The 72089-nt window shown below is 31.3% G+C and overlaps 5 protein-coding genes and 1 pseudogene across 7 annotated transcripts; 4 read left to right on the plus strand and 2 right to left on the minus strand.

The window, feature by feature from the left end:
- Positions 1-6164: 6164 nt before the first annotated feature.
- On the minus strand, positions 6165-10674 carry LOC140954609 (uncharacterized). The gene is made up of 3 exons (XM_073404808.1): positions 8934-10674; positions 6807-8234; positions 6165-6433 (listed from the first exon to the last, which is right to left on the minus strand). Exons 1-3 carry the CDS (start codon positions 10672-10674, stop codon positions 6165-6167), a joined length of 3438 nt encoding a protein of 1145 aa, XP_073260909.1.
- A 2790-nt stretch (positions 10675-13464) lies between these two features.
- On the plus strand, positions 13465-13782 carry LOC118050957 (uncharacterized; annotated as a pseudogene).
- Positions 13783-14225: 443 nt separating this feature from the next.
- On the minus strand, positions 14226-15000 carry LOC118050989 (tubulin beta-3 chain). The gene is made up of 2 exons (XM_035061485.1): positions 14607-15000; positions 14226-14494 (listed from the first exon to the last, which is right to left on the minus strand). The coding sequence occupies exons 1-2, from the start codon at positions 14998-15000 to the stop codon at positions 14226-14228; spliced, it is 663 nt and encodes a 220-aa protein (XP_034917376.1).
- Positions 15001-22427: 7427 nt separating this feature from the next.
- LOC118051013 (phosphoethanolamine N-methyltransferase 2) lies at positions 22428-37597 on the plus strand. Of its 3 annotated transcripts, none has more exons than XM_035061516.1 (12): positions 22428-22555; positions 33730-33845; positions 34266-34403; positions 34506-34643; positions 34954-35097; positions 35445-35555; positions 35642-35783; positions 36132-36412; positions 36777-36938; positions 37026-37079; positions 37174-37248; positions 37339-37597. In XM_035061516.1, the coding sequence occupies exons 1-12, from the start codon at positions 22495-22497 to the stop codon at positions 37435-37437; spliced, it is 1521 nt and encodes a 506-aa protein (XP_034917407.1). In that variant the 5' UTR covers positions 22428-22494; the 3' UTR covers positions 37438-37597. The 3 variants fall into 3 exon arrangements, with proteins under 3 accessions (XP_034917407.1, XP_034917406.1, XP_034917408.1); XM_035061515.2 differs by lacking the exon at positions 22428-22555 and adding an exon at positions 31348-31485; XM_035061517.2 differs by lacking the exon at positions 22428-22555 and adding an exon at positions 33259-33541.
- LOC118051014 (phosphoethanolamine N-methyltransferase 1) lies at positions 23383-26114 on the plus strand. Its single transcript, XM_035061518.2, has 6 exons — positions 23383-23940; positions 24278-24415; positions 24549-24686; positions 24998-25141; positions 25489-25599; positions 25686-26114. Exons 1-6 carry the CDS (start codon positions 23608-23610, stop codon positions 25848-25850), a joined length of 1029 nt encoding a protein of 342 aa, XP_034917409.2. The 5' UTR covers positions 23383-23607; the 3' UTR covers positions 25851-26114.
- Positions 37598-55814: 18217 nt separating the features above from the next.
- LOC118050958 (WUSCHEL-related homeobox 1) lies at positions 55815-59460 on the plus strand. The gene is made up of 4 exons (XM_035061448.2): positions 55815-56692; positions 56818-57141; positions 57376-57452; positions 58191-59460. Exons 1-4 carry the CDS (start codon positions 56503-56505, stop codon positions 58722-58724), a joined length of 1125 nt encoding a protein of 374 aa, XP_034917339.1. The 5' UTR covers positions 55815-56502; the 3' UTR covers positions 58725-59460.
- Positions 59461-72089: the final 12629 nt, after the last annotated feature.

Raw genomic sequence — 72089 nt, forward strand, 5'->3', positions numbered from 1 at the left:
TTCAGTTATATACTCCTTATATCTTTATGTTATCACACTTTCCTTGGGCTTTTGAAGTGCATCTCTTGAGCATTTGAGATACATTTCTATGTAGGTATTCTTTTCGGGGCTTCGATGTTTGATGAATATTGGTATTTTTTAGAAAAACTGGTGGAATTTCCCCCCTTGAAATAATTTACAGAGAAGAGAATAGATGGTTTAGACTTTTTTTTAATTCAATTGGAAAATTATACTACCGAATACAAAAGTTTATTAGTTGTTAAATAAAATATAATGAAAATATTATAAATATTTCAAACTATTTTGTAGGCTTTTTAAAAAAAATAGATATCAGTGTCAATTGTGATATTGTAAAGTGTTATATAATTTATAAACTATAAGATATAAACTATAATATCTAAAAATAAAATAAAGGTAAAATGAAAATGAAAATGATTTTTTTCGAAATTAAAACCAATGAGGCAAAATAGCCACATGTAATTTTATACATTAGAAAGTATTTTAAAAGAGTTTCCATCTCTTCTTGGTATTTTTTTATTAAATAATAAAAAGTAGCAGTACATATATTATAATAATAACAATAATTTTCTACTGTTCAAGATAGTAGAAATTTCTCATATCCAACAAATACTAATCTCTTGAAACATTTATTAATTCACTAATATATGTAAAATTCAAATCATTCATTTATAGTAAAAATATATATAGATAAAAGATTGTATTATAAAATAAAATCTTTTTAGTGGTTAAAGTATAAAAATCAATTAATTTCACCTATATATGATAGCTTGTGAGACTTTGTTTGTTGCATGGTAGGAATTTCTAAGTAGAAAAATACTGTTGAAAGATTAAATAAAAAACCAAAAATATCAAAGCCCAAGACTCAAGATGAATGCTCAAACCCTAAACCATCACAAAAACCTAGCACAAATTCAAAGGTCAAAGGCGTAATTTAACCAAATCCAAAATACTTAAAAGGACCCTAGAAAGAGTTACAACATGTTTATCTTTTGTGTTTAAAAAATATTGTTGTAAAAATTGAAATTTTCTTTTAATTTAAATTTTAAAAAATCAATCATTTTAGATTGTTTTAATGTGTTGATACAAAAAATAACACTTTACAAAACAACAAGGCTTTTAATATACAAATCACTGTTTATTTTTGTAAAGTATAAACCCTAATTTTTGCACAATGATGACTTCGCGTGGGTGTGAGTTAGCTTCCTTTTTTTTAATTGTTTCTTGTGAAGTTGTTTGGAGAAAGCATGGCCAGCAATATAGGATTTGATGATTTTTTTATTAATGTGGATGTTCGGGCCAACTTACGTGTACCTCGACTAATTCCATGAGTCTTGAAGTTAACGACCTGTAAGCTTCAAGTGGCCTTGAGGTTTGTGAGATTCGAACTAGTGATCTTCAGGAAGCAAATCTAGAACTTGACCAGTTAAGCTATACACCTAATTGATGATTTTATCATTACTGGAAATGGAAGAGAAATCGTAAAAGGTTGTCATTCCACGGTCTAAAACTCAAAGCCTAGTGATTCTTACAAGGAGCCAAAGGAAAAACAACATCCTTTTCTAAGAAAATCTCTAATATCCTTGCCTTCTATACAATATACATAATTATTTGAAATTATGATAATTATTTCTAAGATTAAATCAAATCATATCTATGTTGCTGTTTTTAGCATTATTTGTAATATGGTTTTCACGCAATCTCAAAACATTTTATTGTCATTTTTAGGAAGATGATGGAATACATCAACAAAAACTAATATACCTTGGAAAAATATTCTTTATGCATATTCATAAGCTTTGTTCACCATAGCAGTGTAATGGTGGATTTGTCATTTCCACATAAAAACTTTCAACCAGCTATTAGAGGTATAATGATCATTACACGAGGCCCATTTAGTTATTATCAGATTATTCAAGTGTAAGTTGATTTTTTTTTTTTTCATTTTAGAAGCAGAGTGAAAGGACTAAAATACTCTTGAATGCAAAAATTCTAAATATGAATTCCAAGGACACTTTCATCTTTTCATTTAGGTTATTTTGTAGTAATTAGATTGGGAAGGGGTAATTCAATCTTTGAATAAATATAAAACATATTAAAAAAAAATAGTTGACATGTGCAGTGCAACATAAACAAGCAGGAGGCACCCATGTCTTTTGAGAGGTGCATGCAACTCCTCCTAGTAGCAAAAAATCAGCTATCATCGTGTCATTGAAAAAACAATGTTGCCCTCTTCCTTTTAGGCTAGCATGTGGTGGGGTTGGGTTGTTAAAGAAATGTCCATGAACGTTTTCTCTTACTTGTACTTTGTCTCTCTCCTTGCCTTGAAAGTGCGCCCAAGAAAAATTCCATAATTATCCTTTAATTTATGAAAATATTAACTAAGGTTCTTATTTTTTTATAATTAGTTTTTTTTTCTTGGTTCTTTGTAAAAATTTTAATTGTTTTTAACTACATCATTCGATCTCAATTTGTGATATATTATTTAGTCTAATTTAGTCTCTCTTTTTTTCATTTTGCTAAATTGATTGTTCTTTTTAATTTCACCGTTTAATCAAGAATTTGTTTTTATTTTTTATTTTTATTTTATATTCATTCTTTTAATTTTTTTTAGTTATATTGTTTAATTAATTTTTTATTTTCAAATTTATCCTTTAATCAAAAATAAATTTATTTTATATTTTTGTATTTTGATCTTCATTCTTTTAAGTGTGATTTTTTTTATCCTTTTATATAATTGATATATTTTTTTTCAAATTAATCCTTCAATATTTAATTAATTGGGAATTGAGTTTTATGGTTTTTCCAGATAGGGTGCATTCAGTCTAATACCTTGAGTCATGGTTTGAAAAGTTTACATGAGTTGATATCGTTTTTTTTTTTTTACTTATTTTTTTTAGTTTTGTGATTTTTTATGTTTTTTTTTTCTATCATGTTATCTCAATATCATGACTTAGGTTGCTAGTTAACTTAGGTTAACTCGTCTCTTAGTCCTCGAGTTATAGGTTTTTTATACTAACTTGGATTTACTTGAGCTAGTTTTTTTTATATTTTTTAACCTAATTTTATCCTTTTGTATTTAATGGAATGAGAATCAAACTATATCATTTGTTTCCTTTTACAAAAATATATTTTCTTTCATGTTGTTGTTATCTCTTTTTTTTTTTAATTTGATTTATTTATTGTTAGTACTTGTTTTTTTACTATCCGATTAAAAGAAAACCAATTTATTTAATTTAAATGAATAAAAAACTCGAATGGTAAACATAACGTTGGTCCACTGCTATTCGTAGCTAAAACTAAAATATGATGCCACTATTGATGCTAGAGATGGCAATTTGGACTCTCAACAACAGGCCGAATGCAATTATGACCAGTAACGGGCCAAACACCCCCTACCTCTGCAACTACAGCCACCAATTCCATCTCAACTCATCATTGCTAATGCCCATTGCCATGATAACAAGAAGAAAATAATAATCAAGTAACTACCAAGTTCTAGCAAAAGGATAGACCATCGCGTTTTCTTAAATTTTAAAAAATGTTTTTTTTATTTAAAATAATTTTTTTTTATTTTAATATATTTCTAAATAAAAAACACTTTAAACTATCATTATTATTACAATTATAAATATAATCATAAAATTAAAATAAAAAACTGTAAAATCTTGTGGGATCAAATTTTACTTGTGATACCAATAACAAATTGTTTTTTTGTCAATAATTTAATAACATTTATTTTCAATAATTTTATAATAATTTTCAAAAGAAAATCAAGGAAAGCACTCCTTTTTTTTATATCTCGGAGACAGTAATATTTTTTTAAAAAAGAAGAGGAACACTTAAAAATGAAATGATTGTTTTTATATTTAAAAGTATTTTAAAAAAATTATATTTTTTATTTTAAATTAATTTTTTATATGTTTAACTTAATTTAATGTATTAATATAAAAAATAATTTATTAAAAATAAAAAAATATTATTTCTAATTAAAAAAAAAACATTCCTTTCACCAAACAATTTAATTGGAATGGTGGAGACATCTCATAACGAATCCAGATTTTAAATGATGTGGGGGCATAATGACACGTGTTGAATTTCAAGAGGAGCAGTGCTCTAGATCATCACGAGTTCCAAAACAGAAGTAAAGTAAATATAGACAGCCTCGTTCGATAGCAATTTTTTCTTCGAAATGTGTCGGTAGATTAGCCACTAACAATATTGTTGTCTGAGAGAGGTGCTCAGATTTCTCTTGCATCAATTTATATACATTTTTTGGGCGCCAAAGCTAGAATATTATATGACTTCAATCAGAAAACAACTAACTCTCAAGGGATCAAAATGGAAAATAGCTGAACTTTAGAAAGATAAATTACATAGAAAACAAATGAAAAAATATTAGACCATGAAATTGTAAGCAATTGAGCTTAAAAATTAAAAAAATAAGTAAGATGAAGTGAATGTGATAAATCCAAGTTAAACTCTAAAAATCTTAATTACCTATAATTTATTAAATTCTTGATCTAAATTATATTGAGAAACTCAATATGTGATAAATTAAATGTTGGGAGATGAAATTTATTAATTTAATTTAATTTAAAAATAAAATTTCTTTTAAAAAACTATATTTAACAAAGAAACACCGGTTTGATTACTATATAAAAAATTCACCAGCTTAGTATAAAAACTATAATTTTTGTTTTTTATATAAATTTCACTAAAATGTCCGCCCTTATTTGTTTTTATGTTTTAAAAGCGTTTTTAAAAAAATTTAAATATTTTTTTATTTGTTTCAAATTAATATTTGTTTGATGTTTTTAAATCATTTTGATATGCTAATGTTAAAAAATAATTTTAAAAAATTAAAAAATTATTATTTAAAATATTTTTAAATAAAAAATACTTTGCTATTTTTCAAGACTCAATTGCTAATAGTATATATTGCTCATAACGTGTCTTTCGGGTGCTAATTATTGTCATTTTTTTTTTTTTTTGAAGCCATCCATCCTTCTCCTGATGAGAAGAGCAAATGCAGATTCGTAGAAAATGAATCCTTTTAACTGTGCAGGTGCATGAAAGATTTAAAAGTTACCACAATACTCTTTCATCAGTGGGCTATTTTCTCTCTATTGGCAGTAAATCTCTAGATGTCAAAAAGCTTGGGCAGCCCTTTCAAGATCCACGGCACTTACAAGAGAGAATACCTTGTCCAGGATAAAGATGCTGCATGCCTGCTCGACTTGCTAGTGAGTAATTATGGAAGGAGTAATTTATGAGACACAAGTTTACAACATCATCAAGTGTAAAAGCTAACGTTACAAAAGATGTTTTAAAGTTCATCAAGCTGACAATCCTTCTATTTTATTAGCATGTTTAGCGTCCCCCGCCGCCGCCGCCTGAACCGCTTCTTTTGTAATAATGTCTAAGCTGATATATATTTTATTAGCAAGCTTATAATCCTTCCATTTTACCTTCAATAGAGAGCTCACAGTTAGCATATATATATATATATATATATATATATATATATATATATATATATATTCTTGCAGCAAGTATGTAGGAAGCCAAACATAGGAAAGTTACTTGAATTATTGCTCTCTTTCCTGGATTGTTGGACAGTATTTTATGACATGCTGTATAAAATCAAGTAGAAGGCAGCAAAATGCCTCCAGAATTTTGTGGATCTCGCTTTTCATCCGACACCGAGGATAACAGATGTACAATTTTTATCAGGCAACTGTAAGTTCATATAAAAGCGAACATATGTTATGAGCTTAAGGAAATTTATGTTGATCATTTCAACTTGTCAGTGATGTCCTTCCCAGATCTGACAACAACTGGAGAGGTTGAGAGACTACCCTGTGTGATAAATTTGTAATAGCAGAATGTATCTTTTGCTTGTAGAAGCAGAGAAAGAAGAAAGGAATAGGATTTCCTATGAGAGAAAAGAAAAGGAAGGAAGACACGTTTAGAAAGTCTGCAATCAAAATGCAGTAATACTTCTTTGTATATTCTACTTTCTTTACAGTGGATATCAATACATATATATATATACAATTTCTAACTAACGTCTGTTAATAAACGGTTAACTAATTGTAACAGAATATAACTAACTATATTATATCCATAATATTACAATGTGTTTATGATATCATGGCTAGTCTTCGTGAGTCTTCTGGTGTAGGAGAGTCGGCTGCAGGGGTGGCTTGTTTTGCAAGTATTGAAGAATTGTTTGCAGTTTTAGCTTCTGTGGGAGCATATGCTATGTTCCAATATCCCCCCGCAAGATAAGAATGGATATTTATCATTCCCATCTTGTCAAGTAAAGGATTAAGCATATGAGAACCAAGTGGTTTAGTGAGGGCATCAGCTAATTGAAACTTGGAAGGAATGTGAATGATGGTAAGGAGTCCTGCTTGCAATTTTTCACGAACAAGATGACAGTCAATTTGGATATGTTTGGTGCGTTCATGATGAACAGGGTTGTAAGCTATTTCGGAGGCTGGTTTGCTGTCAGTGTAGAGTAAGGCAGGTTGAGAGTGAGGGATGTGGAAATCAGCCAGTAAATAAGAAAGTCATTGTAGTTCACATGAAGTCGTTGCCAATGCCCGATATTCTGCTTCTGTAGAGGACCTACTTACAGTAGGTTGTTTCTTTGATTTCCAGGAGATTAAGGAATCTCCAAGGAAAATTAGATAGCCAGTAACACTTCGACGAGTGTCAATGCAACCTCCCCAATCACTGTCAGAATAAATGAAGGGGAGAAGCAGCTTTGAGTAGTAAACCTTTTCCTGGTGTGGCTTTAAGATACCGAAGGACTCTCTCTGCTGCTTGCATATGGAGGGTGTGAGGATTTGACATGAATTGGCTAAGGGTTTGGATGGCATAGGATAAGTCGGGTCTTGTGAGTGTAAGGTAGAGAAGCCTACCAATAAGTCTATGATAAGATGCAGGATTAGGCAAGGGAGGGCTAGTATCATGTGTGCTGAGTTTGAGTGTGGATTCCATTGGAAAAGTGACAGGTTTAGCACCAGAAAAACCACTGTCCATGAGGATGTCCAAGGCATATTTTCTTTGGCAAAGAACAATGCCTTTGGTAGATCGAGCTACCTCAATGCCGAGAAAGTATTTGAGGTGTCCCAAATCTTTGATGGGGAAAATTCTGAGAAGATAGTTTTTGACTATAGTCAGTGCTGTAAGATCATTTGATGCGATGAGAACATCATCAACATAGATTAAAATGGCAATGAGGGTGGTTTTAGATTGCTTGATGAAGAGGCTGGAATCTGATTTGGCTTGTAGAAAACCAAAGTGAAGAAGAGATGCAGAGAGTTTGGAAAACCATTGTCTTGAAGCCTGTTTAAGGCCATAGATACTCTTTTTGAGTTTGCATACTCGAGGGTCATTGTGATTGGAGTAGCCAGGTGGTAATTGCATATATACTTTTTCATGTAAGTCCCTATGTAGGAAGGCATTGTCTACATCAAGTTGATGTAAAAACCAATTGTTGGCTACAACAATGGTGAGAAGAACACGTACTGTTGTGATTTTTGCAACAGGAGAGAAAGTGTCAAAAAAATCAATTCCCTCTTGTTGTGTGTATCCTTTTGCTACCAATCGTGCTTTATATCTCTCAACCTGTCCATCAGCCTGAAATTTAACTTTGTAGACCCATTTACATCCAATGACAGTTTTATTAGGGGGCAGAATGACTAAGTCCCAAGTTTGGTTTTTCTCAAGGGCTGTGATTTCTTTGGTCATAGCATGCTGCCAATGAGGGATAGAGCTAGCTTGTTTGTAAGTTTTCGGTTCATAAATAGATGAAATAGAAGAAGTGAAAGCACAGTGGGGTAAAGATAATTGGGATGTAGATAAGTAAGGAAAGATAGAGTAGGGCTTACCAGGCAGGAAGCAAGGGGAAGAGTCTGGTGTTGCTGAAGCAATCTGAGCCATATGTCCACAATAATACTGTGTTAAGTAAGTAGGTGGATGTTTAGTTCTTTCAGATTTTCTAAGTTGAGTAAGAGGAGGAGGCAGGGTAGAAATGTGAGGAACAGAAGGTTGGATAGGAAGTGTTGCAGGAACAACAGAATCATGTAGAGTTGTGTTTGATGGGCGACAAGGAAAAGGGTCAAAGTGTTGAGGATAGTCAGGGAATACAAGAGGTGTATGAACCTTATTTGGAATAGATGGAAAGTTGGATTCATGAAAAACTACATTGCGAGAGACAAAAGTTTTGCAAGTGTTTAAGTCAAGAACTTTGTATCCTTTAATGTGTGGAGGGTATCCAAGAAAAATACATTTCGTGGCTCTTGGATGAAATTTACCTCTATTATGAGTGATTGTGCTAGCAAAACATAAACAACCGAAAACTTTTAAGTAATTGTAATGTGGGGGTTTTTGATAAAGAATATGGTAAGGTGTCTGATTTTGGAGAAAGAAGGAGGGGGTACGATTAATGAGGTGTGTGGCTGTTAATATGCAATCTGTCCAATAAGATAAAGGTAGTTGGATTTGAAACAGAAGAGATCGAGCTACATTGAGCAGGTGTTGATGTTTTCTTTCAACCCTTCCATTTTGTTCAGGTGTTTCAACACATGTTTGTTGATGTATGATGCCATGTGTTTGGTAGAAGATAGGCATATTAAATTCTTGGCCATTGTCGGATCTGAGAGTTTCAATATTTATGTTAAATTGAGTATGAACATATGCTAGAAAATTGCTGAGAAGATGTCTTGTTTCAGATTTGGATTTCATTAAGAATAACCAAGTAAATCTATTGTAATCATCTACAATAGTAAGAAAAAATTAATAACCAGAATAAGAGGTGACAGAGAAGGGTCCCCAAATGTCAATATGAACTAATTGAAAGGTTTTTGTAGATTGATGAACAGATAAAGAAAAAGGCAAACATTTTTGTTTAGCTAAGGGGCAAATATCACAAAAACTATTGTTGCTGATCGTGACTGAAGGATCAGTTTTGTTCAAAAGGGCGATTTTGGAGGGAGGTATGTGGCCTAAACGTAAATGCCAGATATTTGTGGCAACAACACAGGATTTGATGTTTGTTATAGGAGGTGATTTTGTAGCATTTTGAGCAGGAGGTTTATGAAGTTTGTATAGACTAGATTCAGCTTCAGCAAGACCAATCATCTTCCATTTGCTTAGGTCCTGTAGAATACATTTGGTGTGAAGAAAAAATAAACCAACAGTGTTAGCAGCAGTTAATCTAGAAACAGAAATAAGATTGATATTAAAGGCTGGAACATAAAGTGCATTGTATAAAATGATGTCAGGGGAAAATCTAACTGTTCCAGTGAAGAGAATTGGTACATGTTGACCATTAGGCAGATGAACGTTATTCTGAGTTTTAGGGAGAATGATGGATTCAAAAAGAAGAGGACTACAGATAATGTGATCTGTGGCTCCAGTATCAAGAATCCAAGAAAAACTGTTATGAGGTGAAGATGTTGTATGACATGAAAAAGATATACCTGATGTAGATACTTCTGTAGCAGTGTTATTTAGCTTTGAGCTGGAAATGCTATTTGCTAGAGTGAGTAGATTTTGCATCTGTTCTTGAGAGAAAACAATGTTAGGGGTATCAAGATGTGGTTGCAAGGCAGTAGTATGATGTGCAGTAGGTAATCGTTGAAAGTTCTTGCTGGTATGTGGCATGGTAGCCAATCTTTTTCCTCTTGGTCCCTTCCACCCAAGAGGGTATCCAATAAGTTGGAAACATTTATCAACAGTATGTCCAGGATATCCACAGTGGGTGCAGGTTGCCTCAGTTTTACCTTTGTGTTTAGCAAATCGTGTAGTATAGTTTGAACCTGATTTGGAATTTTGATTACGGTAGTGTTCAGCAATCATTGCTTGGCAATCAATTGGAATGCCTGCTGCATTTGTTAGGGATCTCTGACTCTCTTCTTGAAGAAGCAGGGAGAAGACTCTGCCCATAGATGGCAAAGGAGTTTGCAGCAATAGTTGGCTTTTAACTGATGAGTAAGAATCATGAAGGCCAACCAGAAATTTCATGACAAAGTCGGATTGTTGTCGATCAGTTAGATGTTTAAAAATATTGCATGAGCAGGAATCAAGATGTCCACATTTGCAGCTTGGGAATGGGCGATAACTGCTATATTCATCCCATAGTGCCTTGAATTCACTAAAATATTCAGTGATAGATTTTGAGTTCTGTGAAATAGAACTCAAAGATTTTTCTAAACTAAAAACCCTTGGTCCATCACTTCTAAGATATCTAGTTCGTATTTCTTCCCAGATATCAAAAGCTGTTGCGAAGTAAAGAAGGCTGCTGCGAATTTCTTTGGAAATTGAATTCATCAGCCATGATAGGACCAAATTGTTTGATCTCAGCCAAGCCATACGAAGTGATTGATTGGTTGTATTTAGTTGAACTAAAGATCCATCAATGAAGGCAATCTTGTTTTTCACTGTTAAGGCAATTGTCATGGATTTGCTCCATGCAATATAATTTTCGCCAGTGAAGATTTCTGAAACCAGAAGAGCGCCAGGATTATCAGAAGGATGGAGGTAGTAGCAGCTGGAAGAATCATCAGAAAGATTTAGAGTAGTGATATTGGATGAATCTTTATGTGCTGTAGAAGCACTTTCTTCAAAATGATCAGACATTTTGAAAAAGAATCAAGAAGTTGATGACAGAAAAGATATCCAACTACAAAGATCGTGAATCTTTAAAAATTAAAGAAGAGTATATGTTTTCAGAGTTTTAGAATATAACAGAGATATTATAAAATCTTGATTTCTTCTATCGCTCTGATACCATGATAAATTTGTAATAGCAAAATGTATCTTTTGCTTGTAGAAGCAGAGAAAGAAGAAAGGAATAGGATTTCCTATGAGAGAAAAAAAAAAAAAAAGAAGGAAGACACGTTTAGAAAGTCTCCAATCAAAATGCAGTAATACTTCTTTGTATATTCTACTTTCTTTACAGTGGATATCAATACATATATATATACAATTTCTAACTAACGTCTGTTAATAAACGGTTAACTAATTGTAACAGAATATAACTAACTATATTATATCCATAATATTACAATGTGTTTATGATATCATGGCTAGTCTTCGTGAGTCTTCTGGTGTAGGAGAGTCGGCTGCAGGGGTGGCTTGTTCTGCAAGTATTGAAGAATTGTTTGCAGTTTTAGCTTCTATGGGAGCATGTGCTATGTTCCAATACTGTGGTTCTTGCTTGTCCAAAAGCAGAACACCTTTCTGTTCTTTCTCTTCGATCTTCAAAGATTTATAGGGAGTTGATGTGATGTTTCCGAAAAATAAATAGAAAAAAGGCAACAATGCGTTGGAGGATTAAAATAGATATAAATGAATAAGTATTATGGTTGTTGAATAAAGCTTGATAAGTAAAAAATAGAATAATAAAAAAAGAAAATCTGATTTAAGAAAGAGAGATTTGGCAGGAGAGAAGAAAGTGTTGTAAATAATGAAAATTATTTCAAAATTATTTATTTTATATTAAAATAATATAATTTATTTTTATCTTATATTGAAAAAATAAAATTTTTATTTAATGTTTATATAGTGAATTTTTATATATAATAATAACTAACAAATAAAAAATAATGAGTTCGCACGCATAAGGTTAAGCCAAGTAAGAGGAAAACCTTTTATTGTCTTCGTTCACAAAGTAATGCTATATTTTCTAAAAAAAAAAAAATTCATAATAATTTGCTTTTGGTCTTCATATTAAAATTATAATTTTTTTAAACACTTGGAATTAATTTTGTAATAGATATAAAATCCTAATAAAATTGTTATTTTCAATTTTTTTAATAACTATATATTTTTTTTAATTTTCTAATAATTTTTTATTTATTTATTTTAACTATTATAACAACTTTTTAATTCTAAACTGATACACAATCCGAACTGTATCACTGCATCACGGATCTGAACATCTTCTCTTGCGCGGAATACAGGCGGCAAAAATGGGACGACCATTTATTCAACTGCTTTAACAACTGAGATATTACTTGCTGAAATGTGAATCCAACCATGATTTTAGGGATTGCTTCAACCTTGGATCCAGCCAAGCTAGTGGTTGTCCTCCTTGTTGGTGTGGAAGAGGAACAAGCCATGGCAGAAATTAACTACACTTAATTTAGTACGTAGTTAGAATTGCTCTATGTTGCTTGTTGTTTAATGGTAGATTCAGCAGTTGAAGTATGGTTAGAAAGAGAGGGAAAAGGAGGCATTTTTAGTTGAAATTTTGGGACCATGGAAAATGAAGTAGAAATGGACAATGTTGGGTGTGTGGGGTTTGGGCTACCATGTCCGAGCCCATACATCTTGGTAGAAGTTGTTTTTTAATCTTTTGAACTCATTAAAATGAAAGAATTTGAAAGAAAAAAAGAAGAAGCTGAGTTGTACTTGGGTGTGCGTGTATTTCAGACATGCAATTGGATCCCGAATCCTAGCAACATAGGCTGCTGCAAATCTACTGCTGCTCTCAACTTGGGCAGGATATGAGGCTAGTTGATTGATAAAAGCAAACGAAGGTATTTTGCAATATAAATGCTTAAATTGAAGAATGTAGGCTACTCATCACCTAGTTCTACATTTTTTTTCGTCAAACTAAAAGGCCAAAAACAACCTGCTACAAGAGGTTTTATGTCTAGTTCTCTTGAAGCAGGTTACTAGAGTGGCTTAAGCAGAGCAGCACTACTGCAATACCATTGCTCTTATTAAGAGAGTCATTCTTAGGGAATGCATGCAAATCACACAAACATTCCTTCTCCTGTGTTGAGGCGCTGTGGATTTCATCTGTGTTGTGCAGTGTGGAATTTCCAATGTCAATTTCTATGAAGTTAGGAGTTGATTCTTTTGAATGTATCATCAGGAGTTAATCAGTTGGCGGGCAAGGGTCATAAGGGTGTTTTAGGGGTCAAGAGATGGAGTTCTGAGATGATGGAGAGAAGGGATGGAGTTCAAGAACCGTGCATAAGGTCGTCTCCTGAAGGGGGGAAAGGTGAAGTTGAACGTAGACATTTGCCAACTTTTGGTTGTTCATACAACTTTGGTTAGGATTCAAAAAGCTTTTCAGGCCTAAAATAGACCATCTTCTAAAGAACATGTTTCCCTGCTGTGAATCTCACGGGTTTTGGTCATTGGTGTTTGTCTTGATGTCTCTGTGTTTCATCTACCAGGTACATAAGTAAAGATAAGTCCATAGTTCCAATGCTCAAAATGCTCTGAGATTCTAAACGTGCAACGTTCTTGGTAACAAACAGGTGTTAAATCCTCCCATCTCCCTTTCTGTTATTTTCCCTTTCTCTATAAATATCGAAAGAATCAACTGTTGATAGTAGTGGCATCTTGGTACTGTTGATATCTTCTTTAGTAGTGGCATCTTGGTAATGTTGATACTCAGCAACAAGATCATTCATGTTGCTCTCAAATTCAGTGAACTCCATTTCATTCATTCCTTCTCCTGTGTACCAATGCAAGAAGGCCTTTCTCTTAAACATTGGTGTGAACTGCTCACTCACTCTCCTAAACATCTCCTGTATGGAAGTTGAATTGCCAACGAAAGTTGAAGCCATTGAAAGCTCTTTTGGTAGGATATCGCAAACACTAGACTTCACGTTGTTTGGTATCCATTCCACAAAGTAAGATGAGTTTTTGTTCTGCACATTGATAATTTGCTCATCGACTTCTTTTGTACTCATTTTGCCTCTAAACATAGCTAATGCTGTGAGGTAAGGCCCGTGTCGAGGATCAGCTACAAACATCATGTTCTTGGCATCCCACATTTGTTGGGTGAGCTTAGGGACAGTGAGAGAGTGGTATTGTTGTGATCCTCTAGATGTCAGAGGAGCAAACCCCACCATGAAAAAGTGAAGCCTTGGGAATGGGATTAAGTTCACAGCTAGTTTTCTCAGGTCTGAGTTAAGCTGACCCGGAAAGCGCAAACAACAAGTAACACCACTCATCGTTCCTGAAATCAGATGATTCAAGTCTCCAACTGGAAGAGCAGGAAAAGAACTATTCATCAAAGGCAGTTTCAGAGAGAAATAATCGGTTTAATTAGAAAGGTCAAAACCAAAACCAAAATTACAAATCTTATATGGTTGCATGGTTTAAAATCTAAGCTGAATCTAAAACCACTCTAATGCTTCGAGACCGAAGTTTTGTAATATTGTAATCTACTTACAGCTTGGGGTAGTGAGTTTGAGAGTCCTGAAGCAGATATCATATAGTGCTTCATTATCAAGAACCATACATTCATCAGCATTCTCCATAAGTTGATGAACAGAAAGGGTAGCATTGTAAGGCTCCACGACTGTGTCCGACACTTTGGGAGATGGGAACACAGAGAATACAAGCATCATTCTATCCGGGAACTCTTCTCTGATTTTTGAAATCAGCAAAGTTCCCATTCCAAACCCAGTCCCCCCACTAAGGGAGTGGCATACTTGAAATCTTGCAACATTGATCAGAAAAATAGTTCGTATATTTTTTAGTCAATTGAGATTAATTTTCAGGGAAAATGTTGCCTAATATTTCTGAATTTTATGTCGATCAACCTTGTAAGCAATCACAATTCTCAGCCTCTTTCCTAACGGCATCCAGGACCGAGTCAATAAGCTCAGCACCCTCGGTGTAATGGCCTTTAGCCCAATTGTTTCCTGCCCCTGATTGCCCGAAAACGAAATTATCAGGCCGGAAAATCTGCCCATATGGACCGGTCCTCACGCTATCCATAGTGCCAGGCTCAAGGTCCATAAGAACATCCCGCGGCACATACCGGCCGTTACTAGCCTCATTGTAATACACATTCACTCTCTCTAGCTGTAAGTCTGTCTTTCCGATGTACTGGCCGGTTGGATCAATCCCATGTTCATCACAAACCACCTCCCAGAACTTTGATCCAATTTGGTTCCCACATTGCCTTCCTTGAATGTGAAGAATCTCATGCATGGTGGTCTAATAGGAAGCTCGTAGCCCGAGGGAAAAATGGGAGTAGTGTTGAGATATTATAACAGAAAACTAAACTCTCCCTGAAGGGGCTTGAAATGGAGGAGTCACGGTGGGGTTATTTATACATAGAAAACAAAAGGATCCTCCATTTCCTCTTGTGAAAATTACATGAACATCCTTGGCTTGTGATGTTAAGATGAAGGATGAGGATTATAATTTAGGTGAGTGATCGGATGGTTGAAGATTGTCCGTCTGGCTAAAGATGGCTCGAGTGTTGTCCGTTAATGAGGGGATTTATTGTGTGAATATTTGCCATTTGGTGTTGGAGGCTGCAGCATTGCCGACTCAAGAGGCCTACAGTTTGTTGCTTTTGGTAGCAAAGAAAGATAGCATAGTAGTTGATGTTGTGGTTCATTGCTTGGGTGACAATGTGCTTCATTACAAAGTGACAACCAAATTTAGAAGATGAGTTTTACCTTTGTAGGCCAACTCTTGTCCATTCTTCTTTACGTTGTCTTTCTAATTTAGCATTACTAGGATAGTAATATCCCCATGACTTCGTGAAATTATTAGATCAATTTAGTGGTTTTTTTTTTTTTTTTTTACATTATGAGTTTATAGATTAAGGCAACAAAGTATATAACAGTATATTTATAGACTTAGCCAAGAAACAAATATAGACGAAATCATATGAAATGCCTAACATGATCTGACATGACCAGTGAAAATCATATAATATAGATATTGTAGATGATAGTGAGTAAAAAAACCTAAGAAATGGATATCATCGATCGAGTAACAGGTCAATAATTTTGAAACCTTGTTAATTTGACCCAACCTGTATACCACATACTCATTTTGTTTTTATATTTGATAGTTTTGGATTGAATGTTTATTTTTGTTTTATTTAAAAATGCTTCGATTCCAAAGATTTTATTAGTGAGTTTTCTATTAAATTTCTTTAACGTAACAAAAAAAAGTTTGCCTCTTAGCAAGAGGGGAAATGAGAGATATTTAGAACTTAATGGTGGTGCACCATAATATGAAAATTAGACCTAGCATCAAAGATATCATATCACCTACAATACACACAGTAAGTCCACCTCTAAATACAACCTCATGAAAATTAGCAATATAAACTCAATTCATGGATATCTATAATATCCATAAAAAAATTAGTTCAACCTAGTATATCTAACATGTTCAGGTTAAAAAAAAATGGATTGGGTTTATAATTTTTAAAATATTAGAAGTTGAGTTATATACAATTATAATTTTAAGCTTAAACTTAATCCAACTATATCTATGAATACACTTATAAAATGCATATATTTATTGTATTTTATTTATATGTATAATGGCCTAATTAATCCATAAGTGTTAAAATACATTAAATTTAATTAATTCTTGACTAACAATGTTAATTGACCTCTAAAGTTTTCAGAAGGGGTATCATATACCAAAAGAACAATTCAAAGCAAAATATTGGATAATGGTATAGCTTAGAAATGATAAATGCATTGACGATTATGTCATACTTATATCATCTCATTTTCTTTTTATTATGGGGACATTTCTTACCCACATGCAAGGAGTAACAATGGGAGGTTGTTCTAAATTATGTAATTTGATTATTATTATTATTTATCTCTTGAGAAATTCTAAAAGAAAATTTAATCACTCCTGCTTAAGGAAGGCTACATTTTTCTTTTTCCATAATTTACAAAAGACTATTTAAAATGCATGCTTTAAATATTCAAAATAACATAATAAATCTTATGATCCATAATATAGATATTAAAAGAACAGACGTGGGCTATTATGTTGGGATTGTGTTAGGCGTGATAGTAGGGATTTAGATTTTAGTTAGAAATGGATTCATCTTTTTTTTTTTCTTTTAAATTTGTTTTAACATGAAATATACATTGTATTTTGTAAACTAGATCTTTAACTTAATGTTAAAATACTCTAAGGCATACCAAATATGCAAGGAAATGTAAATAGAAATAGGTATTAAAACCTAAAACAATGGGAGTAAAACTTGAAATGGTGTAATTGAAAAGAATCTAAATGTCATAACAAAACTATAAGGAAGAAAAAATTTCATGAACCAATAATTAAAAACTTGTTATAAAAAGTGATGTAAACAATGAAATGTAAAAGAGCCTATATGTTATCAATATTAAATACCCCTTGATTTCAGTTTATTTGTTAATTATAAGTAAAAGAGGTTGAATATGCGCTAATGATTATCCCAAATTGCATTGAAAAAATAAAATCATCTCAAATTTTGAGTCTTGATTCGTGTTTTATTTTTTTCTAGTAATGACTAATATTATATTATGTTATATATTATAAGCGAAGAAATTGGGTATTCACTATAGAATCCATTATGCGCTCTTTTTTTCATTGTTTTTTATCATTGAAAAAATTACATAATACATGGTCATTGAACTTTATTTCTTTTTAATTACATCCACCAATATTACATTGGCAAGTTTTATGTTTTAGGAATTAATTAAAACTTGATTTTACAAAATATTATTTTATGTTATAGTTAAAAAATTAAAACAATGAGCACTAAAATAAATATAAAAAATCCCTTTTAGTTTAACACTTAAAGTTTTAGTGTACTAAAATTTGGTCCCTTTTTTTTAGGATTTTAAGTTTTGATTCTAAACTTCATTTTCTTCAGGTTTTAGTTCCTAGATGTTAAGATAGGAAAGATAAAGCATTTAGTCAGCCCCAATTTGGCTATAATAAATGTTAATCTTGGTGTCAATGAATTGTTGGTGTGAATGAGCTAATCTTAAAGAGAAGATTGTGTGCAACTTTCTTCTTTTTTTTCTTATTTATGAGACCATTATGCTGCCTCTAATGACATTCAATAATTACTAAATGTAAAAGACAAAAAAACCCTCAAGTCAAAGGCAAAGCTTTTTAAATTCCAAGGGTAATGAAGTAACTTAACTGTTTTAAAATTAAGTCAAAGAATAAAAAGCTCATTGAGCAAAGTTTAATGTTTTCTGCTTTTAAGAGTAATAAAATAATTATATATTGAAAAAAAAAATTAAAAAGATTTCAACACTGAACATGCCCACGCTGGCCTGATCAAAGCTGAAGATGCCAATGATGCGACACACTGCCTTTAGCAAAAACAAGGCCTACTGTGAGGGGGGCGACCAATGTTCATTATTGTATTGAGTGATGGGTCTTATAAAAAAAAAAAACCCTTCTTGTTCTTAAAACAAAGTTATATGACTTTGTAAAATAGAAGTAAAATAGTAATTTTGCTATGAAAATTTAGTGTGAAATGTACTTCCATGCCATAATATGAGCCCTTATAATAATATACTAGTTAGGTGACCCATGATACGCAAAAGGCCAACTTTTTATATATATAAAATATCAAAAAAATCTAAAACCCAAGAGCATTGGGTCTATCTAAAAAGAAAGCCCCAAGAGCTTAGGGCCTGGTGTTGCAACCAGACCTAGGGCAATTGGGCACGGAGTTGCAGCCAGATCCAATATTCTTAGATATGACATTGCAGCCAGATCTAAGCTTGGTTCTAGACGCATGACCCAAGTGTATTGGGCTAGACAGGGCCATAAGACCCAAGGGACTTGGGTTTGCGCTCCTATCACTCCCAAACAACTTGGGTAAGGTGCCCCTTTCTAGCACCAAGTTTCTTGGATTTGGAAGGGGATGTTAGATCCAAGTTAATAATAATAATAATAATAATAATAATAAATTTGTATGAGCCAAGATTTTTATAGTTTTTAATCCATTCAAATAAAATTTATTGTTTTTTTTTAATAGTAATAATATTTTTTTTTCAAATTTATTAATGATGATGATGATGATATTTCCTCTTTACTGTGTGAAAAATAAATAAATAAGAAAAAAAAAATTACAGTATTGGATCCTGTTAGAGGCATACCCAACGTTGTTTAATGGGTCATGCTAACTGCAAGACCCAATGCCATAAGGTCCTACTGGCACCAAGACCTAACGTTATTGGATCCTAGTAATAGCAGGACCAACCATAATTTTTTAATTACAAACAACAAGGACAACGGGGCCCCCACCCCCACGCTATAATATTTATAATATAAATAATAATATTTTTAATATTAATAATAATATTAAACTTACATATGTTTAAGTGGGTCTGTCTGCAATACCAAGCCCAAGAGCTTTAGGACCATCTTAAATGCCAGATCCAGGAGCTGTGGATCTAGCTGCAATGCCGAACCAATTAGAATTAAGTCAGGATGTTGTACCCATTTGCCTTGGGTCCAAACCCCTTACCCAAGTGTCTTGGGCAAGGCAGTGATGCAAGACCTAAGAGACTTAAGTATGCACTTTTACCACTCCCAAGCAACTTGGGTCAGGTATATTTTTACAACCCCAAGTTTCTTAGGTCTAGAAGAGGATGTCAAACCCAAGTTAATAATAATAGTAGTAGTAATAGTAATAACAACAATTGATTTTACCCTTAAAATCAAATCTATGTTTTTTTCCGATAATAATAACATTTATTGTTAATTTAATGATATTAATAAATTTAATAATATTTCTAATATTAATAATAATATTTAACTTATTTGTTTAAGTTCTTATATTTTTTTAAAAATATATGGTTTTTCTTTAATGGTAACAAATTTTTTTTTTTCAATTTACTAATGATAACAATAAATAATAATATTAATAATAATAATTCTTCATTTTACCCTTCAAATCAAATCTATTATTGTTTTTTCAATATTAATAATATTTTTTTTCAAATTTATTAATTGTTAATACTTTCATAAAAATAAAAATAATAATATTTATAATGCAAATAATAATATTAAACTTACCCATGTGTAAGTGAGTCTGCTTGCAACAACAGACCCAAGAGATTTGAGTTCATTTTAAATGTTAGGCCCAAGAGCTCTAGATCTGGTTACACGCTGGACCCATTAGACGTGGGTCAGGACACCGAACCTATAGGCCTTGGGTCCGGACGCCTGACCTAAGTGTCTTTTGCCAGGTGGTGCTGTAAGACCCAAAGGACTTGGGTTTGCATTCCTACCACTCCCAAGCAACTTGGATTAGATGAACCTTTCTAGCCGTAAGTTTCTTGATTCTCGAAGGGGATGCCAGACTCAAATCAATAATAATAATTGTTTTTACCCTTTAAATCAAAATTTATGTTTTTTTCAATAGTAATGATATTTATTGTAAATTTAATAATATTTAACTTGTTTGCCCAAGTTCTTATATTTTTTAATCTTTTTTTTAATATATGGTTTTTCTTTAATGGTAATATTTTTTTTTTTCAATTTACTAATAATAATAATTCTCATGTGGTTGCTGGCCAAGTCCATAGGAGTCCTGGACTTGGCAGGCAACCAAGTCCAGTGTACGTGGACTTGCTGCAAATCCCCGACGTAGGTCAGAAGAGAACCGGTGGGCGGGTTTCCACCCAACACGTGTGTCAACAGACTCTAGGCATATGGTTCTGCAACCCTTTCGCGCTGGTTTGTACCCACCGCCTAGGTATTCAACCCTTGCATGCAAGTTTGCAGCCACACGCACAGGCTTGCATACCCCCTCCCTCTGTATGCAACCAGGCGCGTAGGTCAGTCCCTATCACCTAGGCTGGGCAAACCTAGCGCTGGTGTCTGTAACCCTAACACTAGGTATGATCTGTACACAAGTTTTTATATTTTTCAATCTAAAATAAAAACATTTAGGGTTTTTCTTCTATGAAAATAATAATTTTTTTTTTAAAAAGTACTAATGATAACAACAACAACAACAATAATAATAATTCTTAATTTTACCCTACAAATCAAATCTATTTTTGCTTTTCAATAATGATAATATTTTCTACAATTTTATTAATTATTATATGAATAATATTAATTATAATAAATATAATAAAAATAACAATATTTTTTATATTAATTATAATAAAAATTATAATATTTATATCACAATAATAATATTCTTAATATTAATACTTTTAATTATAATAAAGATAATAATATTAGAAAATAAATAATAATATTAAACTTGTTGGCCAAAGATTTTATGATAATAATTGTTTTTTTTTTTTTTAAATTATTAACCATTAATGATAACAACAAGAACAACAACAACAATATATATATATAAACTTTTTTTCTTTATAGGGTTTGTAGACTTAGCCAAACAAGTCTCCAACCTCTAGGAACGTCTACAGAACCTAGGTGTAGGTCAAAATAGACCTAGGGGAACGGGTTTGCAGACCCTAGGCGCGTAGGTCTGCAAACCTGCTCGCCTGGAAGTGCAGCCTTCCCATGCTCCACCAAACAAATTTACTATTTTTTGTTGTGGGGTTTGCAGCCAAATATTTGAGATCTATAGCCTCACCATACCCTACAAAATAATATAATTCACAGTAAAATCATAGTTTATAATAATTCATGTTACAGTATAAAATAATACAATTCTCAATAAAAATACTTACAATTCATAATAATTCATACTACAATAAAATATTAATTCCTTCTGGTTATAGTTATTTGCGAAGCATATAATGAAGTATAAAAGTACTAAAGTGTCATTGCACAATAAGTGGTAGGCACAGTTTCGTTGCACTATAAAATAAATTAACTAGTCTATGCAAAAAGACAAACAGGTACAATAAATACTATTTGTTTCTTTCGGATTTTTTTCTTTTAAATACTCAAGGACGTAACCCTACATAAAAAAAAATATTAATAACAATGTGTTTTCCTTGCATAATATACATAAAATGTTTTTCGTGTTTTGTTTCCCGATTTTTATCACTAATTTTTTTTAAGAAACTGCATATCTAAATTCAATTAACTTTATTTATAGAAAAAAACCTCTAAATTCTGATTATAAAGAGTATATTATTGATGTGCATATCAACCACAGCTTTCTTAAATATTTTTTTGTTTTCTAGAAAAAAAGTATAAAAAAATTATAATAATTATTATTTTTCAGAATATTTCTCACTTAAAAAGTATTAAAATAATACTTTTTTATTATTTATAAAAAATATTATTAAAAAAAAAGATTTAAAATCATAAAAATAATAATTTAAAATAATCTTTATGTTGTGTGGCAACAACAAAACGCAACGCAAATTATTGGAGAGGAGGCCCATGATCACGTGAAAAGGGGCAACGGACTCTCAGTGTGTGTTTGTTTGAGAGATGAAGGTTAAGGTTTGGATGTGGAACTCACTAAAAAGACTATAAAAAACAAGAAAAATAAGTTTTTTATGATCGAATTTTATACATAAATAAATTATACCCAACCACAATCTCGAATATAAAAACTAAAACAAACACACTATCACAGCATCAATCAGTTCTACAAGAGGCCCCCTCATGAACCCGTTTCCAAGGCACAACCACAGCTGATTTCTTTCTTTATTTTTATCTCCACAAAAGGAAGAAGAAGAATCTTGCTTCTTTCATCCATAGGATTCAATGTCCTCCACCCACTCCGCCACTGAAGATCCCTTTTCAACTCCACCGCCGGCCAGTCGTGGTGAGATTCCTCATTCTCTATCCTTAATAATTATCTGTGCTCACGGTTTAAGTGATGAAACACTCTCAATATGTGCTGTACACCCACGTCTTGGGCTGTTAAAAAACTACAAATTACATTAATAATGATTTCTTAGCGTAGTCTTACCTCATTATATATCCTCATTAATATATATCATCCATGGCTGCGTTAATTAATAAAAACTAATTAATTTATTATCATTTTAAAAAAACAGGGGGAAATGGATACATAGCAACAACAAATTACATTTTCAGATTCACTTCACTCTTTGGCCCTCCGCAGCTTCACCGAGACAACCTCCAAAAAGCACTCGTTCTCTTCACTTTCTCCCCCTATTTTCGAAACAAAAAAATATTGCTAGATTCTAAAAGTGGTCCCTCGAATCATTATGGGATCTGAAAGGTTAATTGCACGTTTATTATTGTGTTCCAAATATAAGGTGGACAAAATTTATTATTTTTTTATATATTTTAATTTGATAATATTAAAAGTAATTTTTTAAAAATAAAAAATATATATTATTTTAATATATTTCTAAATAAAAAAAAACTTTATAAAACAACTATTACCATAATTTCTAACGCCCTTTAAATCCTTTCAATATCAATCATTCAAATTTTATTGTCTCCACTTATTAATCTAATTATGATACTAAAAAAAATAAAAATAAACTATACTTTGCTAGATCCTAGACTATATATATATATATATATCCACTCTTAAAAATATAAAAAACCCTGGTTTATCAATATAAAAAAACCCCATATACGAGGGATCAGAGACCCAAGAAGAGCATCGCAGGAGAGTTTTATGGCACAGCAAATAAGTGACGCAGCAGAAAGGCAGAGCTTATGACCGTAGATCCAAGACCTTTTCAAAATTTTGCATTGCCGTCGAGGGTTCTTAAGTTTTCGTTTTCGTTTTCGTTTTCATCACCATCATCTCATTTCAAAATCTGTTCTTTTTAAACAAATCACTAAAAGAGAACCCATTTTGCTTTTCCTTCCTGTTAAAGAAAGTTCCTTTCAACAATGGCTACTCATATTACGATACCCTTTCTTTTTTTTTTTAAGAAGAAGAATCGTTTCTTTTTGGTTTTGTTTGCTTTCCCCTCTTTCTTTCTTTCTTTTTTTTTTTTTAACTATTTTATTGATTGTCACTTTTTTTTTAATGTTTTGGAGATTATATATATGGCGTGCATTACGTCGATTTTGGACTTACATTGGTTTTTGTTTCTGGGCTTGTCAGTGGAAGAACGCGATATTCAGAAGAAGTATTGGATGGATAACATTTCTGATTTGAGTGACAATGCAATGATGCGTGACTCGAAAGCATCTGAACTTGACAAGGAAGAAAGACCTGAGGTACACTTCTCTTTACTGCTTCAAAAAATGCTCCTTTCCTTTTTGTTTTTTTATGTACATGGGAATGTTATATGAGTAACGAATTGTAAAATGATCGTTCAAGATCCCTGCTTCAGATGTTCTTTGACGCCAAAATTATGCTCTTTCATCTTGATTATGTAAATTTTAACAGAAAATTGTTCCTTTAGATATTCTTCTTCAAAATACGTTAAAATGATATTTTTAGTTCATTGATGAATATGTATCTTCATTGTGAATTCTTCATGCTTTTAGATCATTGATTGCTGTTATGGTTTATATAGTTTTCTGAAACTTAACTAATTGGGGGTATGCACAGATACTTTCTCTGCTTCCACCTTATGAAGGAAAAACAGTTTTGGAACTCGGAGCTGGTATTGGCCGTTTCACCGGCGAATTAGCTCAGAAGGCTGGCCAAGTTGTGGCTTTGGACTTCATTGAGAGTGCAATAAAAAAGGTGACTGTGGCCCTCCATATGTATACACAGAAAGAGCTTTTTGTTTATCCCTGTTAAACTGGATGTATATAGTTATTTCTAGATTTCTGTTCTAGTTTTATCGTATTTTCTTTCCCCTATCTTCTAATTGCAGAATGAAAATATCAACGGACACTATAAGAATGTCAAGTTTATGTGCGCTGATGTGACATCCCCGGATCTGAATATTTCAGAGGGGTCGGTGGATTTGATATTCTCAAATTGGCTTCTCATGTATCTCTCTGACAAAGAGGTGAACGTTCCTAATCCTTATTCCTACTTGTTATTTAATTTCACAATATGCTTATGGATTTGCTAGTAATTCAGCTTAAGGTTGCACCAGTCTATATATGAAGTATCCTACATAAATATTGTGTGATTTTTTCTTTGGCTCGTTATTTTCTCAATGCCTTCTTTTGTAGTCTTTGTGATGGTTCATCAGGTGTCTTCTTGTTCTTTGAAACTGGTGCAGTCTTTGTGGTTGCAAGTTAGTTTTCTCTAGTACCCTTCTCTACAACTCTGATAATGACTCTGTCTCTTGTGTTTTGTTAACATGGATTGCAGGTGGAGAATCTGGTAGAAATGATGGTCAAATGGTTGAAGGTTGATGGGTTTATTTTCTTCAGAGAGTCTTGTTTTCATCAATCTGGAGATTCTAAGCGAAAATACAACCCAACCCATTACCGGGAACCCGGATTCTACACAAGGGTTTGATTCTTGTTGAAATATTCTTTGAAAGGACTCCACGCTTTGGTAAGTGAACATGTGTGATGAGCTAGAAAATTATTGTTTATATCTGTTATATGTATGATAGCACCACTCAGGTTCAAATGTTTATTGAACCAGTAATATTCTAAGTTTCAGGAGATAAAATGAATATAGATTGATGATTCCTAATTGGCTGTTGTTGTTCCCTCGATATAGGTGATTTGTGGTCATTTTTTCAGTTAACCTTATAGGTTGTAAGCAATAACTAACAAGATCTTCATGAAGTTTTGAAAGAGTAGCCATGAACTTACGACACATAAACATTATACATATATACTGTATTGCAGGTGTTTAAAGAATGCCATACACGTGATGGGTCTGGAAATTCTTTCGAACTCTCTCTTATTGGCTGCAAATGCATCTCAGCTTATGTGAAAAACAAAAAGAACCAGAATCAGGCAATGAAACTAGATCATTTGATTTTGTTCCTTTGAGGCTTAATTAGATGGGTTAATTGACAAGATGCAATACTTGCTTGGTGCAGATTTGTTGGATATGGCAGAAAGTTAGTTCATATGAGGATAAGGGGTTCCAGCGATTCTTAGATAATGTTCAGTATAAATCCAATGGCATATTACGTTATGAGCGTGTCTTTCACCAGCACAGGAATTATAGCATTATTACATCCATTCGATCAAGTCAACGATGATAATCAGACAACTCCCATCACAAGGTCTCTCCTTCCAGCAGCGGCCAGAAGCTACAACTCTCTTCAATGAAAAGTCTTCTCTAAATTACAACATAACACACCAGCACAAGAGTCTTCACTCTCCTTTACAACCACTGCACCAACCCTTTATCTCCAATTCTTGATACAAAATCCAACGGGTCTCATCCGGGTTTTCCTGAGTCGCCCGGGTTATGGGTTGACCTGCCAAGTTGACTGAATTGTAGCCCTAGCCGGTATTTTATTAAACCCAAACCGGTTCAGCTACCAGGTCAACCGGATTCCAGGTCAACCCACTGGTTTGGGTCAGGTTTAATAACTATGGTATTTACAGTTCACAAGGTTTTTTTTTTTTGTTGAGGGGAGATACTAAAATGTAATTTCACCCTTATAATATTTTGAGCTATATTATCCTTAAAATTATATGTATTAGATCAATATAAAATACTAAAAAACCCTTTAATCACTTAAAAAATCCAAAATCATGCCAAATAAAAATAATTATTGAGTTGCAATCACATGTATCATTATGTTATAAGGAGAGAAACTAACTCCATTGAATTCTCCTATCTAAGACAAACCAATTGACTTCAAATACGACTCTTTTAGTGGTTGAAAAGTGGTGGTAGAAAATTCTCTCTCATCATTATTTTCCAGAAACTTTCCCACTTTTTTTTTTTATTGAGATACAAGTGTTACATGGATATTGTTATCTCATGTTGTGAAATGTTTGGTCAAGTCCTTTATTCAAAACCAAAACGTTACTAATATGTTAGCAGTAAATACATAGATCTTGATAGACTTGGGTTGGATATTTTTTTGAAAAAAATTATTAATTATAATATGATAATAATAATAATAATATTTTCTCTTTATTATGTGAAAAAAACAAATAAAAGAAAAAAAAATTACAGCATTGGGTCCTGTTGGGGGTAGGACCCAATGTTGCTTGATGGGTCCTCCTGACCGCATAACCCAATGCTATAGGATCCTGTTGGCATCAATACCTAACGTTCTTGGATCCTGGTGCAGTAATATCCAACGACCCAACCATAATTTTTTTACTTACAAACAACAAAGACAACACCCCCTGAGCATTACAATATCTATAATACAAATAATAATATTATTAATATTATTAATAATATTAAACTCACACATGTTTAAGTGGATCTGACTGTAACACCCGGCTCAAGAGCTTTGGATTCATTTTAAATGTCAGGCCCAAAAGCTGTGGATCTAGTTACAACGCCGGACCTATTAGAATCGAGTCAAGATGTTGAACCCATTTGCCTTGGTTCGGTCGCCTCACCCAAGTGTCTTGGGCTAGGCAGTGCTGTAAGACCCAGGAGACTTGGATCTGCCTTTCCCAAGCAACTTCAGTCAAGTGCACCTTTCCAGCCCCAAGTTTCTTGTGTCTGCAAGGGAATATCAAATCAAAGTTAATAATAAAAGTAAAAATAAAAATAATAACAACAATTGATTTTACCTTTAAAATCAAATCTATTTTTTTCGATAATAATAATATTTATTGTAAATTTAATAATGATAATAATTAACTTATCTATTCAAGTTCTTATATTTTTTTAATATTTTTATTAATATATGGTTTTTCTTTGATGGTAATAATAATTGTTTTTCAATTTACTAATGATAACAATATAATATTAGTAATAATATTTAATTTGTTTGCCTAAGTTCTTATATATTTTAATCTTTTTTTAAAAACAAATTATGGTTTTTCTTTGATGGTTATAATAATTTTTTTTTTCAATTTACTAATAACAATAAATAATAATAATGATAATAATAATAATTCTTAATTTTACCGTTCAAATCAAATTTATTATTATTTTTAAATATTAATAATATTTTTTTCAAATGTATTAATTATTATATTATTAATATTAATAATAGTCATAATAATAATATTTTTAATATAAATAATAGTATTTTTAATATTAATTATAATAAAAGTAATAATATTTATAAGAGAAATAATATTATTTTTAATATGAATAATAATATTAAACTTACCCATGTTTAAGTGGGTCTGACTGCAACATATGCCCAAAAGCTTTGGGCGCCTCGAGCTCTAGTTGTGGCTGCAACGCCAAACCCATTAAACTTGGATCAAGATGTCATATCCATTTGCCTTAGGTCTGGATGCTTGACCCAAGCGTTTTTTATCAGACGGTGTTGCAAGTCCCAAGGGACTTGGATCTGTGCTCCTGTCACGCCAAAGCAATTTGGGTTTGGTACATCTTTCAAGTGCTAAGTTTCTTGATTCTAGAAGGGGATGTCAAACCCAAGTTAATAATAATAATAATAATAATTGATTTTAACCTTAAAATCAAATCTATGTTTTTTTTCCCATAGTAATAATATTTATTGTAAATTTAATAATATTTATAATATTTATAATAATATTTAATTTGTCTGCCCTAGTTCTTATATTTTTTAATCTTTTTATATAAAAAAAAATCTATGATTTTTCTTTGATGGTAATAATTTTTTTTTAATTTACTAATAATAATAATAATAATTCTCCCGTGGTTGCTGGCCAAGTCCACAGGAGTCCTGGACTTGGCAGGAGACCTTGTTCGGGGTACGTGGACTTGTTGCAGAACCTCGACATAGGTCAAAAGAGAATCAATGGGCGAGTTTGCACTCAACGTGCTAATCTACAGACCCTAAGCGCACGGTTTTGCAACCCACTTGAACAGGTCTGCACCCACTGCCCGGGTATACAACCCTTGCACGAGAGCCTACAGACCTGCTCCCATGTGTCTGCAGCTAGGTGCATGTGGCCAGTCCCTATCACCTGGGCTGGGCAAACCCACTACCAGGTGTCTATATCCAAGTTCTTATATTTTTCAATCTTAAAAAAAATATATGATTTTTCTTTGATGGAAATAATAATTTTATTAAAATTTGTTTTTACTAATGATGATAATAACAACAATAATAGTGATATTAATTCTTAATTTTACCCTACAAATCAAATCTATTTTTGCTTTTCAATATTTATAATATTTTCTACAAATTTATTAATTATTATATGAATAATATTAATTATAATCAAAATTATAATATTTATAATAAAAATAATGCTATTTGTAATATTAATAATATTAATTATAATAAAAATCATAACATTTATATCACACTAATAATATTGTTAATACCAATACTTTTAATTATAATTAAGATAATAATATTTAAAATACAAATAATAATATTTATCATATTAATAATATTATTAAACATGTCTAGCCAAAGATTTTATAGTAATAATGTTTTTTTTTTAAATATTAACTATTAATGATAATAATAATAATTGTTATTATATATATATATATATATATATATATATATATATTTTCATTTTTCTTTTATGCAGGGTTTGTAGACTCAACCGGACAAGTCTCCAACCTCTTAGGGGGTCTGAAGAACTCAGGTGTAGGTCAGAAGAGATCCAGGAGAGAAGGTATGCAGCTTATGCCTAGGGTCTGCAATCTTACTACGCCCCATCAAACAAATTTGCTACTCTTTGATGCGGATGCTTGGAATATGTAATTTTACTATATCCCACCAAATAATATAATACGTAGTAAAAGTAGGTCAAAATCTATAATAATTTCTGCTACAATAGAAAATAATGCAATTCATGGTAAAAACACTTATAATTCATAATAACTTACGTTGCAATAAAATATTAATCCTATCTATGCAAAAAGTACTAAGGTCTTTTTTTTAATTAATATGGGTATTTGGGCTACCTTGCGCATACTTCGACTAATTTTACATGTTCTAAAGTTAACAACCATGTCAGTCTTTGATAACCATTATATTAACAACCATAAAATTCAAACTAAAAAAAAATTAATCCAAAGCTTTTAACAGTAAACCTATTCAGTACTAAAGTTTCGTTGCACAACCAGTGGAAGGCACAGTTTCGTTGCACTATAAAATAAATTAACTAGACCTGTCTATGCAAAAAGACAAACAGGTACAATAAATACTATTTGTTTCTTTCGGATTTTTTTTGTCTTTTAAATACTCAAGGACGTAACCCTACATAAATAATAATAATAATAACAACAATGTGTTTTCCTTGCATAACATACATAAAATGTTTTTAGTGTTTGTTTTCGATTTTTATCACTAATTTTTGTAAGAAACTGCATATCTAAATGCAATTAACTTTATTTATAAAAAAAACCCTCTAAATTCTGATTATAATATAAATATAGAGCGCAGTGAATATAAAAGAACATACTATTTTTTTATTGGGTACGTGATCAATTTATTTGCACACACATTATTCAAAACCAAAACGTTACTAATATGTTAGCAGTAAATACATAGGTCTTGATAGACTTGGGTTGAATGTACTTTATTTTTTATAATAAAATCATATTAATTTTGAGAAATTATTTAATTTTTGTAAAGAAATTATGCAGGAATATTTCCCAACTTATAGGACAATCTTCTAAGAAAAATTATCATTATTACAAAAACATTATCATCTTAAAGGATTGACGTGGTGATTGAGTTATACTTATTTCTTTGATTTTTAGATTTTAGGTATAATTTGGAAACACGGTGCAAACAAGTTCTATAAAAATTTAATTTAAATTTTTTAAAAATATTTATATTTTTTTTATGTTTTGGATTATTTTGATGCGCTAATCTAAAAAATAATTTTTAAAAATTTAAAAAACATTATTTTATTTCAACATGAAAAATACTTCAAAAAACAACCGCAATCACACTTTCAAAAACAGGTACCAACATTTAGGTGAATTTATTAAATTTAATTGATTATATTAAATTGATATAAGGGATATGGGCTTCAAAATATCTTAAGATAAAAATTAATTTTGATCTGTGCAAAACTAGTTTGGGATTGATAATAATAAAATTATATTAATGCATATTAAAGTTTGTGGCTCCTAAAATAACATGAATTTGATGATAATTACAAAATTAGATCATGATAGTGTAATTATTTCTTTTTATATAAAAAAAAATGGAGGATTTGTACCAACCGTCGAAAAAAACAAACCTTAATGAAAAAACCACAAACATTAAAATATCAAGATTGAAAGCTGAATCATTGATGTGCATATCAACCACACCTTTCTTAAATATTTTTTTTGTCTCTAAAAAAAAATAGGAAAAAATTATAATAATTATTACTTTTTAAAATATTTTTTACTTAAAAAGTATTAAAAAAATATTTTTTTATTATTTATAAAAAATTATTATTAATAAAAAAATGTATTAAAACGTTTTAAAATCATGAAAATAATAATTTAAAATAATCTTTATGCTGTGTGGCAACAAAAAAACGCAAAGCAAATTATTGGAGAGTAGGGCCATGATCACGTGGAAAGGGGCAGCGGACTGACTCAACACAGCATCAATCAGTTCTATAAGAGGCCCCTCATGGAACCGTTTCGAAGCCACAACCACAGCTGATTTCTCTCTTTATTTTTATCTCCACAAAAGGAAGACGAAGAATCTTGCTTCTTTCATCCATAGGATTCAATGTCCTCCACCCACTCCGCCACTGAAGATCCCTTTTCAATTCCACCGCCGGCCAGTCGTGGTGAGATTCCTCATTCTCTATCCTTAATAATAGTTGACTTTCAATATGTGCTGTACACCCACGTCTTTGGCTGTTAAAAAACTACAAATTACACATATGATGATTTCTTAGCGTAGTCTTACCTCATGTTTTCGCAACTGGATTAATATATATCATCCATGGCTGCGTTATGCAAGAATTTGTCCCGCAGAGTTTGCCCTAACCGTTCCCTTGCTCCAGCCATGATGGCCCTAGCTCCCCAGGAACTGATGAACTGTGCTCATCCTTAAGACACCACATGTTTCTGTAAATCACACCATTACCGACAATCCCAAGTAATAATCGATTATAATGACACGGGGAGCTTACAAGTTAGCAAACTAACACGAGGATGATCTGATGATCACTAAACCCACAAGGATGATTTATCTATTGGTTTCATACGTACGCGAATTCTCATTCATGCTGTAAATCTCACTTCCCTCTCTCTCTCTCTCTCTCTCTCTCTCTCTATATATATATATATATATATATATATATATATATATATATTAACAAAAACACTTATTAATTCTCACACTTATCACAGCATGTTTATTTATGAAAAATATTGAAAAAAAAAATCATGTTTTAATCTATTCAAAGCAATGGTGGTTGCACACTTTCTCTATAATTTCTTAAAATGAAAAAGGGCACGCCCCCGAATTTGATGAAAAGATGATGATTCGTGGAAGAGTACACAAATTGCGAAGGAAACATATTAATTTGTTATTCGATGAAGTATATATGTGTTTATAGTTGTTTTTTTTTTTTAAAGAATTTTTAGTTGAAAATATTTTAAAATACTATTTTTTTTATTTGTGATAATAGATCAAAACCATAAAAAAAAAAATTAATTTATTATCATTTTAAATAAAAAATCAGATTTTTGTTTTTAAAAAGAGGAAAATGGATACGTAGCAACAACAGATTAGGAAAGTAATAATTGATGGTAGGTGGCAAGTGTCTATAAGCTCACGTGATACCATCAACAAATTACATCTTCAGATTCGCTTCACTCTTTGGCCCTTCGCAGCTTCACCGAGTCAACCTCCAAAGGCACTCGTTCTCTTAACTTTGTCCCCCTATTTTCGGAAAAATAAAATAAAAAATATTGCTAGATTCTAAAAGTGGTCCCTCGAATCATTGTGGGATCTGAAATATAATTATCACATATTAATTCCACGTTTACTATTATTATTATTATTATTATTATTATTATGTTTCAAATATAATTATCGTGATAAAATTTTAATTTTAATTCTTTTAAAAAATTATTGATTAATATATGATATCAAAATAATTTTTAAAAATAAAAAAAATTGTTTTAATTTATTTTCAAGCAAGATATATTTTATAAAATAATTGTTACCACACTCTGAAATACTTTTTAAATCTTTTTAATAACAATCATTCAAATTTTACTGGCTACACTTATTAATTTAATTTTGACACTAAAAAAATAAAAAATAAATTATACTATGCTGGATCCTAGACCTCTTATATATATATATATATTCCAATTGATATGGCTCTCTTTTTGTAATTAAATTTTGAATATAATTATTAGAGTTTTAACTTCAAGACTGCCTAAAGGTTATATAATTATAATTATGTCCTTTGCAAACGTAGTTGTTTAACCCAAAAATAAAGTATAGATATTATTAAGTAAATAATTGGCAGTATCATCATGCATGCAATAAGCCAAAAGAGGCAGTATATAAAAAAACCCCTGGTTTATCAATATAAAAAACCCCCACATACCAGGTATCAGAAACCCAAGCTGAGCATCGCAGGAGAGTTTTATAGCATAGCAAATAAGTGACGCAGCAGAAAGGCAGAGCTTATGACCGTAGATCCAGGACCTTTTCAAAATCTTGCATTGCCGTCGAGGGTTCTTAAGTTTTCGTTTTCGTTTTCGTTTTTCATCACCATCATCTCCTTTCAAAATCTTTTCTTTTTAAACAAAACACTCAGAGAACCCATTTTGCTTTTCCTTCTTGTTAAAGAAAGTTCCTTTCAACAATGGCTACTCATGGTACGATACCCTTTTTTTTTTTTTTGAAGAATCGTTTCGTTTAGGTTTTGTTTGCTTTCCCCTCTTTTTTTTTTTTTTAACTATTTTATGTATTGTCACTTTTGTTTTTAATGTTTTGGAGATTATATATATGGCGTGCATTACGTCGATATTGGACTTACATTGGTTTTTGTTTCTGGGTTTGTCAGTGGAAGAACGTGATATTCAGAAGAAGTATTGGATGGATAACACTTCTGATTTGAGTGTGAATGCAATGATGCTTGACTCGAAAGCATCTGAACTTGACAAGGAAGAAAGACCTGAGGTAGACTTCTCTTTACTGCTTCAAAAAATGCTCCTTTCCTTTTTGTTTTATTATGTACATGGGAATGTTGTGTGTGTGTAATTGTTTTTTGTTTGGTTTCAATCCCAATCCTGTTTACTTAATCTTTAGTACATTGGTATTTGGCAGCATTAATTGTGGAGTAATGAATTGTAAAATGATCGTTCAAGATCCCTGCTTCAGATGTTCTTTAACGCCAAAATTATGTCTTTCATCTTGATTATGTAAATTTTAACAGAAATTGTTCCTTTAGATATTGTTCTTCAAAATACGTTAAAATGATATTGTTAGTTCATTGATGAATATGTATCTTCATTTTGAATTCTTCATGCTTTTAGATCACTGATTGCTGTTATGGTTTATATAGTTTTCTGAAACTTAACTAATTGGGGGTATGCACAGGTACTTTCTCTGCTTCCACCTTATGATGGAAAAACAGTTTTGGAACTCGGAGCTGGTATTGGCCGTTTCACCGGGGAATTAGCACAGAAGGCTGGCCAAGTTGTGGCTTTGGACTTCATTGAGAGTGCAATAAAAAAGGTGCACTTTTTGTTTATGCCTGTTAAACTGGATGTATATAGTTATTTCTAGATTTCTGTTCTAGTTTTATCGTATTTTCTTTCCCCTATCTTCTAATTGCAGAATGAAAATATCAACGGACACTATAAGAATGTCAAGTTTATGTGCGCTGATGTGACATCCCCGGATCTGAATATTTCAGAGGGGTCGGTGGATTTGATATTCTCAAATTGGCTTCTCATGTATCTCTCTGACAAAGAGGTGAACGTTCCTAATCCTTATTCCTACTTGTTATTTAATTTCACAATATGCTTATGGATTTGCTAGTAATTCAGCTTAAGGTTGCACCAGTCTATATATGAAGTATCCTACATAAATATTGTGTGATTTTTTCATTGGCTTGTTATTTCTCAATGCCTTCTTTTGTAGTCTTTGTGATGGCTCATCAGGCGTCTTGTTGTTCTTTGAAACTGGTGTAGTCTTTGTGGTTGCAAGTTAGTTTTCTCTAGTACCCTTCTCTACAACTCTGATGATGACTCTGTCTCTTTTGTATTGTTAACATGGATTGCAGGTGGAGAATCTGGTAGAAAGGATGGTCAAATGGGTGAAGGTTGATGGGTATATTTTCTTCAGAGAGTCTTGTTTTCATCAATCTGGAGATTCTAAGCGAAAATACAACCCAACCCATTACCGGGAACCCAGATTCTACACAAGGGTTTGATTCTTGTTGAAATATTATTTGAAAGGACTCCACGCTTTGTTAAGTGAACATGTGTGATGAGCTAGAAAATTATTGTTTATATCAGTTATATGTATGATAGCACCACTCAGGTTCAAATGTTTATTGAACCAGTAATATTCTAAGTTTCAGGAGATAAAATGAATATAGATTGATGATTCCTAATTGGCTGTTGTTGTTCCCTCGATATAGGTGATTTGTGGTCATTTTTTCAGTTAACCTTATAGGTTGTAAGCAATAACAAACAAGATCTTCATGAAGTTTTGAAAGAGTAGCCATGAACTTACGACACATAAACATTATACACATATACTGTATTGCAGGTGTTTAAAGAATGCCATACACCTGATGGGTCTGGAAATTCTTTCGAACTCTCTCTTATTGGCTGCAAATGCATCTCAGCTTATGTGAAAAACAAAAAGAACCAGAATCAGGCAATGAAACTAGATCATTTGATTTTGTTCCTTTGAGGCTTCGTTAGATGGGTTAATTGACAAGATGCAATACTTGCTTGGTGCAGATTTGTTGGATATGGCAGAAAGTTAGTTCATATGAGGATAAGGGGTTCCAGCGATTCTTAGATAATGTTCAGTATAAATCCAATGGCATATTACGTTATGAGCGTGTCTTTGGACAAGGTTATGTGAGTACAGGAGGAATTGGTACGCTACCGTTCCATTCTTTTCTTTCTCCACCTTCCCAGTTGGGGGAAAAAGCTATAAGTTGCCTTTTTCTACTAAGTTTGAAATTGCAACCTGAAAGCCAAGCACCTGCATAGACAATGTTCTTCTATCGTCACCCCTTTCCTTATTGAGCATACCAAGGGAAAATTTTTGTGAACTATCTTAATGGCCTACCATATGAATATATTTCTTTTCAAAGAGTTCAATGCAAAAGTTCTTTCTCATACATGTTCTTTCTCAATCCTGAATATCTATCAGATTAGTTCATTGATCGCTTCTTCCTGTTCTTGCATTACTGTTTCTAAATGCATATTTGTATCTGTGCAGAAACAACTAAGGAATTTGTGGGAAGACTGGATCTTAAGCCTGGCCAGAAAGTCCTGGATGTTGGCTGTGGGATTGGGGGAGGTGACTTTTACATGGCTGAGAACTTTGATGTGGAGGTTGTAGGCATTGACCTCTCCATAAATATGATTTCGTTTGCCCTTGAACGTGCCATTGGGCTCAAATGTTCTGTGGAGTTTGAAGTTGCTGATTGTACTACAAAGACATATCCTGACAACACATTTGATGTTATCTACAGCCGTGACACCATTTTGCACATTCAAGTAAGAATTCTCAGATGTTTCTGCAAAGTAGCTTTTGATTTGTGAAGATTGGAGAGTTGGCTTTCTTTGGCAGCACGCCGTTTTTCTCTCTGTTTTGCTAGAAGTTACTAGTCGATTTGTGATACTGCTTTCAGTGCTGTTCCTCGGATAGAACTTTTCCACTCTGTTATATTTGTTCTTGAAAAACACAGGCTCCTTGACCTGCATAAAGCCTGATTTATGTGAACGTTTCGGGACTACGAGTGGTATAAAAAAGTCTTTACAATTCTTGCATGGTGCTTAATTTGCTTTATTGTTAGAACCTGCCTGTCTGCCTGTATTCCTATCCTTGATTAATTTTACTTCATGAACTACCATGTCTCAGGACAAACCTGCATTATTTAGATCTTTCTTCAAGTGGTTGAAGCCTGGAGGTAAGGTACTCATCAGTGATTACTGCAAGTGTGCTGGAACTCCATCACCAGAATTTGCCGAGTACATTAAACAGAGAGGATATGATCTTCATGATGTAAAAGCATATGGCCAGGTATATTTGCATCTGAAATCATTTGTTGTTGCCAGACTTGTGCTTTTTGGTTCCCAATTCCTAAAATGTCTGAGGAATGATATGCAGATGCTTAGGGATGCTGGTTTTGATGAGGTCGTTGCAGAGGACCGAACTGATCAGGTTTGCCACAGATCAACCATTCCCTTGCATCCTCATTGATTTAGTATTTAATCGGCCTTCGAAATCTGAATTATTTTGTTACTTCTGCCTTCAGTTCAACAAAGTTCTGCAAAGGGAGTTAAATGCTATAGAGAAGGACAAGGATGAGTTCATCCACGACTTTTCCGAAGTGAGTTTACCTTCATTCGTTTAATCCCGAAGTCTTAGATGCTGATTTTCTTTAATTTTAGGCAACTCACTTGACCTTTATCCATTCCAGGGGGACTATAATGATATAGTTGGTGGATGGAAGGCAAAGCTGATAAGGAGTTCATCAGGGGAGCAGCGATGGGGCCTGTTCATCGCCAAGAAAAAATGATTATTGGCTCTCTTACAATCTCTACGTCTATCATGTTGAATAAGTGTTGTTGATGTCTTCGTTTCTAATTGTATGATTTCAGCCGATGTGGCTAATGTGTGAACTAAGCTAGCTTTTTCTAGCGTCTTAATAATATAAATGATCCCATCGTTTGTATTCATTGAGAATTTTCCTGACTGGGCAGCAACTTCCTCCAACAGATATGTTCTTGTCTCTAGGATATCCTAGAACTCATGGAGACTGCAATGATGCATTACCCATAAATGTGAGAAAAAAAAAAAAAACTGTAATTTGAAACTTGCAACTAAATTCAATATAATCGTATACCTTCAATAGAGAGCTCACAGTTAGCGTGTATGTGTGTATATATTTTCTTTCAGGAAGTATATAGAAAGCAAAACATAGAAAAGTTACTTGAAATATTCTTCTTCTTTTTCTGTGATGTTTAGAAAAAAAAAAAAAAAAAAAAAGAGAGAGAGAAAGAATAAATAGAAAAAGACAACAATATTCTTAGAGACTTAAAATTAGTTGTAAATAGATAAAAGGTATTGGAGTAATTAAATAAAAGCTTTATAAGTATAAATACGGCAGTTAATATATATATATATATATATATATATATATATATATATATATATATATATATATCTGACTTGAGAGAGAGTTAGAGAGAATCGGCAATGAGTAGAAGAAGAAGAGAAAAAGAAATAGGATTGTGGAAATTATATAATTAAAATAAGATTTATGTGTGTAATTATGGTTTTTAGCCTTGATTTCTTGGTTTAATTAAGATTTATGGTTTGAATTCGTATTTCAACGAGTTTAAAAGTACATCAATAACACAAACACAATTAGATCAATTATATTACAATTAATCTTACATGAAGTTAAAGAATCAATCTTTAAACAACACCTCAGTTGTGTTAGGGGTCATATTTCTTTGTTTATGGTCTAATATGTGTCTACGGAAAGTAATATGCTAAAGAACTAATTAATATGATTGGATAAAGAATGGAAAATTTCTCAACTACTGCAAAAATTATATTTTGGTCAGATGACAAAATGAATGATCACTTTAGTGACGGAGCCATGTAGAGATAAAAGGTAGCAGTTGCCCCTTTAATTTTTTTTTTAATATTTTTTATATTAAGATATTAATATAATAGTTTGATGAGGGTTTGAAACACGTAAAGAAAAGTGAAAAGTTATTATTGACTTATATTTTAATATAATATATAATATATATTTCCAGCTTATTTATTTAAAATTCTCTTTTTTCTTTCTTTTCCTTTAACTAACTATGAGAGAGCCCTTTTTTTTTTAAGCCACTGTTGCCTACCTCTCTCTCTCTTATACAAATTTCTCTTCAAATCCAAATAAACAAGAAATTGTTTTTGCTTTATATTTTAGGTAAATTTCTTTCATGTTTTTTATTTATTTCATTGTTTAATTTTAGTTTTATTTTCTTATAATGAATTATTAAAAATATTAAGATTTATGATAATTTAGGAGTTTTGATGTGAATGTCTAAAAATATGTTCAGAATAAATGTTTGAATTTACTAATTTAATAAATTAAATGTTTCTTTTTTTATTATAAATGTATAAATTAATGCTCATGCAAAACCACTATTCTTGACATCTCTTGTATTAACAGAGTAGATTATTGGAATTATTTAACTAAGGTCTCTTAATTTACTATAATCATGGATTAATTATTTAATTGAGTTCTTTTAATTTACAATGTATAAAATGGAAAATTTTTCAATTATTAGAAAAATTATATTTTGGTCGGAACTTGGCTACGCACAAAATGCAATTATCACTCTTCTGTACATTGCTTTACAGGAAAGACATACAGCTATAAATGTTCAAGTTTCATCTGCCGTTGCATTCTATGTTGCTTCGACTCTTGATTTTGCCTTGGAGTATCCGTATTTAATATTAGAGTATAGATATTTGAACACTCAAATTGGTGATAGTCCTAGAATTAAAGATGTTTAGAAATAAAGTTAATATATTAAACAATCGATTAATTTTTTAGTTCAAACAATTTGTATGAATGTGAGAAATTTTAGATATTTAAATCTGTAACTTTGTAAAGAGAGATGGTGCAATGATATTTTAGAGAGGGTACTCCTAAAATATGTATGCTGAAAGTACTAAGAATAAAGAGATTGTGCACTTTGAGCTTGAAGGATTCATGGTGTATTTATAGTTCATAAGTTTTTTTTTGTGAAAGAGAAATGCTAAAGTGTAATTTCACCCTTGTAATATTTTGAGCTATATTATCTTCAAAATTATATGTATTAGATCAATATAAAATACTAAAGGATCCTCTAATCACTTAAAAAAAATCCAAAATCAAGCCAAATAAAAATAATTATTGAGTTGCAATCACATGTATCTGTATGTTTTAAGGGCAGAAACTAACTCCATTGAATTCTCCTCTTTAAGACGAACCAATTGACTTCAAATTCAACTATTTTAGTGGTCGAAAAGTGGTGGTAGAAAATTCTCTCTCATCATTATTTTCTAGAAACTTGCCCACATTTTCCTTTATTGAGATACAAGTGTTGCATGGATGTTGTTATCTCGTATTGTGAGATGTTTGGTCAAGTCCTATAATGAGAGAAATCCTTGTTTTGTGTTGCCGAAACATGCGCTTAAGATAAATGAAGTTAGCAACCGAAACAAGTCTCTTTTGCTACTGCTGCAATCATAATCGCAAACTAGATCTTTAATGTAAATGTAAATAGAAATAGATATTAAGACCTAAAACAACGGGAATAAAATTTTGAAGGGTGTAATTAAAATTAATTTTAAAGTGATAACAAAACTATAAGAAAGAAAAAGTCTCATGGGTCAATGATGAAAATTTGGTTATGAAAAGTGATGTAAACAATGAAATGTGAAAAAGACTACATGCTATCAATAGTAAAATACACCCTGTTATTAGTTTATTTGTTAATTATAGGTAAAGGAGGTTGAACATGCACAGTTGATTATTCTAAATTGCATTGAAAAAAATAAAATTATCTCAAATTTTGAGTGTCTTATCATTGATTCCTTTTTTTTTTCTCTAATGACTAACATCATATTATGTTATATATTATAACTAAAAAAATTGGACATTCATCATAGAATTTACTTTGCACTTTTTCATTATTTTACTATAGATTGCATAGTGCAATCAATAATGATCTTTTTTATTGTTCTTTTGTCATTGAAAAAATTACACAATACGTGGCCATTGAACTTTATTTCTTTTTAATTTCACCGACCAATGTTATATTGGCAAGTTTTATATTTTAGGAATTAATTAAAATTTGATTTTATAAGATATAATTTTATGTTATAGTTAAAAAATTAAAACAATGAGCACCAAAATAAACATAAAAAATCCTTTTTAGTTTAGTTCTTGAAGTTTTAGTGTCCTAAAATTTGGTTCTTATTTTTTAGGTTTTTAAGTTTTGACTCTAAGCTTTATTTTATTCACGTTTTAGTTCATAGATGTTATGAGAGGAAAGGTAAAGTATTTAGTTGGTCCTAGTCCGGCCATAATAAAATTTAATCTTGGTTTCAATGAGCTGATGTTAAAGAGGGAAGTTTAATGGATGTTGGTTGCCTTTTAAGCATGTTGGACAAAAACATATTAGGGCCTTATAATATGGTTTTTTTAATATTATTATTTTAGAGTGATTTAGAGGGTGTTTTGAGTTGAAAATGAGCTTATTGAGATCTTTAGAATAACCTAAAAATTGAGTTTTGAAAGTAAAAAAACACAACCTTGATTTTCTAGCCAATAAAGTTTATTAAAAAAGAATTATAGCAAACAATACAAGATTTGTTGTCATTTTTATATAAAACAAAAACAAGGAAATGAGAGATTTACCTCAACCAATAATTTTCCCATCTGAAATTTAAATTTAAATTATAAGAATTCCTGTAAATATTTATTTTAATTGTCTTGAGATTTTATTAAAAAACAATGTTGTTAATAACAAAAGAGTTTTTTTTTGTTAAAACAAAACAAAAGGCATAAATAAAGAGTGAGGACTTCAATTTAAAAGATACACTTTCTCATTCAAAACTTTAGTGAATATTTATTTTAATTTCTAGAAAATTAAATAAATGGACTAGCCTTCTATGACCAAGCGTGCTACGACTTTTACTTCTAAAACTAATTATGAAGGTATAGGCTTCCAAGCACAGCAATTTCTGTTCTTTTTTTTTATTTATTATTTATGGTTAATTTTATTTTTTTAATTAGGTGTCTTATTTAATATTATATTTATTATTTTTTAAATTGATTAATTTAACTTAAAATAGTAATAAATCTTTTTAATAATTTCTATAATTTTATAATACCTTTAAGAGATTATTATAATTTGTCTTTATATTTTTTAGTTAAATTTAAGATAAATAAGTTGTATTTGCATTATAAATTTATATGAACAAAAACATGTGTACTTAATAACCATAGTAAATCCTCAAGATATATATAAAAAATATGTAAAATGAAAAAGGACGGTCAAGGTAAATTATTTGTATTTGTATTTATCTTTTACTTTTTATAAAGAAAAACTAACGTCCCACTCGATCCAATCTTTAATTAGCATTTCTATTTTTTTCAAGTTATTAATTAATATATATTTTTAATTTATTAGATAAAATATAGACAGTATCTTTGTATTTCTTGGTTAACAAATTTCTTGATATAAAAAATTACTTCTATAATTTTGATGTTGTTTTATGTTATGTTTGAAATTAATTTAAAATCCTCACTTAAAGTATTTACATCCATGCTCCTTATTTTCTAGCTAAATTTTAGCTAAAGCAGCTAAAAAAGTCATTTTAACTATCTCTTAAAAAAAACAATCACATATATATTCTCTAAAATAGTGAGTTATGAGTATTTTATTATTTTACTATTATTCACATTATATGTGAGGTGAATATTTAAGTATATGTTATTTCACATTGTTGATTGTTTTCAAATTATGTTAATGAATTTTCTAATTATTCAATGATATTTTTGAAAATTAGTTCTTTTATTATAGTAGAAATAAAAAATTAATAAATAGAAAATGAATACACTTAAAGACATAATAAAAATTTAAACAACGCATACTAATTAAAACTACTATTACATCATTTATCTAATATTTTCATTTGACGCATCTTATAATATTCAACCAAATATTGAAGACATGCTTATATATTTCTCTCTTTCTCTTATTATTGTTTCAATAAAAGGTTTTCTTGCATAATAATAATATTATCTGTCTCTTATTTCAATTTGGAGATACATTACTGCAAAAAAAGAAACACATTAATGCCCATTAATTGACATCTTATATATTCTTTTATAGTAAATTTACTATAAAGTGCTAAAGCATTTTGTAATGGCTTCATCCACTTCCCAAAGGGTGCCCACAGAATACTCAAATAAGATGAAACTGTGGTCTTCGTTATAGTTTTATAGTCCATTGCTTAGCCATTATGCGGACCTTTTTTTTTCTTTTTTTTAATATATATATATATATATATATGCCAAACAGAAGAAGAACAATGGAACAATCTGTACACGGACATTGTTGAATTGGTTGTGGGATTTTCTCCATGAAGTTTCATGGACGAGTAGTTTTTTGTTTACAAAGATCACATAGAATAATATTGGGGGTTTGCTTTGTTGGAAAACAATGTCTTTTGGATTGTGTAGCCCATGCTTACCTCAAAATCCATGACTAGCACCTTTTTATGGCACCATAATCCCCTAAGTTATATTTTAGGCACTCTTTTTCTTTTTATAAGAGTTTCTACAATGGCTGAGCAAAAATCAAGGCCGTCAACTCGATTTCTACCGAGTAGAGGTTGCAGCTGGAGCTTCGAAACCTTTCCGAGTAAGCAGAACAAATGGTCCGAAGATCTCCCACATGTTTTTTTGCTGACGATATGATGTTATTTGCAGAAGCGAGTACCAATCAAATGGGAAAAATCATGTCTTGCTTGAACGAGTTATGTGTTTGCATCAGGTCAGAAGTTCAGTGTTAGCAAAACTAATTTATTTTTCCCCGGAAATGTGACGGTGTCGCTACCTAGAAGCAGCAGCAGGGATTGTGGTTTTAGGAGAACCGAGGACTCGGGCAAATACTTGGGAGTTCCTCTACTGCATATAGCAGCGTATCACGAAGCAAATCCATGGATACCTCCTTGAGAATATGCAGAAGAAGCTGGCTAGATGGAAGTCTAATAACCTCTCACTAGGAGGACGTCGTACGTATTACACTCTGCAAATCAGCTCGATCCACCATTCCTCTTTATCCAATGCTTCTTAAGAGTATCTGTAATGAGATAGAAAAGATTTGCCGGAGGTTTCTGCAAAATTTGGTCGCAGGCATGCCAAGGTGCGAGCTGGTGATCAATAGGAAGAAAACAATGTGTTCGATTTTGGACCCTTATTTTTAGGTTTAATAATTTCATTTTCTTGAGTATTCTTTTTTAATAAATATTGTTTTTTATCCCCTTAATCAAGGGTTTGATAAAACTACTATAAGATTCAAGCCCATTTCAATCTTCAATCTCCAAGATCATGTCATCAATATGCTAGGGTTGATGGCATTGTGTCAAAGAGAGATCATGTTATGGCCAAATAATGAATGGACCACACCATCGTACTATTAAAAGACTTGAGGAAATCAACTGGGTTGATAATTATGCACCTTTAATGCACCTCCCCACGCTCACACAAACTGTCTCATCTCAGGCATTCATGCTACCTTTTGTAATGGGCCATGCTATGCAGAAGCCTAGCTAGACCTGCTTTCACTGTCTACTGCATAAAACCTAGACATAAACTTGAGAAAGGTTTGCTTCCACGAGTTAAATGCGAGTTTACTAATAGTAGATCATCCAAATTTAATATATATATATATATATATATATATATATATATATATATATATATATATATATATATATATATCGAAGATTGTCCATGAGCAGCCATTAGAACCACAGAAGCTATCAATATCCATACAGCTAGGAGGAGGTCATCCACAATGTACTTGATAAATGTATATCAGGCATGTTATTGGTTGACTGTATATTCTTCTTGATCCCATTTGTTTTCCTAAATCATACTTATATGACACAATTGACACATGAACATGATCGATGTTATGAAATGAAACATGGTTTGTAGGGGTATTTTAGCACATGCCGTTAATGTCTATTTTTAAAAAAACAAAAAACAAAAATGGAATCATAGGTAACCTTAGTCTATACTAGCCGTCCACCCGTAATATGCCATGGGATATTTTTTTTTATATTAAAAATAGTGTTGGTGTAGCATAAATATATTTTTAAAAAGAAAGAAAATTATGAAACCAATTAAAAACCGGATTGTATCACATAAGATGTTTTCATTTTAAATAAATAATAAAAAATGGATAATTACAACAAATAGATAAAATTAAAAACAATGATAACCATAACTACTGGAAAAAATAATTTTGTAAACAAGAAGCAAGCCAACTCAAGTTAACATGTCAAACACGTGATCTAGATCATGAGATTGAGATGACCCAGTGAAAAAAAAATGTAAAAAATCATAAAGCTAAAAAGAAAATAAGAAAAAACATAATAAAAAAACTCATATTAACTTTTTAAACTCATAATTCAAGGCATTAGACCAAAAACACTATATCTAGAAAAACCACAAAGCCCAATTATCAATTAATTAAATATTGGAGGATTAGCTTGAAAAAAAAATCAATTACATAAATGAATCCTAAATAAAAAATAACAATTAAAAAAAATCAAAATCAAAATTGAAATACAAAACATATTTTATTTTTGATTGAATGGTGATATTGAAAAGAAAAATTAATTAAACAAAAGGACAAAAAAACAATCAAAAGAATACTGATCAAAATTGAAAAAAATTTGATTAAAGGGTTAAATTGAAAAGAAAAATCAATTCAAATAAAATCCCAAAACAAATAATCAAAAGAATGAATATTAAATTGGAAAAAATAATATATAGAAAATTGGGATGGAAGAATGAGATTGAAAACAAATAAAACTTCTACAAAAAAGCCAAGGATAAAAATTAAAAAACAAAATAATAAGGACTAAAATTGAAATATCAACAACAAAGGGGGCCAAACTGTAATGTTTTAGGGAGGTGAAAGAAAAGAAAAGAAAAAGCCTTTGACAACAAACCGGACCTCCACTACCAATATAAGCTACTCCATCAAGAAGAGGACGCGATGACAATTCCAACAGCACAACATAAGGATATTTTTGGATGCAAGAGGTGCATGTACCCTAACTTTTTTTATCAATTACCAAATTGCCCCTAAGTTGACTTGATAATAACAAAAAAAAAAAACCATTCTGAAAAGACAAAAAAGCCATTTGACACTAGTTTTTATTTTTTTTTTGCTTTTTAAGAGTATTTTGGTATTTTCTCTATGCTTTTTATTTATTTTTATTTTTTATATTTGGTCAAATACTAAATTGCTCCTTAGCAAAAAAAACATTGTGAAAATACATAAAATGCCCATTGATGTCAATTTTAGTTTTTTTTGCTTCCAATAGTATTTCAGTTGTTTCATTGTGTAATTAAAATTAAAAAATATTTATTTATCCTCAATCATTTTGGTAATAACTAATGAGCCCTCACTAGTCAAAGTTGGTCGCATTTAGATATCTTTTGGCTACTCCCTCTATTTATGGCCTCATTGTAACCTATAACCCCCTCTTTCTTTTGACTTTCTAACATAAAAAGCCTTTTTCCTTAATTGGATTGAAGATCGAATTGATTATGGGAACATGAGTTTAATTAGTCAATTTATTAGTGAACAAGGAAAATTATTATCTAGACGACCTAAATTATATGATTGAACAAATCCTCTTTTATCTGTTACTGATTGAGGACTCCTTTTACTTTTCCTTCTTCATGTTCCAATTCATATTTTTTATAAAGAGATCTTTTATCAATGATAGAAAAATATTCATTTTTCATAATATCTAAGATTGAGAATTGTGTAAGAAAGAGTTCTTTCTTTTGACTTTCAAAGTGAGTGCTAAATATTTGGTTTGCATGAGCAGGCTTCGTAAAATCAAGTAGCCAATAGAATAAGTGATGTAGTATAATCTATATTGTATTTTTTTTTAGTTATTTTATCTTTTTATTGGATGACATATGCATTCTGAAATTTTCCATAATGTATTCTCAATATAAAGTTAAAAGAAGACCTAAGATCAAAAGGGGGTATAATGAAATTCTTTGATTTTTTTGACCTATGGATAAGTTTTAATTATTTGACCTATGGAGACAACAAATAATTAGTTAAAAAAAAATTAATGTAATTATAAGAAGTAAAAATATGACTTCAATATTCTTGAAAGTTAATGTTAAATTTTTTAGGTGGAGCAATAAAATTACCATTACATTGTTCCAGTAAACAGTGCAAATGGATGTGGGTGAACAAGTGTTTTTCTAAAGGATTTTAACTTTTGTTAATAATGTGGGTAGTTTTCCCTTCCTACATTTTCAAAATTATACTCCATTCTTCTAAAAAGTTGATGACCTTTTTTATGCAAATATTGGGCTAGCAAATCCATATCTAAAATTGAGAAATTTAGCATTCCATCGTGAATCGAGAAATATAAAAAAAATAAATTTGAAAATATATATAAAAAAATGTTTTCTTATAGAATTACATGTTGGAATTAAAAAGGAAGGAAAGGAAAAATTAAAATAATTAATTTAATTGTGAAAGAATTTAAAATTTCGTTGCAAGGATTAAAAATTAAAAAAAATTGAAACTTAGAAAAATAAAAAAATATATAAATTTTATTGTTTTTTATAAAGTTAAAAAAACCAGCGATGAAATTAAGGGTAATTTTATAGAATTTTTTCGTAAAACTATTTTTACCTTTTCACTAGCAACACCTATTTGTTTTATTTAAAATCAACAACAAAAAAATTTTTTAAGAAAAATAGTAGGTACTTGTATAGTGCTCATTCGCTTATATAAAAGAGATCCACCTTCGTAATATTATTTATAAATCATTGTTTTATGTGAGTAAATGAACAACGTCTCAAAATTTTATCTTATAACATTTGTTGATGAAATTAACTATATCCCACAATAACTTGATTGGTTTTAAGCATTTAAGTTGAATTAATTTGTGGTTTCAATCACTCTTGTGCATAGCATGCATTGACTATATTTTTTAATACAACGGACAATCCTCCCCTCCCTTAATTCCCTTCCTAAATACTTGGTGCGAGTGGGATTTTAATCTATTAGGTATGACAAGAGTATTTACGACAACGAGTCATGAATATATTTTTTATATTTTTTTTTAATTGATTAATCATTATTATTTATAAAATTCAATTCAAATACTACAATGTTTATATTTTAATGACTATATTTCAATGATTATATTTTTAACAGCTATATTTTAACATATATAAAAACCATTTAAACTCTTATTTTCCTTCATCATTTCTCTCACTTTCTCCATCTCAACTAAATTTTTTATTAATTTTTTTATTCATTCCATCTTTATGGCTTCTAACAATTTATTACATAAAATGTTTTTTCATGGTGATGACTCTAACGATGATTTTAAATTATTTGCAGCAGCTATAATTAAAGAAGAGCAACAAGCTAGTAAGGGATGATCATCACGCTAACACGATCCTTCCATTCCTTGTTCCATATGGACATCGAAACGAAATAAATGTGAGACGGGTGAGAATATGAAAAAGAAATCATCACCTGGTTTTATGGCAATTAGAAAACCTAACTGGTTTTTTAGAGGTTCTCAGTAAGGAATTGATTATGTAATAGGAAATATAAACATCATCTTATACATCTGTCACTATTACTTTTTGTTTTCGGTGATTTATTAGTTATGAGCTAAAGTTGTTGGCAACCGTGGTTGGTTAGTGTTGTATGGAGGCTTGATCGACGATTGTTAATGATTAGTTATTGTAACGACATTGCTGTGAGTGGATGAGTAGGCGTCAATTGGTGATAGGAGTAGAGGTTTGTGGTCAATGATGTAGGGACTAATTAGCAGTTGTTATGGTTGTTAATAGAGAGTGACCTAGTTGTGATGAGTGTTTGAGAAAAATAAAAAGTCACTAATGATGACATGAAGAGAACAATCATCTATAAAAGGGAGGGGAATTTCCATTCTCTTCATTTTTATAACAAATGAAAAGTGATTGTGAGTGTGGAAGAGAGAGTTGTGAAAAATGAGAAAATGATGTTTGGAAGAGATGAAGAGGATTAAGTCTTCTTTACGTGAAAAAAGAATAGCTAGTATACCAAAAAAAAAAAATACCTAGTTTTTTTAGTGTGTATAGATGAGAGGTTGAAAGAGATCAAAAAATTAGGCGAGAGACACTTTTTCTTCTGTTTTTGTTTTTTATTGCATTTTTTACTTCACCATTTTCTTATGTTTTTTATTATTTATTTATTCCCTCGTCTCACTGTTTACACTCACTCTTATTTATACTGACACCAAAAAACTCTTCTCCTCTTTTATTTTTTAACTTTCCATAACCTTCCTTTTTCATTCCTGTTTTTATCCACTCATTTATTTTTGTTATTTTCATTTTTAAATTGCTTGGTGGTGGAGTTTCCAAAACTTAAATTGTTCCCCATCCTTTCCACTACTTCGTTATACTCACTAAAAAAATTATCTTATTTTATTCTAATTGATATCTTTTTTTTTTTTTTTGCTTTTTAATTGATTTATTGTTAAATATTAGGTTTTTATGAAGAAAAACTCATATAAGCTGAAAAGAGGACTGCATGAAACTTAAATATTTTTTAATATGAAAGGAAAAATAAAGATGATTTTTTCTCATTTCAAGTGTAAGTAATTAGAGCTGATAAATCTTAACTAGTCCAATATAGTTTGTTTGGATTTGCAAAGAACCGTGTCTCACAAGTATATGACTATTAAATCCACTACATATCATTATACATACATCTAAAATGTAGCTTTAATTTCATTTGTTGTAATTTTGTATTTGTTTGTTTTATTTAGCTTTTCTTGGGAGTCTTTTCCCATTAGGTTATACATGTTTGTAACATTGACTCGCAAGTTCGTCGACTTTGTTACTTTTGATCTATAATATATTTTTACATTTTGATAAAAAAGAAATACAATTTTACAGACATGATGTATGAGTTGTTGAACCTTTTTTTATCTTTTTTACTCAAGTTATTAGTCATTTTAGAGTGAGAATTGCTTAATTACTTATTCGACAACCTATAAACAAGATGTTGAAACACTATTTTGAGAAAACATCAAATTATTTTTGAAATCAAAAGCACATTTATTTATTTTTTAAGAAAAGATTTTCATAAAACTGACTGGTCACAATGTTTTGAAAGGGTAGGCGTGCTTTTTAGCATCTTGATGGATCTTAGAGATCAACCATTTTGATAAATTATCATTATATTAATCAAGTGAAGAGGAAGATTAAAGTGTCAAACGATACTTTCCTAATAACATTTATTCATTTGAAAACAATACTAACATAAACAAAGATATTGAAAATGAAAGTGCAGAACATCCCCAAAACTTAAAAACCTATTTACAGAAACAAGTTTTCAACAAAGTATGATATTGCATGCACATGTCATATAGGCTCCTTACCTCCCCAGGTCTTCTCTAGTTTCTCTAATGCATTTTTAACTATCTTATTATGAATTGTTTCCTTCTTATGGTCACATTCCAACCTATATCCCAAAAATCCTTAAATTTCACTTTGAGGCCTTTCTTCCTATATTTTTCATGTGGTTTGGTTACAAGATGTTTCCTCAATATTTATGGGTAAATAAATGGTTCCATCACTCACACCCTTGAATGTTCCTCATACAATGTCAAATGATTGTTTATTGTCTTAATATATTGTTCCTACAACTGTTTCTACATATAAGCTAGGGTTTTTGGTGCTTTAATGAACCAATAAGAGTACAAAGGATAATAAAAGATGTCCTTTGTGAATCTTCTAATTTGTTCATCTAACAGAGGCTTTTTACAGTGCAGATATTTATGTAAGATGTGTTTGAAGGATATTCGGGCAAACCTTTATAAACATCCTTGAGTTGTGTTAGAATACCTAGTAACAAGTACGAGTAGTGGATGTGCTATTGTTTTACAATAAGTTTAATATGCAATCACATAAATATTATAGGAACCTAAAATATGACTTCTTATCAATGAAAGAGTTGTACATAAAGGCTTGTTCCAACAACTTTTTGTTGTTAAACTTGTAGCCATGGATACCTTACACTTGTTTAAGAGTTCGCAACTATCTCATCCTTATTGGCTCAAAGGAATCATTTGGTTGTTCATTTTCCATGACTTATCATTATGCCATTTCAATAATTGGGTGATCCTATTTTGTCTTGAACTCAGATGGAGCTTTTAGTTTATCTTGTAATTTTTAAAGAAGATGTTGTTGTTCCTATAGAAGGTCTAGTAAGTCATTATTTTCACTTCTTACTTTCGCCAAGGCCAACTCTAAAATTATCTTCTTCTTTTTTATGTTTGGTTTTTTAAATTTGTGTTGACTATTTCATGGCTTTCAACATGCATGAGGTTTAAAAAGGCACTATATATTTTCTGGTATAGAGAGGAAGATAATGATAGGATTGCATGTATTTGAGATCCAAGCTACAAAATGAGGTTTACTATTGAATGTTTTGGGGCATCTTCTAATATCTTTATAAAGAGGGCTTCTTAAACTAGTTCAAACATACACGTGAGCATGGATATCACCTTCATTATGATGTCTATGCTTTTAACCCTTTGAGTATATTCTAAAAGGGCTTTGGATGTTAGGTGGCTCATATTTCTTCATTCACTAGAGTGCATACAAAATAAATGAAATATGCAAATGGATGCATCATGCAAAATTATATACATACTTGTTATTTATTATTGTCTTAAAAAAATTCATCTTATTCGATAGGATCTAACCCATTATATGCACATGAGATAAGTTACTACCTGGTCTCAAAGGTCTCTCGTTGCTTAATGATCGTCCTTAAAAAGATTGATATGAGGCTCATAAGGAGTGTAGAGATAAAAATTGTGAGTAAATTCATATCATCATACCAATCACTACAAAGTAAACTATTAGATAAGAGTTAGATGGTTTTATATATGTTACCTGGGCTAAAGACCATTGGGGTGTCATAACTTCCCTACTTATATAAAGCAATATAGGTGCAATAAATAAGTATTGTGTTGCATATGTATGAGTTCAGTTCCATATTCAATCAAAGCAAATAGAGAAAAAAGACATGAAATACAAGATAAACAAACAATAATAAAGAAAACAACTTATCATCACTAAACAAACAAACTTATCCTTTATAGATCTTTAGTGGAGTCATTGCTCTATCAGATGTGGACATCAAGATGAAATAAGTGTGAGGAAAGTAAGGATATGAAAATAGATTTCTCACCTAGTTCTTTGGTATCTACATGTTTAAACTAACTTTTCATGTGCAATAATAGGTATTTATATAGGGTGTTTAGTAAAGGATAAATGTATTATATGGTAAAAATTTATTACTTTGCATACAACCTTTGAGGTACCTTTGTTTTTAGTTGAGAATTTTAATGAAACACTACATCATTTTGATATAAGCAGTAAGTACCTAAATTTCATTGGCTTAAAGGAATTTCACAACTTCATTACAAATTGTAACTTACTAGAGTATCATTTAATTGGTCATTGATACACTCGATTTTAAGGATACTCGATAAACTGTATTGATAAAACTTTTACAACCCTGAATTGTCATCTAATATTTTCAAAGTTAACACTCACACATTATCCTAGGGGCTTGTCAAACCACTGTCAAATGTTGCTAGGAATGTAGCCATACAACTAGGGATGGAAAGCATTTAGGTTTAGATTGAACAACCATTATTTTAAGAGAAACTCCAAGAGCTCCAAGTTGAGACATGTTTTGAGCACACTGGCAGTTTTTGATTGGTAAAAAAGATTGGTTATTTGGAATCTAAAATTAAGAAAATAGAACAAAACTAAATTTGGCAATCAAGATAAAAAGTTGCTGCAAATTCATAATCATCTTCAACAATTGGAAAAGAAAGGGAAGAATCATTCTCTAGCTTAGCAAGAGATCATTGAATTGCATAGCCTAAGCTCTGAGCACTAGAAAATAAGTATATATGTTGAAGCCATTTAGAGGAAAAAGTCTAGACATACTTGGTGTAGATTGGGAGATGGAAACACAAGATGTTTCCATTTGATAGCCAATGTTAGAAGGGGATGAAATAGTAATGATGTGATTTTGGATGGCTTCATAATAGCTAACGAAGTGATTCATTGTATCAAGAAAGGCGGTTAAAATGAGTTTCTACTTAAAATAGAATTCAACAAGACTTTTGATTATGTTAATTGGGTGTACTTAGAAAAAGTAGTACACGGGGTACTTTAGAAATGAATTTGCTATCTTTAGTTCACAAATGTATTTCAAGATCTCAACTGGCAATTCTCATTAATAGCTTTCCAAGCCAAGAATTTAGAGTTCAATATGATCTACCACAAGGGATCCTCTCTTCTCATTGTGCTTGACATGTCAATTAAAGGGCTTCGACTACAAACTACTTTAAGGGCATTAATTTTAGAAATTGGAAATTTCTCAGTCATCTCCAATATTATACAAATGACACTCTTGATATATGGATCCCATATACACACACACACACACCACACTCCACGGCACCACATGTCTAAATACACAATCGAACTAGTAAGGGAGGGGAAGCTGGAGGAGGAAGCCATGATCTAGAAGGATTAATTAATTCAAGGCCGGCCCTGATATAATACTTAAACTTCCCACTTCTCTATATATCTGAAGCTTTAAAAGGAGGTTTGACATCAAATCTCCCAAGTCAACCTCATCCCTGCGTGCAACCATGGAAGAATGTCAATGGTATCATTCTAAACCATCTTATAGCTTATCTCATAATATACCCGTCTCTCCGTTTTTCACAGTTAAGAGAATATACTCGTCTGCTTGCAGTAGCTAATAGCTAGGAATTGTAGGTGAGGGTTCCGGACATTGGCTCTATAGAGTCAGTCCTCTGTATAGCTAGCTAGCTACCATATATATTTAATTCTATAATATATTTGTCACCTCAGTAATTGATTAATTCACTTCACTTTAATTTATTTCGTACATGAATGCTCGGCAGGCCTTGCCTTTGGTGCACAAAAATTGGCTTTTGATTCACTGTTCTATAGAAACAAAGTTGTAGCAATAATTAAGCAATAATGATAATATCCGATTTCAATGAGGACAAAAGGGCACCCAACCATCCACTTAAATTGAACCGATCATTCCATCATGATAATGACCATGGGATTTGTATCATATCCTCGAGGCAACTGAGGGCCTGAGGGGCAGCTAGCTAGCTGCATGCTCCCAGGCCGTGCATTGACACAGATATTGACACTACCTCAAGAAATGAATTTAATCTATAATTAAAGGGAGAGGCACAGAGAGGATGCATCGGTAGGGTGAGAAGGAGGGGTAATTCCAAAATGATGCACAGTAACTATCTTAGCAAAAGTGTAACATCTTTACATTACAGTATAAATTAAAAATATCAGGTAATTTTACTGTGTACCATCTTATAATAAACTATTTATATTTATTTTAATGGTGTTTTTTTTTTCTAATTTCATACTTCAACATTTCGTTTATTTGAAGATTCAACTTTATAATTTATTATGATTTGTTTTATATATGGTTAGTTTGATCTCATAACTTGCATCACAGTTTTAACATATTAACTTGGTAGACTCGAGATTTTTTTTAAATGAAATTATTATTTTTTTTAATTTCATCATTTAATATTGAATTGATTGATATTATCTCAGTCTCATAACTCAGGTAGTGGATTTGACAACTCAACTGATTCAAAGCTTTTTTTATATATCTTTTTTAAATTGTATTTTTTCAATTTTATCTTTCAACGTGGAGTTGATTATGAATTAGGGTTCATGTTTTGATAGACTCAGGTCGTTTTATTACGTCATGTTTCTAGATTGATTAAAAAAAAAAAAACTTTCAACCTTCAACAATGAGGTTTTTAAAAATTGAGCTTCATACTTTGTTTTGATTTGCTTTTTATAGGGTTATGATAATTTCATGATCTTGGTCTCATGTTTGGCAGATTAACTCGATTTGACTTAGGTTATTTGTTTTCTATGAGTTAATGCTGATCTCATGACTTGAATCACAGATTTATGGTAGATTAACTCATTATTTTTTTGTTATTTTTTAATTAAATTTTTTTTTTTTGCAATTATATTCTTCAACAATAGGTAGATTGAGAATTGAGTTTCATAATTTATTTTGATTTGTTTTATATGAGATTAATATGGTCTCATAACCCAGGTCGAGAATTTGGCAGGTTAACCCGGTTGGCCCAGATCAATTCAATATGTTATCGTTTAAATATTATTTAAAAAAAAAAGATATCGTCTTTAAGTTTTGTGAATCAAATTACGTTTTTATCGGTTGTTTGAGTTTCCTTTTGACCCATCAAGTCGATCAGGTTATATCAAGTCAGCCTCCACACTGTTAAAAAAAATTTACTAGAAAAATGTTTGCAATTTCAAGATGCTTCTTTTGTATGTTCAACAAAAATTTGATCTCAACCACACCATAGCACGGGTCAACGATCTAGTTCTAGCTATACCACAACCAATACTCATATGTTAACATAAAGGAAGGACAACCATAGCATATAATCATACAAGGGAACAAAGATACGTATTGAACTCTATGAAATACATGTGAATGAAGAACTAGAAATAGATGGGGATTTAAGAAATGTTGTGAACATTTGAGGGGAGAGCAAAAATGTACAAAAGAAGAGACAATTCACGATCTATACATAAATGTCCCTATGTCAAATTGTACAAAAGGCATAAATTAATATATGTAGAAAAAGAGAGAGAGAGAGAGAGAGAGAGAGAGAGAGAGAGAGAGAGAGAGAGAGATCATAAAGGGTTGTTAGGTTAAGAGAGAAAATGTAGACAAAGAAAGAGTCGAGGGAAGCAGGAGGAGGAGAGGGGCAGTTCGGATTTAGAGCAAGTGTGAAAGGCACGAGACAGAAGGAGAACAATAAATGAGAGGTAAAGGAAGGGTGATGAGGCATATGATAACCCTCATGATCGTCACGTCGTTTTTCATTTGCTACTCCCGATAATCCTCCCAGAATTCCACGCTTCCCTTACTCATCTTCTCTCTCAACTTTTTTTTTGCTTTTGTCCTCTCCTATTACTACTACTACTAGAGTATAGTATACTTTCTCACACTTGAAAAAACACAAGACTTGTCTTTCTATTTCTCACTCTAGCTAAGATACAGCCTAGTCAACTTCATGTCTTGCCCTCACTTTTGTTTTTGTTCCATAATAAACCAACACATATAACACCCATTTCTTTACCTATCTCGTCGTAGATGTAGATTTGTAGTGATCAATCCACATCTCTTCAAAGTCCGGAAACTCAAATTCTGCTTATTCAATCTTTAACCTTTTAAAAAAATAAAATAAAATAAATAAAACATAAAAAATCACTACTTCTCTATATTTCTTGCTCAGAAGCTTACCCCCAACATTTTCAACTAGGGCAACACCTTTTACTATAAATGAATAACATCTATTACCTATGTTGTAAAGGTAGGGGCAACATTTTTTGAGTCACCTTCTAGCTAGCTCCATACTATTCCCTTGCATGCTCCTTTCCTGTTCCTGCTAAACCAAGACCATATTTTTCTGCCCAATTATTTCAACACACATTTCCCTGTGAGGAAAAAAAGGAGTGGGAGGGATCTACAAAAGAATCTACTTTAGTACTCCTCTTCTTCTGGTTTCACTATATATCCAGTTCTGTCGCTAAAACTTTCCATTCTGTTCTCTTTAACCCTTCTCTTGTTTGTCCTTCAAGCTTGTTTATACGAAAATGTGGATGATGGGTTATAATGATGGTGGTGAATTCAACATATCAGATTCTTTCAATGGCAGGAAGCTTAGGCCACTAGTTCCAAGGCCAATACCCTCTACAAACAACACTCCAACTGCCTCTAGTCCTCCTTGCCTTGGCAGTCGCCTTCATAACACCGATTTCTTTGCACTCAATCAGTATCATCTGGGTATGCATCTTTCTTTTCTTTTCTCTCTCTCTCCCTCCCTCCCTCCCTCTGTCTGTCTGTCTATTCAGGTGTGAGTTACTAATTGAATGTAAATAAATTATACTCCTTCATGTTTGCTTTTGTAGCAAGTATGGCTGATCAAAACAAAAGAGAATTCAACACACAGCCAGTTGTAATGAGCTCAAGATGGAATCCAACACCGGAGCAGTTAAGGACCCTTGAAGATTTGTATCGAAGAGGGACTAGAACACCCTCAACTGACCAAATTCAAGACATAACCGCACAGCTTCGTAGATATGGAAGGATTGAAGGAAAGAATGTGTTTTACTGGTTTCAAAACCACAAGGCAAGAGAAAGGCAAAAGCGTCGACGTCAAATGGAATCTGATTCTTTTGATGGTCATCAGCAAAATGGACATGGTATTGAAATCTTTGAACGGAAAGAATCAGGTAAGAAAGAAAACCTTCAATATTAGAGTATCAACAATCCCTTTTAGAGTTATTTACAATCCTGGGCTTGAAAAAGATAGAAATGTTTGATATGTACGGCTTTCTGTGAATTCCATTTTGTTGTTAGTTAGAGAAGCTGATAGCATGTATGTCTTGCTTTTTAGCATTGCAATTGCTGGTTTTAGAGAGAGGTGTAAAGTTGCGTAATCTTTTTGTTCTTCTTTTTGTCTACAGAGGCAAGTAGGACAGGTTATGAAGGTGAACAAACCAAGAACTGGGCTCCCTCTACAAACTGCAGTACACTATCAGAGGTCTATTCTTTTTACTTACTATATAACCTTCCTTTGTCTTTCTTAATGGATTAAGGAAGGCTCCTTTTTCTTAAAAAGAGAAAAAATTTAGTACAATACCTTTACTTTAATCCCTAAAAAGGAACATAACACAAACATTAAGTAAGCATTTTTAATGATGTTGTTATGATTAGAAGTGCATTTTCCTTTGGTTTTAGGTTTATAGAGTTTAAAGAAGAAGCTTATGTAGTAAGGAGATATGGAATTGAAGAAACAACAAAAACTTTGTTTGTTGGGAAATGAGAAGGGTTTAAAAGCTGCATTCCTTCCTTTCTGTCGGGGCTGCTGTTATGAAACTAGCTGGGTTTTTTGGGTCTTGTGCTTATTATGCATTCATGGCATTGTGAAGGCCAGTTCTTTAGGCACCCTTTCTTTTCTTTTTTTTATTCCATGGAATATCTGGGCACCTTGATAGTGAAAAGACAAAATGCCAACCCTAGCAGTAGAAGCAATTTGGCATCTTACACTCTTCACTAGTTTTGATTTTTGTTGTTGTCATTCAGAAATAACTCGTATACAAACCGTGACCCCATTATTACTTGAATACTGTTAGATAGTAGTATAGGTTCATCATATGTAAACAATACAAGGATCATAGAGTTTTTTGGCAATATTCAACTTCTTTTTTTCTTTTTTTCTTTTTTGAATAAGACAATAGCAAGAAAAATCATGTTTTGCATGGTCTTCATTAAATTTCAGGAATCTGTTTCAATATCAAGGGCAACAAAAGGAGCAATGGCAGAGTACTGTAGACCAGATGGATGGATGCAACTCGATGAAGGAGAATTACAGCATAGAAGGAACTTTATAGAAAGGAATGCCACGTGGGAGATGATGCAGTTGTCTTGTCCATCTCCCACCCACCAAATAAACACTATCTCTAGTACTAGTAGCACTACAACTATGTCGAAACAAGGAGCAGCAGCAGCGAAGCTCATTAAGGCTCATGACCTCAACGTCTTTATAGCACCTTACAGAGAAAATGGGCATCATGGAGCCCATATTAACCAGTTCAATAGCAGTGTCATCAATGACGGAGATGAATCCAGAGGTGGTACTGGAGAATCTCAAACCCTTCAACTGTTTCCTCTTCGTAGTGGCGGTGACGGCAGCAATAATATCGAAAGCATTAACGAGAGAGAGAGTGAGGTATCAGTTTCTGCTGCTGAAGCTTTGAATGCTAATAACTTCGCTCCTTGCCAGTTCTTTGAGTTCCTTCCACTGAAGCACTAATGACCACCATCCAAAGCAAGACTCTTCTTCTTTTGTATCATTTTATGAGTACTTTGCCATGTATGCAACATGATGGGCTTGTGTTGGGGGTTTGGACTTTGTAATTTTGTTGGAAAATGGGAAGCACTGTTTCTTCTTTTGAGATCAAGATGTTACATTTCATGGCATTAGTGCAATGGTCCATGGAGAATGAAAAGGGAGGGATTGCCTTAAAATGCATTTGGACCATGTTAGTTGAATCCATGAAGAAACATCATTTAAGAGAAAGTTACGGAGAGCTGGTCAATGTTGACAGGATAGCTATCTAGCTAGCTAGCAAGCTAGGCCTTGTTTGAGTAACTGAAATCATGTGCATGGGGGATGCTTGGGAGAAGGAAAGGATAGAGAAACTTGAGATATCCAATGAGGAGATCAAAAGATGGAATTGGATGTGAAAGTTTGACGTTGAGATTAGGGATGGATCTCAAATGGGAATTGAATATGAAACACTTCGATGCTGAAGATGAGCCAAAATCAGAGCTAGAGTACAGGAAAGCCAGCAATGATGTTGAAATGACTAGAAATTTAGTTTAGAGAGGTCTTTTGTTCTTTTGTTACGTAATTAGAATCTAACATGATATATCGTATTAATTAAAGTAGCATATATTAATGCGATTTGAGGGAGACCAGCAATTAATGAGGATGACGAAAGATCATCACCTTCGCTTGCCTCGTAAAATAAAAATGAAAAAGACAGATAGAAACAAACCAGCAAGCAATGGTAAGTCCAAAACTTTGGATTATTACCATTTAATTTGTGCTTAAGTACTTATTAATGGAAGTTGGTGAAGAAATGAGCATCTGCAGTTGCATATATTGATGGAGGCATCTGCCTAAACTATAATGCAACGTACTCTCTTGATATGCTTGGAATTCCCTCGACTATTAAAATTCGACAATGAGATCATCATCAAATATAAAGTTTGATTGAAATGAGTTCATTCATGCTAGTCATAATTCTAATAATCTTAGGATGCAGTGTTTTAAGGTTTGAAACTTTAAATTAAAAACAAAAACTCAAATTCTTGAGTTTAAATATATATTTTTTTGAAAAAAATATTGAAATATTATTAAAATACTCTGATCAAAGGAAATATGCGTGTAAATTTCCATTGGTCATGTATGAAGCCTATCTTCTACCTCCAAATAATTTAATATGTTTTAGCAAACTAATTCCTTGACATGCTATTACTAATCCCCCCCCTCGAAACCAAAAAAAAGTTCTTTGTGATTATAAATAAATAAATAAAAGAAAAAACTTTTGTGCTTGTGGAAGCACGTTATAAGAAACTATGTTTGGCGAGGGCTTAAATAGATTTTGAAATATTGCATGAAATTTTTTAAAATGAATAATTGAGTAAATCTTATAGATAGTGATATCAATTTAAAATCATAGTGTTAAGTGTCATTATCTTTATTCAAAAAATATATTAAATAATTATGTACCGGTTATTAAATAGATACTAGATTTTTATGCTGTGGGGCAGGTCAATAAAAATTATTATTGGAGCTCCAACAAGCTCTTACGGCTAACACGCGCTAGCCCACCTTGTAAAGGGTAGCGCACCGCTTTAAATGTCATTCTTTGAGGCGACCAACAACCACCAAGAGAAGCTACACACGTCAGCCACCTTTTTATATATAAAAAGGACATAACACCCTTGATTCCAAGAGATAATTGCAAAAAACAAAACTAAGGTCAAAAAACAAAAAATATCCCTTTACCTTAGGCAAAAGAAAGCTAACTCCAAGGGCTATGGGTAATTAGATTGTACAAAAAATATGAAATTTCAAAAAAGCCCCTATGACATTAGCTATGTTTTTCTTTTTCATGGACATAGGAGTAATTATTGTCGAAGAACCAATCCAACTCAAAAGCTTAAGTTATTATGTGAGATCTCAAGATATGATTTATATTATTTTCTAACACCCTCCTCAAGTAAAAGCTCTTTGGACTTGAAACTTATACAGGCTCACACTACCTTGTATTTAATTTTATCAACTAAATGGGGATAATGAGATTTGAACTCGTGACCACTTAGTTATCAAGACTCTAATATTAAATCAAAGAACTAATTCAACTCAAAAATTAAATTATTAGATGAGATCTTAAGATATAATTTATAATTATTCTCTACCAATTACATTGTGTAATAAAGATATGAAAATATAAAATTACCCATGAATGCTTGTTCAACTATTTGATTTTTTAAGAGAGGCATCAATCACTGTGGATTGCATTATGTACAATCCATATTAAAACACTAGCGCCTTTTAGTTTTATTTGTAATGTAATCCTTTATACATATTTCCAGGTTATCTCTATGTATTATAATTGGCATGATTTGTAAATTTATAAATGAATTTCTATATGATTCTTTTTAATTCAAGAGTTATAAAAGAATATGATTCATTACCACTTATCGAGTATTACTTTTATGCAAGAGAAATTAGAATATGATCTGGGCTTAATGAATAGTTCTTCCTTGTTGATGGATTAATAAACTTTAGGCAAGCCCCTTTTTGTTTCAGCATTGTATTAAATATTAATGAACTACGAGTAAATGTATATTGCATCATTACTAGGCTCAACAAAAGTTTATTGCTTTAGTCAACGACCAAGTGATTTTTTTTTAATTATTATTTATAATGGAGAGGTTTGACCTTGAATTATAGACTTTACTCAACGACTAATTAGTTAAGCTCTAGAAGACAGAAAGAATGGTGAATTCAATTCTTTAGATATGTGATTCTTAAGAGAAAAAAAAACAAAAACAAAAACTTGGGAAACTGGAAACTTCGTATATATATCAAGCATGGATCATAGAGTATTGTCTTTGAAATTTGGAGGTGGGGAATAATTGTTGTGTCAAAAGAACAAATGGCAAGTGTGAGTGTGTGTGTGTGTGTGTGTGTGTGTGTGTGTGAGAGAGAGAGAGAGAGAGAGAGAGAGAGAGAGAGATGTCGTAGCCATTAATGCAATAACATTGAGAAATGGCTAACACGACAAGCTAGCCAGAATTATTTTCGAAAGATCATCACGGTCGGTTCCTCGGCAAAGCGCATTGTCTCATTTCACACCTCTCCTTGCTTTTTACTTTCTTTCCTTTTCCACTTCTCCACAACTACTGAATCATAGTGTACTGATCTCTTAATTTCCCTCGTTTCTATCTGTGCAGAAGCAGCAGCAGCAGGAGGCAGCAGCAGCAGCAGGAGGAGGCAGCGGCCTGATCACCACCAATATGTTTTCAAAAGGGACAAAGACTTTGAAATCAAACTAGAGAGAGATAGAAAAAAGAAGGGAGCTTCTTTCTTTCATGCATGCTACTTTTCCCTTGTACCTTGGAATTAGGGATGGGATGATATATGCCATTTCTCCCCCTTGGAATAACAAGACCAAAAGTAGAGTCAAATGCAGGCGTAACAGATTCTATTACTGAGTCAAAAGTATGTATCTATAGTACTCTACGTTTTGCCTTTCGAACGATACACAGTGATCCACGTTATTTTATATATATAGTAAACAGTATCATTTAGGATTCTTGAACCCTAATAATTTTTAGATATGCTAATTTAAATGTGAAGGGTTCTTCAAACGTACAGTTCTCTAGCTTGATTACGATCGAGGAAAAGGTTTAACCTAATGTCTTCAAGCTTGGATCCACTCCCGTTTGCCTCATTTCATGCCCATAATAATTAATTGATGAGTTCGTGTTTTTTAAAAATTATCAGTTTGAGTGTTATATAAAATCATTAAAAATTTATATTATTATTAATTTTATAATTTTAAAAAATAGTTAAAATGTATGTAAATTTAGCAGGATAATCACAGTAAAATAATAATAATAATAATGAATTTTTTTTATTTATTTCGTGGGTGTTCGGGTCAGTTTGTGCGCACCACGACTAATCTCACGGCTCATTGAACATCCTACAAATTCAGTGAGCATGTAAGGCACCGCGGGGATGACAGGCGTGCATGGTGAGATTTGAACCCAGGATGTAAAAGAAAAAAAAATAAGTCTCTTTAATCGCTGGACCAAGCTGAAGTGAAATTAATGAACTTAGTGGGCTGAGAATCAAATTTTCTATATTTCCTATTCATTTGGAGTAACGATTTACCTAATTAACCGAGCCATGAAATGTCCACTCATGAGTTTCTGCAACCTGCATTTTACCTCTCCAGCATTTAATCTATTCACTTGCTTGTTAAATAACTGTACAAGATGGGCAGCCACATGTTGTCCTGTTACTCAGGCTATAATTTAACATAGAGCTAGCTAGCAGTGTCTAGAAATATTAGGTTTGACATTTTTTTTTTTTAAAAAAAAAAAAAAAAATTTGGGCTCAGTTTGGTTTTCCTAGAGAGTTTTTTCCTGGACTAGCAAGGTAGTAGGAAAATATATTTCCCAAACTAATAATTCGCCCAGGTAATATATCTGCATTGCGCATGTAGCACATGGTCAACCACAAAAATCTCAATTCTTTCGTTCCTTTCTCAAATAATTCCCTTATGGAAAAGTCAACATACATTTTATAAAGATCCAATTACATGGAAAAAACAAAAATGATCTAATGGCTAGGAAAAAAAAAGATGAAATGAAAAGAAAAGAAAAAAGAGAGAGAAAAAAGTAAAGTATTAGAGACATATTAGAGCTTCAATAATAAAACTCTTAATATCACTAGAAAGATATTAACAAAACAAATTTATAAACAAATTAACACCATGAAAAAATTAACTTCAAAACTATTGATGAGTCACATGTTAAATTTAAAGACAACGACATCCTCAAGTATCTCATTACCAGTTTAGAAATTGATTTTTCATAGTGTTTATGAATTAATGTTGTTAATATTTTTTTGGTGGTATTGAGAACTTCATTATTGGCATTCCAGTATATCTCCAACACCTGTTTCTATCTTTGTTTTTTTTTTTTGTTTTTTTTTTTATCAAGTCATCTTTTTTTATATATATAATCATTAGATCATTGTGGTTTTTTTCATAGCACTGATTTTTATAAAAATATTTGATGATTTTTGCATAGATGAATTATCGGAGAAATTAATGGAAAAATTGAAATTTGTTTGTTGTGCATATATATGTTATATGCGCAACACACCTAGTTGTGCGTGAACTAGTCTAGAAAGAAAGAAAAAATAACTCTTTTCTTAAATTATCAAAGGCCTATAAATATCAAGATCTAACAATGCTTCTCAAATTTCAGTGCACTCCACCTTGGTTTTGAGATTTTACCCTTCTAGTTTCGAACGAATGATCTCTCCCAACAAAAGGAGAAGTACCCGATCTTTATTGCAAGATTCCATTATATGAGAAGAAAAGGGAATATATAGCTAACATGATGAATTTAAACCAAGTTGGTGTTCATTTTCTTGGGGGAAATTTCCCAGGAATATGTTTGATTAAATTAAACTAAATAAGAAATAGACAATTATTTTCATAATTCATGTGGCTGTTTTTTTATTTGTTCAATCTTTCATTGACTAGTCTCTATCATATTTGTAACTAGGAACATTTCAAACGAAGGAAGCAAACTAGTGGGGGGTAAAAGAATAGGCAAGAAATGAGGAAATTACATAACAATTAATAATCAGAAAAGAGCAAAAAAACTGTTTTGTTGTTTTCTTGATTTCTTGGACAGAGGATGAGACAGGTGATTGGGTTGCTGTGTATGGAAACAATGGAATGAAGAATGTGGAAATGGCAGGGAGTGAATTGACTGAGCCAAGAGGGCCTAAAGGTTGCAGTCTGCCATGGAAATTGACAAGACCTGAGACTATGAGACATATGGAGACAGGGCGGTGGTGGACCAGATCGATGTTATCCGTTGGTGTGGTTAAGGCCATCATGTGACCTCCTCCTCCTCCTCCTCCTCCCCTTCCCTTGTATTTTTGAGCTCTGTACCATGTGAATGCGATCTCCTATTCGATTATCATGAGCTCATCATGTCATGTCTCATTCCTCTTCTGCCCAACGCCAAACTTGAATAATCTTATGTAGTTCAATCTTGTCCCTTTCTCTCTTCACTCGACGTATGGAATTTTGAGTACATTGCTACGGGTAGGGAGGGCCTGCCTCCAAACTCTCAAAGAAAGCTATAATATAATATAATATAATATATATCCTGCCCTAGGGTAGGGACTTGCTTTACAAAACGAAAGGAAAGGAAATCAATCAACTCCCACCTAAGCTCGTTCTTATCCCATCATTCTATATAGCTTCGCACATAAATGAAGATGACCAACATAATCTATATATATATATATATACACAAGTACTCTTTAATTTATATTGAGTGTTAAAATTAATAATATTATAAAAACTCTAATTATAGAACAATGATTGATTTAACGGGTTGACTTTGAGTCTAGACTGGTCTAACTTCAAAAAAATATAAAAAAAAAATTGACTCGACCTAACCTGATCAAAAATCAATTCAACTTAAGATATTTTAAAAATAAAAAATAATAAATATTGCCTATAAAGACATGTCTCTTTATATACTTTCTATTTTGAAAGTACACAAATTCAATTTAAGATTGTATCAGAGACAAATTTATTTTTATATTTGTGTTTTCTCAACCAGATACATTTTTATCTTTATAATCTTTATCTTTTTTGTCTCAGAACAGTAATCAAACACTGCTTAAAAGATATATAGAATGATCAAGGATTAAGCCTTGTTACCAGGCTTAGATCCCAAATCACTATAGTCTTTTGCTATAAACCCATGTATATTAGTTTAGACAGTTTTTTATCAGGAGTACAATAGATACTTTCATCATTAAAAATAATTATAAAACAACTTATTTTAGATAAGATACGTAGAAAAATCATCATATTTTCTATTACATAATCAATGTTTTATCTAAAATTTCTAAAAAATTAATTAAAATTTGTAATTACTATAAAATTAGATGGCAACTTCTATTTTCAATTTTACAACTATTAATTTTACTCAGCTCGCCAAAATATCTCTGGAACAACCTCAATAATATAAGAACAAAACTTTTCATGGGTAGGGGTGGTGGGGGAAATACAAAAAATAGTGCATTAATTGGGATGCATTTGGTATATTGGACAACACATGACAAGTTATGTAGTATTTGATACACACATTGAACAAGGCATGATAAGTTATACAGTGTTTGGAACAAATCCTTGTCATGTCCAAAGTTTTCTCTAAGAAAAAATTATTGTTTCACCGTAGGAGTGGCATAAACTTGGGCATTGGACAAAATCATTATTTCTCAATCCAATGTACATTCGTCACTTAAAAAAAAAATGGTGGACTAAAGTTTGACCAAGTTTTTATATGATTTACTAAAATAAGCTTTTACATGTAGGAGATTAAGTGTAGCTAATTAAGGGACTAAGTTACATATATTAAAAACTAAAGGACCAAAAATTATTTACATAAAGAAAAAAATGACATAAAATTAAATACATGGACTAAAATAAATTGTTGAGAAATTTTAAGAATCAAAAAGATTTTTTAGCATAAAGTCCATCTACCTTGTCCTCTTCGGTGCACCAAATTCATGATAAACTTGTATTTATCTCTATATATTTATTGCCCTCCAGTGTAAATTTTATCACAAAATATCCAGTTTACAGAGCCACCAACCCTTGATGTAATATAATCTTTATCCTACACACGTGTGCATGTACAATATGCTGAAATTATCGAGAATAAATTTTAAGAAAAATTGTGATTCATCCAATCACAGGATCAATATAAGAGTTATTTTGGTCATCTCATAAATAACAAGATACGGGCTAGATTAGACAAGCTGAGCAATTATAGACTTGCAGAACAATTATTAAGTACAGACCCTTTAATCATTTATGGGCTGGGCTGGGATGGGATGGGCTGGGAAAATTATCAAATATCGAGGTTAGAGTTATTTATGAAAAGGCCATCTGAAATATTCAATTGACCTTTGATGTCTGAATTGTTGAAAGATAAAAATGGCAATTATAGAAATGGCAACTTAGTCACAGGATATAATTATGTGTATTTGGTATTGTGGTAGTTTTTGTAGTTGTGATTTGAAAAAAAATTATTTTATAAAAAGTACTTTTAGTTGAGATTAGTTTGATATTTATATATTTTTGGTTAAAACTGTGATTGAAATTTGAGGTTGAATAAAAAAGTAGTTTAATTTGTTTGGTTAAAAAATTACTTTTCAAATTGAGGTTATATATATATATTGATGGTTTTTAATTTAAATATTGTAGATTTAATTATTGTTATTAAATCATGAAATAAATAATATTTTATATAAAATATTTTTTATTGTTCAATTAAACTATCTACAATTGCATCACATATGAAATATATCCGACAAGGACTACAATTTCATTGGTTTTTTAAGCGCGCAACAACATCAGATAAAATATAATCAGGAACAAAATTAAGATTGCAATCAAATTCTGTAAAATGCTACGTCATCGATAAAACACAATTAAAAATTAAAAAAAAATTATTTTTTTTACTGGGTCACCTAGTTAAATGCATTTACCTTTGGACTAGACCCAGTCCAGTCGGAACAATGGAGACATGCACCACTATTCACGCGAACAGTGGAGCATGTCTCCATACTGAAAGCAGCATTGTGCTGCTTTCAATGAGCTTGCGTTTTAATGCAGAAATTGTTGGAGCCCATGCACAATGAATTAACTTTTCAGCAATTAGCAAACATTTATTTTCCGTGGTTGGCTTCAAAAGTAAAAGCAACCATGAAAATAAACGGTGAAGTAGTTTTTATTTTTAGATATTTTTTAAAAATATATTTGTCTTGAAAATACATTAAATTAATTTTTTTCTCTTATTGTTTTTTGATGACTTTGATATACTTATGTTAAAATTTAAAAAAAAAAAAAACATTTTGACATATATTCAAATAAAAAATAGTCTAAAACAATATTTTACACTATAATACCATACAACAAACAATTGACATCTATACCACGTCACCTTAATGGCAAATGAATATTTTTTTTCACCCCATTGCAGATTGAAAAGGCAACAATATGTTATTCTTACTCCTCACTCCAGCAACCTTATAGTTATGCTATTTCATTAGATTTTCTTTTATTTTGTCGTGCTTCATGCACAAAAGCATTATGCTGATACTACATTCTCAAGACTCCATCTCCTCGCTCTAAGAGAGGATGTATAAAGAGTCATGCCTACAGTCTAGTTATAATGTAGAGAAAATGGATAAAGGAAGAATTAATTAGTAGAAAATTAACGAAAAAGAGTTGCTGGAGAGGAAATCATGAGTGTAAATACTAAATAATGGTTCAAGAGAGCCGATGCAGGTGAATTTATCTGGAGAAGTGTCGGTGCTAGGCTTGATAGGTTTGCTTATAGGGTACTGGTGTTTGCTCTGCTACAAGAGCTGAATTAGCTGTATGTAGGGTTTTACTCCTGCCAGGGATGAAGGTTAGAAGGGTAATTGTCCTTGAATCATCGTCTTCCTAGATTGCGGTCCAGCTTGCTACAGAGAGTGGTTGCCATGACACTGTCCATGATCATCACCTTGTTCGGCTTATTCGCTGGATTTATTATATAGATGAAGACAAATTCAAGTCCATCATGCACATAGAGAGGCTACTAAGTGTACAGACTGACTCGCCAACTATGGTTTCCCCTGCCATTTGGGAATTCACCATTTCCTTTCTATTATTTGGGGATGTTTATCCATTGTTTTAGCAGATATGTAGCTGGGATTATCTTTTTGAGAACGGGTGTTGTATAATTTCTTCTTCTTTCTTTTTTTTTTTTCATTTTTCATTGGGGTTTGAAGCCCCCTTTCACTACCAGAAAATTATTGAATATAAATGAAAATATTGACAGAAAAAATATTGTCAATAAATTACGGTGACATCTATTGACAGAACATGACGTCGTTATTTCTGTTAGTGAATGCTGAGAGAATTACAGGTGGAAATCAAAGGATAAAAAACAATTTAAACAGGTCTTCACTTGTTATATCTATCGGAAAATATGATGTAATTACCGATGAAAACTAAAAGTTGTTAGTATATGTCGGTGAACCCGTCGATAATATTTAAGTTATGAATTACTAGATAACCCCTCCTCTCCCCCTCCCTCATTTCTTTTTCTTTTTCCTTTTTTCTGCAAAAAACAACACCGTTCCTCCCTTATTTTATCACAAATCAAGCTCTCACAATCACAAATCTAGTCACCTCAATTCTTAATCTGTCAATATTCTTGTTCTTGTTCAGTTTATTTTTTAAGATTTGTCACATCAAGTATGCAAACCTAACCCATTTTTTATGTTAATTTTTTTTTTTTGATATTTTTATGTAATATATGCAATTTGTTTGTGTGTTTACTTGTTTCATAGCTTTTTTCATAAAAAATTATTATATGAATATATGATTTCTACATTGTGGGGAAAGCATCATTTTTGTGGTTTCTTACTAACAAAACCTTGATGCAACCGTAATGCACCATGTTGCCAGACAAGGGCCAAGAAATAATAAGGAAAATGAGAAGGATGGGCAATCTGTTTTCAAAATAATATCACTTTGATTTCTTTTTATATAAATAAATTGAGGGTTAGCCCGAGTTAATATTAAATGGTTTCAATTGTCACGTTAAAGAGTTTTCAATTTGTATTTTATCTCGCACTTAAACTTCTTCAACAAGTAAGTATTTTAAATAAGTCCACACTAGTAATTGACTAACATAAGTTCAATAATGAAATAAACCCATAAACATTGTTTAATGAGATAGTAAAAACTCAAATTAAAAATAATTATTTTACAGTAAATAAATAAATAAAAATAAGATAAGGAAAACAAAGTTTCCATGCCAAAATTCCTTCATATAACCCAAATCTTCAATTTTTGCACATTTTTGGTAGATTTTCAATCCCGACTTCAAACATGTCATTCGCTCTCATATAGATTAATTACTAGGTGTACCATATATAGTTGAAAACATCAAGCTTGATATGTTTAGTTTTCATCCCAACTTGAATAGTAGCAAAATTCCACTTGTAACTCGAGATATGTCATAAACAATACACAAAAACCTAGTTTGGTAGATTTGATAAGATTTGTCTAATACCTTTGACTCTTGAAAATAATATGTTTTTGAACTCTATTTGACTTTTCAATATACGGTTGGAGAGATATGTATGATCTCGCAAAATTGATTAGTAGACATTTTAAAGCCAAATTCAAACCTTGCTTGGTTCATATCACATCGGATGAAGAATTGTATGATGTAGTCTCATAGTAAAAAGGTATTGTTTTTGGTTTTCAATACAATCAGCAGAAGTTTTCTGGTTTTCTTGTAATTTATAATTGGGTAAAGTTAAGTATTTTTAGACATATTCTCTGCCATAATTTAGATGTCGTGTGTGTGTGTGTCTATATATATAAAACATGTTTGGAGATTTTTTTAAAAAGGTGATGGACGTAAAATGAAAGACAAAAGACAACATGAAAGCTAGAATAAATATACATTTGTTTCGACACCATAAGAATATGAAGCTAGTTATAATGGCTCACGGGTTACAAAACCCAAAGCTAACCTTGTCCTGGACAAAAATACATAGTTACTTATCTACTAATAGCTTAAGAGTCTATATTTTCCTAATAGATATACTTCAAACATATCTAGATTGGTGAATTTAGAGGATGACAAAGTATATGGAATGAAAAGTCATGATTATCATATGTTTATACAAACACTCGTTCCACTTACTTACTAAGATTGATTTCCAAAAGCGATATGAGGTGCACTTAAAGATCAATCACTTTTGTATAGATATATTTTTTAACAAGTAGTATACCCAAAATATGGAGAAGCTTAAATTGAATATCATCTAGACAATTTACAAACTTGAGATTATATTCTCTTCATTCTTCTTCAACTCAATGGATCATCTATCATATATTTACTATTTATGGCAAAAGATGGGGCTTTGTCCAGTATAGATAGATATATTCATTTAAGAGGTTAGGAATTACATATACATCCTAATTAAATTAATATTCTCTTTATTTTTTAATTTAAAATATTTATTTAATTCTATGCGGATACTTATTCAACCTTAAATAAAAAGTTAAAAACAAGATATATGTTAAGGATTTGATATGTGAGACTTATATTTTTAAAGAGGTATATCATACATTTATCATTTGAAGCCAACTCTTAATGGTTCAAGTGGTCAACTTTGTTGCCCTTCTGGTTCCAGCAACGATCTGCCTCCTCTAGTTTTTGTCCACTAGATAAATTATATTCGATAAAATTATTTAAATTAATAATAAGAATTTTTTTTTATTTTATTTTAATTCATTTTTTTTTATTGTTAATGTTAATATTTTTTTAAAAATTAATTTGATTAGAATGCACTTTTAATGATTAACTAAACAAACTTAGGACACTAATTTAAGAATTTTAAACAACTCTACTATATTTAAGCCCTATCCATTAGCCTACAGGTAAAAAAATTTAGATATCAACAGTTCCACACCACAATTATTGGATTTCAAGTATTTATATGGGTATTTCAACATAATATTGTATGTGTATGTGTGTTAATATTGAAATCTGTATATATTATATTGTATTAAAAAATATAAATGTTCTATATTTATATCTATATGATACAAATTTATATATTCCGCATTAGGTTTGAGTTAAGGTTATATCTTATCTATTATCCATCAAGCAATGTAATAATTCAAAAAAACTCTCATTCAATTCAAGTCGGGTCAAATAGCTCTTCATTAATTTCCGATGAAATTATTGTCCATGATATTTGTTTCTACCAATAAGGCCTTGTAATTTCTAAATCATTTATTAATTTCGGGGTAAGAATATCTTGAAAAGGGAAATGTATGTTTGAATTTATTCTCCATAAATGATAATTGTGCCCCGTAATCCAATATAAAAGAATTTTATGTACTCCATTCTTTGAAATTAAGCTATATTTAATAATTGATAATGACATTAAAAATAAAAATTATAATAAATGATTATTAATTAATATTCGTGCTTTATTTAAAATAAAAAAAGTATGGATAAAAAGACAGTTCTTAAGTTATTGAAGTTATTTCCTTGAAACTCATTATGAAAAAAAATAAAATCTATGAGAGAGACAGTAAACCTACGTTGTGTTGCTTGGATATCTTTAGTTGATGAAATAATTATAGTCTATAGAAGAGTTTTATTGTTTTATACAAGGATATCTGATTGTCCAATAAAAATATTAATGTGAAGACAAGTAGAATTCATGATTGTGTGAAAACAAAATCTA

This window comes from Populus alba, chromosome 15, assembly GCF_005239225.2.
Source record: "Populus alba chromosome 15, ASM523922v2, whole genome shotgun sequence".
NCBI lineage: Eukaryota > Viridiplantae > Streptophyta > Magnoliopsida > Malpighiales > Salicaceae > Populus > Populus alba.

Coding starts and splice junctions, on each gene's coding strand:
- LOC118050958 (XM_035061448.2), top strand. CDS start 56,503: ATGTGGATGATGGGTTATAATGATGGTGGTGAATTCAACATATCAGAT. Junction 56,693..56,817: donor ACTCAATCAGTATCATCTGG/GTATGCATCTTT, acceptor TTGCTTTTGTAG/CAAGTATGGCTGATCAAAAC. Junction 57,142..57,375: donor CTTTGAACGGAAAGAATCAG/GTAAGAAAGAAA, acceptor TTTTGTCTACAG/AGGCAAGTAGGACAGGTTAT.
- LOC140954609 (XM_073404808.1), bottom strand. CDS start 10,674: ATGTCTGATCATTTTGAAGAAAGTGCTTCTACAGCACATAAAGATTCA. Junction 8,235..8,933: donor CCCCTTAGCTAAACAAAAAT/GTTTGCCTTTTT, acceptor CTCGCAATGTAG/TTTTTCATGAATCCAACTTT. Junction 6,434..6,806: donor TAAAGCCACACCAGGAAAAG/GTTTACTACTCA, acceptor AATTGCAAGCAG/GACTCCTTACCATCATTCAC.
- LOC118050989 (XM_035061485.1), bottom strand. CDS start 15,000: ATGCATGAGATTCTTCACATTCAAGGAAGGCAATGTGGGAACCAAATT. Junction 14,495..14,606: donor GAATTGTGATTGCTTACAAG/GTTGATCGACAT, acceptor CAAGATTTCAAG/TATGCCACTCCCTTAGTGGG.
- LOC118051013 (XM_035061516.1), top strand. CDS start 22,495: ATGTCCTCCACCCACTCCGCCACTGAAGATCCCTTTTCAACTCCACCG. Junction 34,644..34,953: donor TGTATCTCTCTGACAAAGAG/GTGAACGTTCCT, acceptor CATGGATTGCAG/GTGGAGAATCTGGTAGAAAG. Junction 35,556..35,641: donor ACAAAAAGAACCAGAATCAG/GCAATGAAACTA, acceptor TGCTTGGTGCAG/ATTTGTTGGATATGGCAGAA.
- LOC118051014 (XM_035061518.2), top strand. CDS start 23,608: ATGGCTACTCATATTACGATACCCTTTCTTTTTTTTTTTAAGAAGAAG. Junction 23,941..24,277: donor ACAAGGAAGAAAGACCTGAG/GTACACTTCTCT, acceptor GGGTATGCACAG/ATACTTTCTCTGCTTCCACC. Junction 24,416..24,548: donor TTGAGAGTGCAATAAAAAAG/GTGACTGTGGCC, acceptor TTCTAATTGCAG/AATGAAAATATCAACGGACA.